Source organism: Scomber japonicus, chromosome 5, assembly GCF_027409825.1.
Source record: "Scomber japonicus isolate fScoJap1 chromosome 5, fScoJap1.pri, whole genome shotgun sequence".
Lineage (NCBI taxonomy): Eukaryota > Metazoa > Chordata > Actinopteri > Scombriformes > Scombridae > Scomber > Scomber japonicus.
The window spans coordinates 29,972,964-30,045,052 of NC_070582.1; the positions used below are offsets into that span (position 1 = coordinate 29,972,964).

The 72,089-nt window shown below is 39.0% G+C and overlaps 1 protein-coding gene across 1 annotated transcript; it reads right to left on the bottom strand.

The window, feature by feature from the left end:
- Positions 1-1,899: 1,899 nt before the first annotated feature.
- LOC128358330 (synaptotagmin-9-like) lies at positions 1,900-38,290 on the bottom strand. Its single transcript, XM_053318569.1, has 8 exons — positions 38,143-38,290; positions 22,022-22,197; positions 20,384-20,592; positions 19,561-20,101; positions 7,373-7,493; positions 7,043-7,214; positions 6,826-6,955; positions 1,900-1,977 (listed from the first exon to the last, which is right to left on the bottom strand). Exons 1-8 carry the CDS (start codon positions 38,288-38,290, stop codon positions 1,900-1,902), a joined length of 1,575 nt encoding a protein of 524 aa, XP_053174544.1.
- Between the last annotated feature and the right edge of the window lie 33,799 nt (positions 38,291-72,089).

The following is a 72,089-nucleotide window of genomic DNA, read 5'->3' on the forward strand; positions in this document are numbered from 1 at the left end:
AAACCTTCTGCAGTGACAAAGCCCCGATCAAAAAGGCACAAGGAATTTCCCACTGGTTTGATAAGAGTGATGTTAGCTACACAACAAGGCTTTCTGAAAAGACTGAATCTTTCTGAACTGCATCTAACGCTTTATAGTTAAAGGATAAATCTTCATAATAATTTGACTAGTTTAACATGTTTCACAGTTTTTGCCATGTCTTTTCTTAATGGCACCACTGTCTCTGCCAGGGTCCCTTAAAGCTGCAGTGCGTGTTTACTAATTGCACATAATTTGCCTGCAAATTTAAATTAGGCTGCACTAACTGATTTCATATTAATAATCAAATTACTATGTGTAATGTAAAGGGTGTAACTCAGAGTAAAAAAGTTACCACCCAACTCAATAGTCCCTCCTTAATTCTATACATAACATTTTGTCTTTAATCTCTGTTTTGCTTTTACAGTCTACAGCTTTAGTGTTTTGGTTTAGTCTTGTGGCTCTGATCAACTTAATTTCCAGCAGTAACAAAGTTGTAAAAACCCCACTGTAAACTAAAATACTTACCTAGCACCAAGTGTTAGAGACCAAAACAGATCTAGAAGAGACTAAATATTAGACTTTCATTCATCTGGTGGCCAAATGAATGACAAATTCGCAATTTATCTACTAGATGCACAAAAACACATCTATGTTTGGTTTTGCTGCCCCCAATTGGCCAAAAAAGTATTAATTGTGATGCTTTAAGTACAAAGTGAATGCTGCTTTAAGTATAATGTAAATACAGGTGGATCCTGCATTATTACTTAATCTTTTGGCTGCATCTTATAAAATCATTTGGCTGTGCTCACATGAGTGTAATTGTTAAATTAAGTTATGTTTGATCAAACTGCCTTAAGCAAACTGCAGCCAACGAGACTTTGTGCACAGCGGCATCAGTTGGTCCCCAGATCTTTTAACTTGGTGGGTAAAATCGTTAAAACTACAAAGTAATATCCATGTTGTATAAAATAGAAGTAACCTTTAACTTAAAAGGCCAAGATATGAATAAGAAGCATTAGCTGTCATACTTAGAGATATGCAATGATGTTGCCTTTGAAGAGATTAGTGGTCTGAACTTTTGCCAGAAGAAGATGCCGATTTCAAACACTGATGACAACTATGTTTGTATTTTCTTTATTATGACCACACCCTGTTAACAAAGTATGACAATTAACATGCTATAAATAACACACTTTATGTTCCCACTGTCAGCTGCTTTACACATTCATGAAGCAAATCCTCTTCAGTTTCTATCTTTACAGGAACTTTGAGAAAGTCGCCCATAAAGTTTGTGGTCTTGGTTGATTCAAACAGGAATGTCCTCTCTGTCACTTCTAAGTATGTAATCTCACCTCTCTAATTCTTACTGTAGAGCAAACACTGTACTATGGTAGCTGATCACTCACAAATCGACAGTTACAGCTTCACACGTTCGACTAAAAATGAATGATTTGGTCCACAGAGTGTGATTTGCTAAAAAAAAGAAAAAAAAAGAAGAAGCTTGATCTGTTAGATAATCTCAATCTGTTAATACTTCACAATCTGTTAAATCAAAACGATGGATGAAAGTACCGTCGAAGCTCACTTGGAATGTAGTTAAGTGGTTTTTGGTTGTGAAGACACAAGAAGAAGTAAAAAGTGGGGAATTAACCTTTGCTGCAGTCTTAGCACACTAAAGCCTAGTTCAATCTAAAGACACATCAGTTTGAGTAATGGCTTTTAGCTGATGTTACTACTGTAGTCATTGTTAGTCAGACCTTGTACCGGATGTTTTAACATTTCAGTAAGACTACCTGCAGGTCCATCGTTCATCATTCTACCACCCTGAGGCTCTATGTGTGTTTGTGTAAGTGTGTGTGCATGTTTGTGTGTTGGGGGTCATGGTGACGGTGGTGTCTTCAGGGAATTGGTGGATCCTCCTTGGCTTCCGCTCCCCGTCGCTGGCTGGCCAACCCACTGGACCGAAACAGAGAGAGAGAGAGAGAGAGAAAGAGAGAAAGAGAGGTGGGGGATCATCCAGTTAGTTACAGGCAGAAGTGAAACAGAAGTCTAGAGTCTAACACAGTTTTGGATTGCATGAAAACCATAATGACACCATTCTATTTTTAGTCTTAGAGCTTGAGATGGTTGATGGGCTGGTTGGCTAGGACTATATGAAAGATCATTGCGTCATTTGAGACAAAAACGTTCATACACTTGACGTCGTGAATGTGAATGTTACGTATCATGTCAATCTGTTAATGTGGAACAGGGACACAGATTTGTAATGATATCTGCAATGACACAGTTACTTAAGCTGATCTTATTTTTTATTTCTGAAATTGTGGTGATGTGTTTTTGGATTTCAGGCTTCCATTGTTTAGTTTTCATGTTGAATGTCTTGTGCTTCTTCATGTTTCTTTGTCTTTTAACATCTTTGGACCATGTTGGAAATAAGTGTTCTCACTTTAACATGGGTTTTTGAGTTTATGTCCCAATCCATAAATAAAATCAATTAATCAGGGTTAGGGTTAATTTTGCAAATGTGAAAATATATATTTTTAGTAACACATCCACAACAATGTGCCCACAGTTCAAGTTGATAAAAGCTTTTTTGAAAATCATGTAGTTCATTCGTGCATACATCCTCCCAGAACTTACACTGCAGTGGTTGAAATGGATACTGATGAGTTGAGAAAAAGAAAAGCAAGTGGAGTTTTTTTTCCATTGTATCCGATGGAGTAGACTGATTTTAATTAGGGTGCGGATTAGGTATGGAATTTAATTATTGATGCTGTTGGATAACAGGTGTGGTTTTAAGCACAGGGGGTATGGGCGGGTGCAGGTTTACAAAATGGGACCCATACAGGACTCTGTCACAGAGTACAATATAAGAAGGGTTGGAGATTTGTATTTCAGCAAGTTCCCAAAGACACACTTTTGCTCTAGGTTTTCTCTAAAAACTGATCCAACTATGTCTGGGAAGCATTTTGTGCTCAAAACTTCACATTCACAGCTAATTTCTTCTTTTTTTTTTAAAGATATGTTTTTTTTGGCATTTTAGCTTTTAATCAACATAGCAGGGAAGCAGATAGGAAATAAGAACGAGATAGTGTTATGACTTGCAAAAAGCGGACATTACAGTTATGTAATGTGTGCTCTAACAATTTGACTACCGCAGTGCTTCAGAATTCATCTCGAATTTCAAGAAAATACAGAAATTCATTTTTGGCATGTTGTTACAAGGAGAAGTGTTAAGCTTGAAAATAAAGACCAATTTAAATGTGAAATGTGGAATGTAAGATTGGAGACATCCCAACGTAGTGAATAATGGATCAGGATATTTCCAAATCAACACCTTTCCATGAAATCTGCCATCAAGCAACATGTAGTACAATCCTTTAATGTGCATCTGACCTACAAGTATTTTAAAATTAGGGTGGATATGTATGTGTAGCTTAGTGCTGCTAAAGGTGGGTGAACCTGCCAGAGGAATTAGACAAACACTCCAGATGTCATGTCAGCTATACAGGGTTTTCTCTAAATAAATCACTGTCAAAGTAAGAGTGATGGCAGCTTTGGGCCAGTTTCCCAGACAGGGATTAAGTCTACTCTAGACTTGTTTCTCAATGGATATTTTAACAGAAGCTTATTTTTAGACTAGGATTAGTCTCAATCTCTGTCTGAGAAACTGGACAGATAAGATTAAGTCCAGATGACCTCAGCCCTGGATGAAACCTCTGTCTAAAACTATGAACTACTGTTATTTCTTGAGAGTTGATTGATGATGTTGATCTGATCCTCTCTGATTGGAATTTGACCTTCCCTTGTGCAGCTGGACTGTGCAGGTTACCATGGCGATTTACCCTGGTTTAACCTGAGCCAGCCCTGTGAGACTGAAAAGCCTGGGATATGAGCTCAAAGTTGGCTTGCAAACACACTAACCTTGTTTAGTGAGAGCAGCCCCTGCAGTCTGCCTTTTCTGTTATTCAACTACTCATTCATGTGACAAAGTGGAGTCATCTGAGCTCTCTGCCTTCTTCACTTCCTTTGCTTTCCGCTCAATAGCATCAGAACTGCCTTCAAATCACTCTGGGGAATTCAAGAGCATTTTGTTGTGGGTCTTGGCGTGTGCGCGTGTATGTGTGTATGCGTGTGTGTGTGTTTACAACCCCTGGCTGAAGAGATCAAGTTGGTGAATTATTAATGCTCTCAGTCTGTGGTCAGAGGGTCAGTGAGGCTTACTCCAACACTTCAGAAAAAGCAATAAAAGCCTAAAGTGGAAAAGAAAACTGTGTGTGCTTGTGTGTGTGTGCATGTGTGTGTGTGTGTGTGTGTGTGCGTGTGTGTGCAAACGACAGCATATTGCATGTGTTTGTATAGGATGAAGCTAATCTTTTTGTTTTTCCATACGAATACTGGATGCATGTATATCACCATCTGTACTTTACATAGGTGGGTATTCATTATTGTATGTATGAGTGTGTGTTTGCATGTGTGACATGTCAAGTGGGCCAGCTAGGTCCCCTCAGGAGTTATGTGTGGATCTTTTGAGGAAACACAAATAAGCCATTAGTCCAGATCTGGGGCTGTGCTGCTGTAGTCCAGTACTGCTGCTAATGGCCTCCGATAAGAAACAGCTAATGGAGAGTGCATGTGTGTGTTTTCACGCTATACAAATGGCCCAAGAGACGGCAAGAGAGCTCTTCTAGCTTCACCACTGCTGGCAATACCATTGTCACTGACCTCCCACCAATACGGCAAGTCCTCTGGTAAACACAATGTGACAGCTACTGCATCAGTTACTCGTACAGCTTGATGCAGTGCTGGGTGTTTAACTGGGTGGGAAGAAGTGGGAAAAGTGCTGATGTCAGGATTCAACTAAAGCAAAAATGAAAAAACGAGCTGACTTATGGTGTAAAAAGAGCTTAAATAGTGTGCACAACCCTTTAAAAAAATCCCATGGGACTTTCTGTCTCCTGTTGCTCCTCTCACTAGTTCTCATTGAGTACACCCACACACTTACACACATTGACTGAGAGGCAGATCATTCACAACTACTTTACTCTATGCTAACAACAACAATGGTGGTCAGAGTGAGTGTCGTCATGATTTAATGTGACTTTATAGTGCAGTTTTCTTTTGGTTTTTTGTATTTGCACCAAACAAGTGGTGCTTTTGGCCACAAGATGCTAAAAGCACCACGAACAATGTTTGCAAAGATGCTCTAATTAATGTTTTTATATTTCAATTATCGACCATCGCTGCAGTTCCCCTCAGCTTTAAGGAACATTTCAGTCTTTTAGCTCATTGTTTTGGTTTATGTTTTACAGCTTTACTTCTTTGGTTGACTACTCTCATCAACATTGCTAACTGCTTTCAGTGAAGATGCTCAAATAAACTGTATAATTGGTCTTTACATGCACAGCACCAAACTAGTGAACTAGTGAACATTTGGCAGCATTTAGCAGCTGCATACTTTATGCTTGGTGGAGCTCAACAAAGAACTAAAAGCAGAATAAATACTGGACTTTTTCCCACTGCACCTAACCCATCCAAAAATCAATCAATACTGCTCTAAAGACTTATTTTAAAAACAGTTGCACAGTTCTAAGGCAGGATCATCTGTGCTGCAATGCAAAATGGAGATTTTCATTGTGTGTGGATATTTTTGGTAAATGAATGAAACACTGGCAGCAGCCATTATTGTCAAGAATCACTTGCACACTCACATAACTTTAATCAGTCATCTGGAAGGTAAAAATAATCCAAACAGATACACATTCTACTTTAGTTGGCCTGATTTTGGTGGGAGATGTCATCAGAAAAACCACTGACATCTTCATTAGAGATAGAATAATATTGCTGGGGTCCTTAGTGTCTGTCCTAATGAGCATCACCAGACCCCCTCTGGTCAAAAATAATGATGTCTACAGAGGGCCTACGTCAATTCTCTTCATGCTGATCAATGTCAATAGCTAACAAGCTAACTTCCGGCTACCTGCTGCCCATCTCATTTAGAGAGGAATGCTAACAATGCTTGACAAAGTTAAAAGTTTCTAAAGAGAAGAAGACACATGAGAGCTGGCAAATGCTAATGTGTGTCATCACTGAGGCTAGGTGTTACATTTATCTGGACAGCGCTCCATTTTCAAGAGTTTTATCTTCTGACCCTTTCTGCTGAGTACCAATAGATGTAGCTATGACAAGTCAACACGAATTTACATGAATCAGTCCAGCATCTGTTTTAGTGTGCTCTGTTTGTTTAATGAGTGTGGGCTGGGAGTTCAGAAATAGAAACAGCTCTGTGAATGTAGCCACCTCTCTCTGTCTCTCTAGGTGCCTCTGTTGTGGCAATCACAGCAAAGCAAGTCAAGTATACATGACGGTTATGCAGTATTTTCGTTATGTAATTGTTTTCTTTCTCTTTTTTTTCAACACTGTACCTCGGAATGGAATACACGACGTGGGAACATGGTTTATGAAAACTCATTTAGATGTGCTTCTGAAGTTATTTCCGTTCTGAACTAAGCCTCTTTTTAGTTTAGAAGAGCTTACACACTGCTGTATGATGTGCAAAAGGATGGAAGAGCATCATTAAACTGACTGGTGTAATAGTGTAATTGAGCAGCTTTTCATGTATTTTTTTCTAGTCTCATAACCTGGACCCATATCACTACTTTCTTATATTTTACATCAAACCCATTACCACGATAATGGTGCAGCCACAAATGAACTTGCCTCCATGTTGTTTATGCAATTTTTTATCAATGAATCTAGTTTCACCTCCGTCCTCTCATCCTACATGAAAGGTTTGGCCCTTACCTCTATGAGTGGGTGCCAGTGTGCAATGGGTTTGCGTGGGTACGACAACATCTCACTCCAGTGGTCTCGACCCAGACTCTCAGCCTCATTGCCCACCCTGCACACTCCGATCACTTCGTTGTGTCCCACCCTGCAGGATAGCAAACAGAATCACACATGGATACTCAAAAATGTTGCTGCACGAGAGCGATACACAGTATGTGAGTAACTAACGAACCGATCATAGTCCATGACAGCTATGAGCAGGCTGATCTGGTCGATATTCTCAGGAGGAACATCAAACACGATGGCCTCATTGTACACCGGGTTCAGAGTGTTGCGCTTGGTTGATGTCTTTCGCTTCTTTAGCCTCCGGCCTTCGCACATCAGGGACACTTTAACATATGGATCTGGAGAGATGTAGCATGGTCAGTGAGGGCGCTAAAATCTATTGACATGGACAGCCATGCCATTTAACAAAATACTATATTGACTAAAGAATTGAGCACTTGAACACCTTGTGTGTATGTGATTAAACATCACTTCTGCATTGGCAGTCAATACCCACCTGAAGCTCCAGTGATGTCCATGGCTTTGAGATTTCTGGCTTTGATCATGGTGATGGTGAGTCTGCCAGCCGTGGGGAGATAGCACAATGAGAACATCAGTTCTCCCAGGTCTACGTTGTCCTGTAAATCAACATGACATTTTTTTATTAGATGTTACATCAAAGCCCCTCATGCTAAGCACCACATCAAAAAACACAAATTTCACCATCATTTTACATGACATAATGATATACTACTTTTGTAATATACTTAGTCTCAGCTTTTCGTTCCAAACTGTGAAAATTTAGGACCACAGTCTTGATGTTTTAAAATCATAAAATCAGCAGGCTGATAATAAACTGTGTGACCCTGGCACATACATAATGCCTGCCAGCTAATAAACAAAGTTTTGTGTTGCCATATTTCAGCTTTAGAAAAAACTAAGTAAAAACTTTAGTCTAGTTTCAACGATGAAAAACCAAAGAATTGTACTTTAGCTTAAAAAAAAAAGAAAGAAGGGAAAGTAAAACTCGGTCAAGGTCTAAAAGGTAGAAAAGGAAACTTTTCTCAAAGGAGACATTATTGATGGGAAAAGAGTACAGGCAAATAGTAGCAATTCTGATATGCTACTTTACTGCCAACTAATCTTACTGATTAGTCCGATCTACGTAACATTAAATGTGCACGTGAAAATTTTAAATGTATAAGATTTCTTTTGACAGGCATTATCTTTGCTTTTAGACATTTAAAAAATGAGAAAGTAGCTTTATTAATTTGGTCACTCAATCAAAAATATTCTACTCATAAAGCAATAGGCCTATATGGGGCCTTTAAATGTACTGAAGGACTCTTCTCAAAATTAAACCAAAAGATTTTTTCCCACTAGGGGCAGCAGAAACAAGTTGTGAACACAACACCGACATATAATCGACTTTTAAATTGATTTGTTAAAGTTAGTAGCAGTTAGTAAAACAGTTGCTTATGTCCAGCAGTTACAGAGCTACATTATCATTCATTTGGTTTCAATAAAAACAGCCGTCTACTGCTGCCAAAAATGACGCTACGAAAGCGCTGAGAGTGAACCAATACATGAAGCTGAAGCCGGACAGCTAATCTGGCTTTATAGCTGCGTAAAAGCAAAACTGATGTCACAAAAGCACATTGTGTAGCAGTGCACTGGTAGCCTACACATTGCACAAGATATCAGTGACCCACTCATTGCTCTGTAGTGCTCCTAGTGGTCAAAACCTCACAAGGTGCCTTTAACCACTTAAAAAGAAAAGATAATACACAGCATGTATGTGTGTGAGTGTTTGAGACTCACAACGAAATTTTGATTGAGGGTTTAACAATTAAAGCAAAGTTCAAGGTTAAGCTTTAGTTAAGATGAAATAATTAAAGTCAGAAGCCTGAAATTCTACGGGTAGATTCACACCATAATATGCTGAAGGAATGACACGTCAAGTCTTTACATCTCAGACTCAGATGGACATGAATAGCGCCTGTGACACCTTCAGCAGAAAAACATGAATACCTTTTGAATCACATCTGCAGCAGTGGCATGACTCATCATTAACGTTTCCATATTTGTTACAAGAATGTCATGCTTCAAGCTCTTAAATGATACGCACCACGGCCATGGTTACTTGTCGCATCCCCCTAGTCTGTAGCTACTTCAACTTGTGCATTCTTGAATTCTTTTCATGACGTTTGACTACTCATGCTTTCCTACAAGAATAACCCTGCTTTCACGGCTTCTCCACATCCATGCACATACCAAACTCTGCCCAATTAACACATCTGAAAATAACGTGCAATGGTGCTAGAGTGAGTGCTGCATTCATTAAACATAAAGCACTCACAAGGTTTCTTACAGGGGAAACTCTGCTTTGTGGTTTCACAGTTTTCCACCACACACTGGACTGTTACAAAATCTTCAATAGAAACGAGCTTTTTAACAACATATTTCTTATTCATTGCAATCATAAAGAAAACTAGCAATTAGTTGCATTAAGTTCAATTACAGTTCTTCTAAAATAAATTCAAACTTCTATCTCACTACTCTGAATTCAGCTGCATTATGTCTCAATGCACACAGTTGCAAAACAAATTAACACAACCCTCTGATGAGTCTATTTGCATTCTGCCCAAACAATGATTAATACACAGGATGTTAGTGATTTTGCATTTAGTCTTTGTCAGAAGTGACCAATTAGCTAGAAAGCATAGTTAAAGGTCAGATGTAGTGGTTACACTGAAAAATCATTGTTTCACTCAGGCATCAATAATCGCTCCTTTTCATGCTGATTAAGATGAATTGGAGTCAGTCTATGAAGGCAGTGCACATGCACACACAGGCACACATTTGGATGCTGCTGCTGTGGGTCCTCTGCTCAAAATCGCTGAAAATCTAATTAAACAAAATGAGTTGATTCATCATGGATGTCAGCATAGACCATCTAGATGTCTCCAAGCACAGAAACACACACACCCAAACACACACAGCTTAGTCCAAAATCTGTGATATTCTGATTGCGTGATGAGTTGATTCATCACACATGTTGCTGAGGCAGAATACACCTCTGACACTGCATCATCACTGTTACTTCAAGCCTCAGATGTTAATGATGTGCATCTTATGATGTCTTCGAGGTGTAACACACAAGAACAGGGATGAGCACAGATATACTCAGACAGGCCAGCACATACAGAGACCATGGATCAGCAAGCCTTTTAGCTATTCACAGGTAATGTGATCTTTCTCCCATCACACACACACAAACTCACACAGCACACTCAAGTTTTCAGACTATAGAGTGCCAGTCACTACTCGTATGAGCTCTCAAATAAAGCCTGTGGTCAGGATTATGGTCACTGGTGCTCGGCCAATGAAATTAGACTGGTGCTCTAAAGCAGGGAGGGAGAGTGCGGACAGTCCATCTTCTCCAATTATAATACTTGCAACTTCTCTCCCTCAGGAGCAGTGAGGCTGCATCTACAAGCTTCTCTCTTGCTATGTGTTTAATAATCACAGACTCTAACTCTCTCTCCTTTCCTTTTCATTCATTTTCCTCCATCTCCTTATTCATAACTTTCTCTGTGTGAGTGCCCATGCAAAGTGTGAGACACTGTGAGTCACATTTTAATTTTCTCATAAACCCTGGTGAATTTACTCATGCACCCCGCCCCCTCCATCCTTTGCTGCTGTGTTCTTTTGGCTATTGAGTTGTCTGTTCATTATTGAATGCTCAGATGAGGGTCTGATAGACCAAAAGCTCAAAATGACGTCAATACTGCATAGATCTAAGTGCATAGAAATCTCTTTCATGAAGTTTGATCCACATGTTGATGGAATAGGAAAAGTCAGTGGGTCATCAAAGTCATTAGTCAACCTGCAGGAACCGTGGATGTCTGTCCAAAATTTCATGACAATCAGTGGTGAGATATTTCAGTCTGGACCAAAGCAGTGGACTGACCCAACCACTGTCCCTAGAGCCTCCAAATCACCTTCTCTAACTGTCATAATGAAAGACACTGCACAAACAGATCTCCAGAAGAAGATTCTCCAGTCATACCATCCACCACTAAAGGTATCAGGGTAAATATTTAATTCCACCTTATACAATCCAAGCAGGGTTGAATTAAGGGCAACTGGAGTTGATTGTAGATACTTGAAGATGTTTGGCCTTTCATCCAAGAGGCTTCTTCAGTTCTAACTAACTCGCGGGGAGTTCCAGAACTCTATGAGGTCAATATCAAAGTGATTAGTACCACTTGGTTCATTAGTGTTCCTGGCTGTTGTAGAGACAGTCATTAAGATTTTTTGGAGTCACCTGATGCCAACAATTGAGGCCAGGTGTTAACAATGATCGTTAGTGTTGTCACAGGAAGCAGACAGCAAAATGTGATTGGTTGTTAAATCTCCTAGGAAAGGACAAAATGACAGCATTGTAGGTTTAGAGATGCTTTCTTTACTTTGGTGTAGATAGTCTCCTTCACTCCTCGTTTAAACCAGCTGTCCACGAAAGACTGTTCCTTATCTTTCAGAGTCTTGACCTGTGAAGTTGGTCTACATGTGTTGAGCCATGTCACACCGTATTTGAAAGATAAGGGACATTCTTTCAAGGACAACATATAGCTACTCTAGATGGCATTGCCCTGGCATTACTCTCGCATCAAGCACCACTGTAAGGGATGTGGGAGTTATCTTTGATCCGGATATGTCCTTCAACTCCCACGTAAAATACATTTCAAGGACCCTTTTTCACGTATGTAACCTTGCAAAAATCAGGCACATCCTGTCTCAAAAAGATGCAGAAAAACTACTTTTTACTTTTAGGCTGGACTATTGCAATTAATTATCAGACTGCAATCCAAGAATGCGTTGTTGTTGTTGTCGTCATCAATCTGATGGCATTGTACTATGCTCTTTTTCCTCCTGTGCGCGCTCTCTCTCTTTATCTCTCCTTCTTTCTCTGTCAACCCAACCAGTTGAAGCAGATGGCCGCCTACCCAGAGCCCGGTTCTGTTTAAGGTTTCTTCCTGTTTTTCCTTGCATCTGTCACCAAGTGCTTACTCATAGGGGAATGTTGGGTCTCTGTAAATAATACTGTAAAAAGTACAGTCTAGATCTGCTTTCCATGAAAAGTGCGCTGACACAACCTCTGTTGTGATTTGACACTATATAAATAAAGTTGTCTTGACTTGACACGATTTATACACTGGAGATCCACGATACATGGAGGCCGATCAAGAGTACAATATAACTGCCTGGCTGAACATGGTGGAAGTAAATAAATCACTGTCTGGCTGAACTTTTGCTGTATGGATGAATATGTCCTGGCAGAATGAGGCTAACGGAGCCTCCATAACTCAAGTCAAGGATAGGAGGACAGTTATATACACTGTGAGTATAGTTATTTTGTCATCGCTTTCAAAGGAATTGTTTTCTGACACTATATGTTAAAGTCTACTTCATAAGTTGCAAGTGGAATGTCATAACCATGTGCCTCTCATCAATTAAAAATGTCTTGTTTTTGTATATTGTAGACTTTGTACAAAAGTAAGTCAGTAAAAAGCCAATACAATTGTATTTATATAGCACCAAATCACAATTGAATGTATCTATTTTTATCTATAATTTATAGAGACCCAATATTCCCCAAGCACTTGGTGACAGCGGCAAAGAAAAACTCTTACAACATGAAGAAACCTTGAGCAGTACCAGGCTCTAGGTGGGCGGCCATCTGCCTTGACCGGTTGAGTAAGGCAGATGGTGTGATGTGCATAGCATATTTAAAGTTGCTGTCTGATAAATAGTCCAACTGATTCTAAAGGAAAGCCCAAGGTAATGGCATTTAAACATCAATGAATCATCCCCATATTATTCTGGAATTATGGGCGTAATTACTGTAAACAAATCAAGTGATTGCTTACAAGCATCTACCAGTTTACAATGTAAATGTATGTGTATGGATTTTTTAAAAACAAACTCCTCTTTCATTAGTGAGCTTCAGAGATGCTGGTAGTTGTAATTTTTAACTTCAGACAAAGCTAGGCTTCTTTCCCCCTGCTTCCAGTTACTATGCCAACTTTTGGCAAAACAAGCAATTGGCAAATAAGCTTTTCTCCTAAAAAGTCAAACTAGAAGAAGAAACCTATATAGCGTATCCATAGAAAGTAAGGACACAACCAACAAGCTAATGGTAAAAAAAATGTCATGCACTGGCAAAACAGAGAAAAATGCTGTACACATCTGTGTATAGGTTCCATGTGTTTACCCCTGTGATATGTTCTTGATCTCCAACTGACTTAGTTGACCATATTCATTTAGAGAATCATATTTCTTGCTTAGTCAATAAGGGCAACTGGGACGGCAAGTGCTTGTTATATGGTACCCTTTGTCATTGTTGGGAAATGGGAACCTCCTTTACTAAATTAACCACACACACACACACACACACACACACACACACACACACACACACACACACACACACACACACACACACACACACACACACACACACACACACACACACACACACACACACACACACACACACACACACACACACACACACACACACACACACACGTATGCACACGCTGACCTAATTATAGGCCATCAAGACTGTAGTCAATACTATTGACTAGCCCTGCAGGAGCTGCAGGTTACAATGTCTCTGAGCTTGTTGCTGTCTTTGTCGCCAAAAAGTCATCAACTTTGGTGAAAGAAGGCAGGGAAGGTAAAAGAAACCTTGGAAATGTTGTGATTACTTCCAGAGATATCCCCCATTTTGCTTGATTGTACATTTGTTCAATAAAAAGTTAGAAGGGGAAAAAAGCTCTCTGCTAAGAAGCGTGCTAGCTGTTTGCTAACTGCCAATTAGCAACATTGTTAGCTTGGTTGCTATCAAGACAGTATGTTCTCACAGATTATTCATAAGACTCTCTCTTGGACTCTCCAGTTCCACATGCCCTTTACAAAACACATTAGGTCACAGAAGTTTATTGTAAAAGATTCACATGGATTTACTTAACCTGCCAGTAAATTCAATTTGCAACCACTTAATTGAAATTAATATATTTTACAGTTTTTAATGCTAGTGTTTTGATCCTTTCATTTCTCTCATGAACTTTTTTCTCAACGGAGAATGTTGTTACTCCTAAAGTACTAGACTTGATGAAAATCTGCTGTGATGTAGCATTTATATCTATGATTCACTATAGTTTTTCTATGACTGCAGAACAGACTCCATATAAATAATTAAAGCAATGGGGAGCAAGAGATTTACAGTATGATCGCGTACATAAAAAATGATTAATTAGGCTACTTGTCAATGCCACAGGGGCATCATGGGAATGTTGTTAAGCCAAGGACAAATGCAAGGCGAAGTCATGCAGGATTCATTCTTGAGCCAGCAGAGGTATGTGTGGTTCACAGAGAGGGGATTTTAATTACTGATTCAGTAATTAACGGTGTGTGGATTAATGGTGAGGTGCTATAGCTTCAACAAGAATCCACAAAAAAGAGGAGTCCTGCCATGGCCAGTTTAAGATTGGACTTCTTTAAAATCACATACTTATAAAAGGGATATGTCAATATTAATTGTAACACTAATCAAGTTGTAGTATAGGCTACATTAACAATTCAGGCACTAGATACTGTTAGTGCTCCTATATATGACTGACCATATAATGTACACAGCACAGCATGAATCCATTTTTTTTCTATAAGCATGCAGCTCAGAAATATGTGTACATTACAGTCCAGTGCATATGGCTGGGATGGTTAGAGGCTCGTTCTGTGCCAGGAGGCATGATTAATGCACACAGACTAGAGACTGGACCAGTACAGGATCCCTCCTTGGAATCCCAGGGGAGGTAACCTAGTTCTGCTGGGGACACATATTGAGAGAGTAAGAGAGATAGCCACAGATTTTCTGTAAATTTCATGTCCTTCTGGATAACTACGTGTTTCTTTAGACCCCCCTCACAGATAACGATACTCACACACATACCCACATGCACACACACATGTGCAAACACTCCGCAAGCATTGACAGAACCTGTTGAAGCTTTGAACATAGATTTTCACACTAAATAGATTCATATCTGATTAAGGCAGCACTATAGCAACAGTAAATTTATTGTAATAAATTGTATCTGATATCGCAATCAGATTATGACAACCATAATTTAATTAGATACCTAGATTTTTGCTCAACCATTTTGTTTAATAATTTGTTGAGCGGTTGTTGTAGGGTTTTTTTTTGTATTTTGCATTGATACAATGTCAGAACAGTCACAGGAAAGCTATCTGAAGATAGTGGTATTGCAGAGGGGGAACAGAAATACCCCATTTTCTCAGGTTTCATTTTAGCCATTATCTAATCAACTTCATGTAAACAGTTCAGTCAGTAAAAGCAGCAGCAGCAACTTCAGTCCTCCATCAGTGACTTAATAGGATGCATTCATGCATGGGACAGAGTGTAGGTCAACTGGCAGTGCTCGGAGCCCAACACACAATCACTGTAGTTACACATGGAATATGGAGGAAAAATTGAAGCCTAAAAATACACTTGGGATCTATCTGAAAAGTAAACTGAGAGACAGATGGAAAACGCAGCTTAACTAGATACAATTCTGTGGAAGAGAAAGTATCCAACAAGTTGTTTGTAATTTTCTGTCTATATACTGTTATAAGGCAAGATGTCTATGTTACACAATGTTCCAAAACCTGCTTCCTGAAAGTCAGGGCTTAAACCTGAGTTACCTCTACTTCTCCACTGAACTGATGTCAGATCGTTCGTGCATCGTTTCCATCGCAAACCAATCAGCACAGAGTAGACTCATTGGTAGGGAGGGACTTCAACAGACAGGAGCTAAACGGTCTGACAGAGGCTGAACTGTCGGGCAGTATAAGATAAATCTTTTTTTTTTTTTAACTGTAAATCATCCAAATATATTACAGTATTGCTCCAGAAAATAACAGGCCTGAAAATGTGCATGTTATATACTCTTTGAAGCAAACATGTTGTAAAACTGGATCGGAAAAGTCCAGTAATTAACAATTATTGTGTTTGGTAATGGATAATTAATAAAAGATTAAATTTAGAGAGGGGACCCCTCAGACTTGGACGCAGGAGACAGGACAGCTATATTTCCAAAGCTGGATGCCTCAGAGGAGGTTCTAACCCATTTCTATTGACCTTATTTAGCTGGGAATGCTGTTAGAGTTTGGAAGGTGTTAAAACAATATTTGAGAGGCAGCTTGATTAGTGTGTGTGTTAAGGGATGGAGGTGCTATCCTGTAGGGTCTTACTGTAGTTAGTGATGCACAAACAGGTCAGAACTGGTTTGGTGCTGACCCAGCTAATGATCATTTTCTTGCTTTGAACTTAATAACATGATGAGAAGCAGCTGTGTTGTCCTTGCACATTTCAAAGCCTTTCCAAAACATTAGGCTGAGTAGTGGCCGTGGTCCAGAAACCAGGGGTGGGTTCTTAGAACACTCTTAAATGCCAAACACAAATGATATGACATCAGTTAGAAAATAGCAAAGGTATCCAACTACTGTAGATTTTGTTTTATATTGTTATGGTACAGCTTCTATACACTAAAGCTAATTACTAATTACAGTAGATGTTGATATCAATGGTTGACAATATACATAGTACATAGTAATCACCAGCTTCTACTGGTCACTACTGAAGGTACAGTGCTGTATCTGATCTGACTTACAGAGTCCAGAGATGTGTTAACCTTTTACAAATGATCTATACGTTGACAAAAAAAAGACGAAGAAATTCATATAAAAGCTCTGAACTTTCCTCCCTTGTATCTACAACTAAACTAAACACAAATTCACATTGAATGTTACATGAACAAGTAAATGTCTACTGATTGTATGAAAGACTAGCCTCACATAATAGCTGAGGCTGATGATCAAATTCTATGTTTTACCTATTGATAGAGCTAGATGAAAAGTCAGTTGATTACGAAAGGAGGACGTTTTACTCAAAGCAATAAAAGTCAACCTGCTGGATGCCCTTGAGGAAAAGTTAGGATACATTGTTGGGAAACCCTGACTGTCTGTCCAAAATTTGGAGCCATCAAGTCCATCAAGCAGACATGTCACTGAAAGTAAGTAGAAAATGTGACCTGCTGGTAGCCCCAGATGAAAGGTTCCTTGAGCAGAACACACTGCAAAGAGTGGAAAAAAAGTCTCTGGATATATCTTATTTCCAATAGTATAACTGGATAATAAAGACACTTTATTCCATTAACATGTGTCTATTTTAGATTGTGTACACCAAAATTAATGTACATTTTAGTTGGCATAATATAACCTTTACACAAATACAGGCACTAACATTGCAATGACCTATAACAATTCAGTACAGCCTATTCAACCTATGCTGCAGATTTTTTTCACAAGGACAAATATAGCTGCTTTCATTCCTCTGTCCAAGCAGTACAACAAAGAAAAGCACAAGAACAATTGATTAAATTAGCAATCAAGAGTCCCGGCCTCATTTCTGTATTTAAATGATTTCTTTATATTATGTTTACAGCTGCAATATTCCACTGAACCCCGTCTCCTCAGCCTTTACTCAGTTGTCTACCTGACTCATACAACTGTTCTGTTGAAAGGCCCTATTCTGTTCAGAAGTAGATTTTGTAATAAAAAAGGATTTGATACAAAGGAACAATTTTTTCCAAGGTTGAATTGAAACACATAAGACAGCAAAGTGTTCTATTTGTACATTATTTGGAGTACAACAACACACACACACACACACACACACACACACACACACACACACACACACACACACACAGTAAGGCTTCATGATGATAGAGAAGCCCACTAAGAGCTCTGAGGAAGAGACAGATATAAAGTAAGCACTCCAGAAATGCTTTAGAGACACAGAAATGCATATGAAGGCCTAAACTCACTTAAAGTAAATTACTCAGAGAGCCGTAAGTCCTCAACTGGTATTTTTATTGTGGTAAAGCCCTCTGAATCAGTGCCATCAACTCTCTGCTGCTCTTGTATAACTTTCACCTGAGCCTATTGAAAGGAAAGTAATCAACACTGGCAAAATTGTCCTTTCACGTTGCACGTTTCCCTGCATGCAAGGAGTAACATTAGGACATGGTAGGAAGTAGTGTAGTGGTTTCTTGGTAGATGAGCATACTAATGGTGTTATGCAATCAGACCAGATTTGGCTGGGTGAAATGTACTTGCTGTGGTATGGCGAAAGGCATGGCAGGAGAGGAAAGAAGTGTTGCAAAAGACCTCAGCAACTTTTCATATCAAGTTAAACTCTTTGATTGTGCAAAGGGAAAGAGAACATGTCATATTGCGACCAGAAGCAAATATGTCTCATTCATTTACTCGCTGAAATGAATAGGCAGCGAAATCAGGTCTGACTGCATCATAGTTCACCACAGCTTGAGGTAACAGCTGTCTGACTGGCATTGATCAATAGCGCTCAAGGATGCATAATATCATCGAATAATGTTACATCTGATACATCAATGCTTTTTTCCCCTAGCTCATGACAGTGACAGTTGACTGTATCATCTTTATTAGACAGTTGGGTTTTTTGTGATTTATTAGGTTAGATCTGCTTCATACTTGTAGTTATGTGATTATACAATTAGCTAGCTGCTGTCTTGATTTAACTAATTTCATACCTCCTAAATATCATGGGGTTACTAGCAGTAGAAAATGGACTATTGTTCAGAGTCTAGCCCCAAGACAACCCTTTTTTCAATTGAGCGGGACTTGTATGTTTCCTAAGATACCTTATGAGCTAAAGTCAAGACACAAAAGTAGCATGAAATTGTAGCATGATTGGTTGCAGCGTTGGTCTGCAAGATGGACATTGATATGCATTTCTGGCCAATTTTAGGTAGATACAGTATAACGTATCAACTCTTATTCCATAAATGGTTTGAATGTGATCGTGGTCATAAACTCAGTGTACTGTGCTCTGATTGTTTGCCCATAAACCATAAATTGGGATAGAGTTTCTATCCCAATTGAGCCACACAAGCTACAATCCTCACTCAAAAAGACAAGCATACCATAAGGAATTCCCTGGCTGGAGTGAAAAACTTCCTTACGGAGTTACACAATGTACCAGCGCTGTAGATTTATCCAAGTGAATAATGTAATATAGATAGTTTCGCTGTATCTCTGTCAAACCAATCCCAGTCTTATGTCAGTGTAGATCTGGGTCACTACCCCCAAGTGTTTCCTGCTGCTTTCATTAAACATTAACTGTGTCTAAGTATATTTCTATGTCTCTGCCTCCTGGAACCACAGATGAGTTCCACTTGGAGGGGAAATTAGGTATAAGTTTGTTCATATATATCATTCCTTTTGCTGTTCTAATAACGTTTTACAGGATTGTTGTCTCTTGATTGTTTGAGCAAATTTTGGACAAAATGGAGAGAGGACCTGGGATTTCAGCTGGTATGGATACTTCTGTCCTCATAAACCACTAATGAATCCATCTGTAAACATGCTGCAACATGTTGGTCAGTTGCTCGCAACCTGCCATGATACTGACAGAATCCTAAACTGAGAAATGTGATATCCGTATTGTAAAGATGAATATTAAAAACACACTGCATGGAGAGATGCAGTGACAGAATGTGAAGAAATTAGTAAAAAAAACTGGTGTCTCACCGAGGTGACATATTGTATGTCCCGGCACAGTTTTGTCTCCCTTGGAAAGTCTGCAAGATCCAGGAAGTTGTCCACCACCACTTGGCCAATTACATCATGGCGAGAGAACCTGTCAAAGTCGTAGACACTGAAGTGCAGCTTACGGTTTGACAGCTCGGTGTACGCCACCGGAAAGAGAAACACCTCATCAAACACTGGGTTGAGTGTCTTGCGGTGCACCTTGGTCTGGTGCTTGGTTTTGCGGTCAGGCAGCAGGTAGATCTTGACGTAAGGATCCGAGGTCCCTGAGAAGTCCTTGGCAGGAAGGTCCTGGGCCTTGTGGATCTTCACAATCAGCTGCTCCAGGTCAAAGTCAAACTTCAGGATGAAATGGAGACAACCGCAGCTGTTGGTCCGACGCCCATCCTCTGCGTCCACTGAGCGCTGCTTGTAGAGTTCTGGTTTGATTCGGCCCAAACCAGACAAAGATTCCTGGCGCTGAAACTGAGCAGGGTTGAAGTCCGGATTGGACAGGTTCATCTGACGACGGATGGAGTTGTGACTGTGACAAAAAGAAAGATTAAAACATGATTATTGAAATCATTTTTATTCTCTCTATATATTTTTGCTCATGAAATCTGGGTCCTTTTTGTGTAAGGCAACAGATGAAGCTACTGTGTTCCATTAAGCCTGATGTATTACACACCATCAACTTTGTGATAAAGTATTTCACTGAACCCAGAGGTCCAGGTGTCTATGATTTTGTGACTGTGTGTGTCCATCTGTGTTTAAGCTGCCAACACCAAAAGTTAGACAGTAGCTTAAGGAACTGATGTGTACTGACCGTACAGATGATGTAGGCTCTGTAATCTGTCTCTGCACCCTGTCCCTGGCCAGAGTGTGGACCTGGTTTTTCTCGACCTTGGCCTGGGCCTCAAGTGGGATGTCAGGCGATGTGTGACTTATCTTTAAGGCTGACTCTGGGACAGCAACAGCCAAGGGAGGCTCCTTCACGCAGCCATCCTCACTGTACTCCCTTTCCTCCCCGTCCACCTGTGCACCAGACATACTGTATTAGCCTAAGCATAAGATTATTATTTTTCCTGGAAATTAAACTTGATTAAGTAGAGATTTCTAGGCTAGCAAATTTCTTCAAGTTCATTTGTAGCGTTTCCTTTGGAGTAGGACAGCCCTAAAAGTTACAGGATTGGAGTTCAATCTCTGGGAGTTGGCTCAAGTAATGTGCTTTGATGATGTTACTTGTCTGATCCACTCTTTTAATACACAAATACACACAAATACACACACACACACACACACACACGGATAAAGTGGCCCGAAGTAAAATTAGCTTTGTTCCCTCCATTAAAGCATGGCAAAAGATAGTATTTGTTGTTTCCAGTGTAAATGTCTGAGGATAGAATTACTGTGGAAATCCACCAACCTCCATGTGCACCATCTTTATTACAAACAAAATGTACCTCCCTGCTATTAAAAAATAGGCTGGTAGTGTGCAGTTCTTCAGCTTCTTAAAAAAAAAAAAAAACTTACCTTGACTCATCCCTTCCCAAAACCTACAGCCTTTTATTTCAAAAGTTTAAGAGAAAGTTGTTGCCAAACAGCTCAGTGCTGTCTTGACTGCTCACAACATTTTAGATAACTGATTTCTGACAAGGAGCAATCCACTGAAACAGCTCTTCTCAGAGTCTCCAATGACTTAATGATGTCTTCTGTTGTGGATGAATGCTCTATTTTGGTGCTGCTGGATCTTAGTGCAGCTTTTGATAATGTATCACAGAATTCTGAGTGAAAGTCTTAGGCAGTCTGTTGGTGTCTCTAGGAGCACCCTGGAGTGGTTCTCCTCCCCTCCTACTCTCAGACAGGAGTTTTTCTGTGTCATGTGGTCCCTACATGTCTGAAAGTGCTGCCCTTTCCTTTGGTGTGGTTCCAATTTGGGTCTCATACTATTTGTTCTATGCTTTCCTTAAGTCACATTTTTAACAAATGTAAAGTTACCTTTATCATTCTTTTGTCTTTTTCGCACAATTGTCTCACTGTCATTAAGGACCAGATGGCTAACAACTTTTTACGACTAAACCTGAATGGCCAGACATCTGTGTACATCTCTGACTTACTCTGTCCTTATAACACAAGTAGGTCACTTTGATCTTCTGACTGGTTGGATCTAGCACTCAAATGAAACCAAAATGTGATTGAGCCTTTGTATGTCTATAGAAATAGCATTCCACAGTGTTGGAGCCACCACTTCAGATTTTCAGATTCAGATTCAAAGCTGAATTGTTTTTTATTTAATCTTATGCTGTACTGTTTTTATTGCCTTTTTTATTTACCAGTTTTACTCATGTAATATGCTAAGTAAACTTCACTTACTTCAAGCATGCTCAATTTAAATTAAGACAAAATAAGTGGTCTAGAAAACGAAATGTTGCTCTCAGTGACACTTTGACACTTTTCTTCTTACCTCTGTGAGAACAGGCTGTTGGTCTCCTCCCAGAAAGTGCGCCCCCTTGAGGACATCTGGGAGGAAACGGCCACTCAGTGGTACCCAGCACAGCTTCCATGAAACAAAGAGGGAGACGCTGAATAGAGCCAGACCACAAGTGGTCACCAGCAGGGACAACAGACTCACCGATACATCTAGAGATGGAAGAGAGAGGGAGACTCAGTGAACATTGAACACATCTTTGCCAGTGAAGAAATGCTGGCACAGACAATCCTGGCTCCCTGGGGAGGACAGACTGTGTTTATTCAGAATGCTAAATGAGAAGAAGACAAGTATAACTTATCCCCACTGTAGGCAAAAGTTGAAGAGAAAAAACTGATGACCAACAACAAAGACAAATGACTCCAATACTCATGACCTTTGACAGGAAACCAGATTTATTCTTCATATATGGATGATACATGCTCAAATAAAACATCTTTCACCATCACAGAGATGCAAATGACCAAATATGATGCATCTATCATGGCTACAATTCCATACATGTAAATGTACAATTTGTAATGTGATTCCCATCTATGTTATGTATTCTTTACAAAACTTGAGGTTAACGTATCTAGAAATGCTCCCAGCAGACATTTTTTTCCTACCTTACTGACAGGGCAATTGTAGGATCAGACCTTTAGGGGGACTCAGCTCCTAATGAGAATTTGACATACATTGCCCTGCAAGTGTTAAAAAAAAACAATAATAATTTATTAGACCCTAAAAAGGGTCTTAAATCGCCCCTGCTTACTGATGAGCTGCCATCAGGTGGTCATGCATGCCCATAAACAGCTGTCCTTTCTGTCCTCTTGGTTTTCCATGTGTTGTTTGTGTTGCCCATTCTCATTTTTGGCTCAGTTTCCACCTCAAATATGTACAAATGTATTTGAGAAAACATTGCAAGTAAAAACCAAGAAAAAGACTGAAATCCTACTACCATAGTTTGTTTTCTTGGGAAGAAAAATATCATTAGATCTGTGTGTAATGGAGGTTTTCCACACTGGCTCTTCACTAAGGTCTCCAAGAGCACAGATGGCTACACTAAACAATCAGCCAAAGCATTAATATGTTAGTGACGGGCCAGCACTTGTAGTCATCCTTGGTCATTACTCTCTACAAGGCACAGACCTGCACTGTGACACCATGCAAGGAACAGACACAAAACATTATAGAAATTAATTGGTATGTTTAACAGGTCTTAACAGAAATTGAACACTTCAGTTTGACAACTTTCTGATCACGAACACCTGAATAATGGAAATTTACATTTCACTAGTGTAAAGTTTCCCCCCCAAAAACTCACTATACTGTAAGCACTAAATTGACTTAAATTTCAGATGACACCAGAAACAATTCTACTTTATCTATAGCTGTATATTTTACTATTATGTAAAGTGCAAACCATGCAAGGCTTGTGTCCATACAGAGTTTTTCTGTGGCAGAAAAGTGCTGGCAGGGCACTGGGGAGGGCTGGGATGAAGTGCTTTTAAGGTGAGATGATCATGCCCTCTAGAGAGTAATGACCACGGATGACTAGACGGTCTGGCTTTGGTTGACGGCTTAATACTTTGGCTGACTGGTTAGCGTTGCCGTCTGTGGTCTGGGAAAACTGGTGTGGGAACCATCCTTAACTACGCATATATAGCTTTATATTAGAAAAATGTAAATGCCCATCAAAGTTGTGTCAAATTAGAGTACTCAATTTCTGTTATGACCTGTTAAACATACCAATTAATTTTGTAACATTTTGTGTCTGGTTCTTGCATAGTTTGACAGTGCAGGCCTGTGACCTCTAGAGAGTAATGACCACAGACTAGATACGCTGGCCCTTGGCTAACATTTTAATTCTTGGGCTGACTAGTTAGCATTAGCTAACCCTAACCCTTAGGTTGAGACCCAGTGTGGGAACTATGCCTGGGTATTGGTACAGGATACCTTTAAGGTAGTATCAAAACGTCTCCCGTCAAATATTATCGATCCTTTTTGCACCCAGAGCTAGAAAATACAACTATTATGGACTTGCTCACAGTCAATCAATGCAAGCGTTCCTTGATTTAATACAACAAGTGATTGGCCCACTGCCACAGCAGCTACAACTGTTCACATGATGGGTATCGAATGAAGTAATCAATTGTACTTCAATTGATATCGGTATCACTTTAATTATTAACTATTATGATATTCCCATATCTGTATGACCAAATTTATGGGGACCATTAGTTTCCAGAAATGAACAGAAAATTACTTTTTTCTTCTTAAACCGTCATGGGAAAGCACTGCTATGCTTCAGTTCTCTTTTCTTAAAAACTGGACTCATCATTTATAGATTTAGCCCATACTGTGTTGAAAGGGTATCTAACACTGAATTACAGCACTCACATCAAAATAAATGCATCTTTCTCTGCACTGTGGCACTCCTCTTTTCTTCTTGACAAAGAATGTAGAGCAGATGCAGGAGATACTGGACTAGTTAATGTTGCCCAAAGTAAAATACTTCATAAAACAGCATTATTACACATAAGCTTGCTCCTCAACCCAAAGATATGCTATAGATATGCCACCTACGTCAACTCCACGTACAGAACATGTAATTAAATGACACAATAAATGGAAATTACAACACTGAATGGTATCCATAGCAACAACTATCATTGGCATCTCCAGCAAAGCAGGTGGCTCTGAGCATGATTGTAGGGTGTTAAAGATCTGTGCGTTGTTTTTTTTTTTTAAATATATGCCGGATTTGTGATGACACGTTCATGCATGTTGCACTTCTGGTCACACCTCAAGCGGCACTGTCATCAAACAGCCTCCATCAGCTTTTCAAGGCAAAAGACCTGCTGTGACACCACTTATTATCATGTGGCCAACCAGACTAAACATTTTTACCCATAGATCGCACTGCAGTATTTGTGGTTCAATGTTAGTTTATACCAGTATAAAAGATATACCAATTTCAAGAAAAGCTCACATATTAGGATATAAACAAGAAGTCTAATCTTGGAGATGGCATTATAGGATCTCTTATGCCGTGTTCACACTGCAAGCCAAAATCTATTTTTTAGCCCATCTAGATTGGAACTGGATGGCTCTTATGAAGTCTGAACAGTCATAAATCACATGAGATCCGATTTTTGCAAACCAGATTGAAACCACCTTTGGGAGGTAGTTTCAAATCGCATTTGGACAGATGTGTCTGAGTCTGAACAGTAACAGTGGTTCTCCTCACTGTTACTAAGCATCAAACCTTGATACTTGAAAACCACTTGGAACTTGAAATAAAACCGATTTGTTTCAGCCTGTGGTCCTCATTAGGGTCCTTGATAGTTGACCCCAGTAGACGCCACAGAACACAAGAACCCTGATTAAGGTACTATGAAGTTTTCAATACCAGAAAAGTTGCTGGATCTTTGGTACTTCAAGCCAAGTCTGCCTCCTTCCACACACCTGCAAGGAGGTGAAGTTGTGTCAAACCCCAACTCACTCCTCCACATGGAAGAGGTGTGATTTTGAGGGTCAAATCAAATGTATGTTATGGTCATGAATAAAGCCGGCTTTGTTGATTCAAAGTTGCATTATTAGATTTTTGTTTTGTTTTCCTTTATGAGCCACTAGGTGGCAGCTCAACAAGCAATTTACAGGGTGACATCATCACTCTTTAAAGTTAGCTCTGCACTGGGCACCAGCTGGGATGAATTGAAAGCAGTGGACAGATAATACACAGTGAGTGTCCCATCACAGTGCAGGGCCTGTGTTCTCAGCTGGCTCAGATAGAGAGGATGCAGCTTGTTCCACTCTGGTCTGACTTTGATGTGAAAATAGTTTATGCATTTGTTTCATGTAAAACAGGAATATTTCACATCCAAAACTGAGCTCCCCTGCATCAAAATTAAATTACAGCTCAGAGTAGCAGTGATTTCTTCTCATATTAACTTTGTTTGTGTCCAAGTTCATCTATATTCCTGTCAAACAACCTTTCATTTTAAATATTTTAGTTAAAAAATGAAAAAGAAAAAAGAAATACTGCTGAAAGCTCTTTTCTCCTCTGATAACTTTGGCCTGTAAAATGAGTATAACAGCCCAGACAGCCCTGTGGCTTCATTCAATTACCTTTGTTAGAGCCTTTTCTAAAGCCACAGGGTGTCTCTGCTTTTCAAGTCCTCTTGCAGGGTGCAATCAAGGCACCAAGGCCTCAATTCTGTACAGCTGGTGACAGTTATTTGTATTCAGGAGCTTCAATAATCAGCAAGCTCACTCCGCACTAAAGGAAGTCAACAATTATAATTAAAAAAAGGTTAGAGAGGTTTTGATTAGTGTAATTTGTCGGTAGTGGGGTTGCTTGAGTTAACGTGACACAGGAAGGAATAATTTGTACAAGTAGAAAGTATCCATGACTTTCTGAGCCATGGCTCTCCTGTCAAAGGCTAAGTGATCAATAAGGCAGTAAGATCCTTTACTTTAAACATCATTTAACAACTATTCCACATACATGAAAGCACATGACTAAATAGGTATTATTTAAGCTATTTTTTGCAGATCTATATTAACACTGCAACTGTTTATCTTGCACTTTCAAATAGTGACTGAACTAAGCTCACTCTTGGGCCAAACCTCTCCCCAAATACCCGATCATAGCTCAGCAGCCACAACTATGCACTTTGGATTTCTACACATGTTGAATCGGTGTGCTATAGTAAGAGTGATCATCCGTGACACTCAAGTGTTAAAATGCTCAAATATCTATGTATGTCTATCTCTCTATAGCACCAAATCACAACAAAAGTTATTTCAAGGCACTTTTCAGAGAGCAGGTCTGCACCATACTCTTTCATTTAGATGTAAAGTGCAAATATTAACATGTAACTAATTATCTAACTAGAGACATCAGACAACCAAGTGTTACTTCCAAAGTCAGGGATCATATCAAACAATATTATTTTTGAGTATGCAAACCAAGAGTATGTCCATGGTTTGCAGTGTAAGCAAGGTGAAAGTTGTTTACCTATTGGAGATGTGCTGTTTGCAAAAAATTAATTAAGGACTCTTCATGTAACATCTCACTGTGGCTGTTTCTACTTGTTCTATTCCTTCCTGCATTATTTATTATTGATCTACTGACCACATAGCTCCAAAAATAATCTTACCTTTCAGTGTAGACCTGTTTTTATTGAAGAAGAGCATGTCTAATGAAGCTCCACTAATTCTTTGAACACCATATTAACATCAGCAGTAGCTTACCCCACACAACCCCAATACAGCTGAAAGTAATCAGGACACAGTAAAACAAGACAGCTATATTAAAGTATAAACAGGAATACAGGACAGAAACTTCAAACCACAAAAATTCATTAAGAAGCTATTAAAGTACTGAGAACTGAACACACAGAGAGACTTTCACAAACAAAGCTTTCTTTCTGGTCTCCAGCACAGACACATTAGTTGAGTTTCACTACTTGCTCAGGGAGGAGGTGGGGGGTCGTTACAGGTTGGCCACAGTCAGCCCTGCCAGCAAGCAGGACTGCAGCAGTGCAGCTCACCATGCCTAGATGTCACAGTTCTGCTCTTCCTACCACTGCCACACTGATACATTTCCACTTACCCCAACTCTGCTCCACTCCTGCCAGTCAGCCACACCCACCTCATCAGTTAACCCCGTTCACCTGGATTCTCAGCTGCACCTCATACACACACATACATACATACACATATATATATGTGAAGGGGACTGAATACTGCATGATTCACAAAAAACTCCTCGTTTATCATATACTGACTTTTAATGCAGCCCCTCAGTTCAGCCTCTGTCTCTAACAGGCAGTTTTAGCTCCTGTCTCTTTCACCCCAGATATGGAGATATTTGGAGCTTTTTGCTTAGTAGATCAGTCAGAAATAATGCAGGGAGGAATACTACAGGCAGAAACAGCCACAGTGGTGATGATGTTTGATGAAAAGCTGCAGCAACAACTAGCACACCTGCATCAGGCAAACAACTCATTTTACTTTGCTGTGCTGTATAATGGAAAAACGCTCAGTGTGCCAGCTCGACTTGAGTCATGGCTTGGCTTGACTACGCTCAAAACAATGGAATAATGCCATCATTTTAGCAGAGTGGATCAGTGAACTCGCACACTGGTTGATTGCATTAAGTTCGGTTCGGGAAACATTACAGAGCATCTATTTTTAATTATCAGTATAAAAAGAAAACACAAGCCAGTTTCACAAATGTTGTCAACCACTGTTGCATCGGAAATACCTGATGAAAGCAATACATTTCAAATGTGAAAGTCACTCTGCCAGAAAAAGAGCGAATGTCACACCACTAGGATTCACACCAGTGAAGATCAGTCAGACTCTCTTTGTCCAACAATGCAAATGCATTTTCCTGATAGAAGCCCTGGCAGAGGTGTTCTTCTGCATCTGAAGTGAATAAAGCTTAAAACCACAAATTGAACAGACACACAGATGGCTGCTTTTATTGATTTGGACTAAATCTCCCTATGATGAGGCGTTGTGCAAATCAACAAAATGCTCTAGGTTGGCTGATTATCCAGCAGAGAGGCGTATTTGTATTGAACCTCAGAAGAGGTACCAATTGAAGCAGAGTCAACACAGCTAACTATGAAACTTGAATGTCCCTGCCAGTTCCACATGTTTAATTTAACATGTGTATCATTGTTACATGCGCTCACTCGCACACATACAAAAAACATCATCACATTTGTCTCTTGTCAGGGGCTAGGAGAGTCTCCAGGAGCAGGGATAAGGATTTATTCATTAACTTTTGAGTGTGTGTCCATCTGTCTTGTGCATATGTGCAATATTTATTGTTAACCCTCAGCATCAACCAAATGTTTTCTTTTAAATTGAAACACACAGATATCATGCATATACTTCAGGTGTCAGTGGGATTTTCAAGTGATAGTGCAACTTCTGTCTGTTGGTGATAAACATCCACAAACCAGTGTAGAAATCATGTAAATCCTTACAACTCTAGAATGGATCCTGCTTCATAATCATCAAGTTTAACTTATTCCATCAGTATCAAAAGTCATCTTGTGATTAGTGTCCATGCAGCTATATCTGTGCACACAGGAACTGCTACATTTAGCTGCTAATCAAACATTGCTTCCAATAGTGTAGATTCACCAATGTGTAAAGTAAGCTAGGATAATCTGGACTTTCCATTTTAAACTCTCAATACACTGTGTGACATTACTAAGGCTAAAAATGTCCCATCAACATTCTTCTTACTGTATATCACTGGAACATTGAAAAATCTCCTTTACCTATTTATAAGTTGTAAGTGTTGAATCAACCAACCATAAGCAACCAGCACCCATAGAACCTTACTATGCATGTGTTGTACATTGTATTAACCATGGTCTCTTATTACAGCCTTTCATTCAGCCAAATATTTTTAAATCAATTGTTTAAAAATCAGCCTGTAACTGCTATGAGACCTGATAGATGATCAGTAGTGCACTGGTCACATACACACACATGATAGTCTCCTCCTCATGTCATGTTTTAAGTCACTGTGTGTTCTGTCAGGAAGGGAATAGATGTCAGCCCACTGATTTCTTTTCTGAATTATTCTGTGTCCTGTGCTTTTCTATCCCCTGTTGCTAAGACTCTTTCTTGCTTTCTTTCTTTCTTTCTTTCTTTCTGTCACAACTTTGTCTCATGCCGTTTGTGCTCAGCCTCCCTCCATTATCATCAGCAGTGAACACGTTTTTCCCTGGCACACATGCCTGCTTCCACAGATTGGTATTTGAGGAATATTTGGTGAACTAAAATCAGGGACACTTGGCAGTGGCAATCATGAATAATTTCATTTGAATTTCTAAAATTCTGTCGTTCGTGTGTGTGTGTGTGTGTGTGCGTGTGTGTGTGTGTGTGTATGTATGTATGTATGTATATATATCATTCTACAGCTCTATGTGCTTAAAAGAAAGGCTAGGGGTTCAGGTCTAGTCTATCCATCTACAGGATATCATCAAGAGTTAAGAGCGAAAATGCTTTGTAACCACTTTTAGAGACAATTTATTATAAAGTGTCAGCACCACCTCAATTTGAAGTTCCAATTTTTGGACTCAACTTAAGTCGTTTTGCATGATACACAGTTCAAAAAACTCCTTATTTATCTTTTACTGGTCCTTTATGCAGCCCCTCAGTTCAGCCTCTGTCTTTAACAGTCTGTTTTACCTCCTGTCTCTTTAAGGCCCCCTTCCAATGAGTCCACTCTGTTTTGATTGGCCAGCTTTCCGGAAGCCTGCTGAAGTTCAGCTATGTTAGAGTCGAGTTAAGTTACCGCTGATGCAAACCCAACATTTCCTGCTTCACTAACTAAAATTAAAAGCTGACAAAATGACTAAATAACAGGAGACTTTTATTGTTTATTGTTTATTATTAGCAGATATTCATTAGCGATGCTAAAAATGGACAACACAACAAGATATGGACATTTTTGGAGTTCTTTCTTGATCGGATCAGTGAGAAACATTGCAGGGAGGAACAGTACATTCAGAAACAGCCACGATGTTTGATGATGATGAGCTGCAGACAACCAGCACTCCTCCAACAGGTTACTTTTACTTAGCCCTGCTGTTTAATGCAGTCATGGCTTAGCTAAACTTCCCCCAAAAAATTGGGTAAAAAAGGCAAAATTTTGGCAGAGTGAAGCAATGAACAGGTGTGCAGTGCATGGAGCAGACGGTCATATAAAGAAATCCATCACAAGAAAAAAAAAACCCATTATAAACCAAGCAAAACCAAAGCAGACTGAAGTCGGTGCCTTTTACTCACAGGGAGTACTTCTACATACATTTACCTTATTATTTGTTACATTGGCCAAGTTTAATATGAACCTCCAACATTGTAATATTATGACTGACAATAAGGAAAAGCATAATAGGTCCCCTTTAAACTTCAAATCAGTCTTGAATCATACTTTGGATTTCAGGCTGTACCCTACGAGGGGATAAAAGATGTAAGAAAATGCCTGTAGCTTAAATAATGCAATCACTAAAATAAAATCTGAAACTACTTTAATGACCAGTAGAGAAAAACAAATGTAACACAAGCCTACTGATGTGTGTTTTGTCTTTTCAGTAATCTGGCAAAAGAAGTCTACAAACCATGTGTTACATGTGGAATGTAATCCTCCCACTCTCAGATACAAACATTACAGTAACTGAAGAGCATGGGAGGTGATTACAGTAAATATTACCAATGGTTCATCAAGAAACGCAAGATAACTTCCAATCTTTATGAAAATGGAACAGACAAAAACACTGTCTACACAATGGCAAGACACTACAGCAGACCTGACACCCACACACCTGCTGATTTTAAGGAAGACCTTCAGAAAATAAACTTACTTTAAAACATCTCTATAAGTCTTTGTAATTGTACAGGATTTATAAATGATAGTGGTAGATGTCTGTACAGTATATGTCTGACTGACTGATAAGAGTTAGACTTATAAGACTTATAAAACACTAAGAACCCACAAGATTCACACCAGCCCTAATATGTGTTTGTGTGTACATAGGTTAGAAGGGGGGCCCAGTGCGTTCAGTATGAGACAGGAAAGAGCTATGAATATCCCTAAACACACACATATGCTTTGCACATCAATCAGATGCAGACTGTAAACTCATAAAAGCAGAAGTATTATAGATGAATGGAGATACAGCATAATATTGTTGGTATAGATTCATCAGATCAATAAAGAATGATTAATGGGGTTATCTGCATACATGGGTAACAGAAAAAGGGGACAAGTGAGGATGAGATCAGTGCAGTTGCAAAGCTGCAAACTATAATCACACCTACCGTACTATATCCACCAGCATCACACCCTTACTTTCCACCCTGCAATATAAAAGAAACTAATTCTTACATTGACACTGGACTTTATTAGTGCATATAACTTATGCACTGTAGAACTGTCCCGCGTGAACATGATTTCTAGGGATACTACGCTGTACAAACACAGACTACCATGCAGAGCCTCTCTTTCCTTCCCTTTGCTTCCTCTTATTAACTCCATATGTCTTGACATTAAACATGCACACTATTGACTTTAGGCAGTAAAGGGATTTTACAGTCTGGCTTTTTTTTATTGTTATTTTTGTTATCTCAGTATGGTGTCACCTCTATGGTTACAAGTATAAGAAGTGATGAGTAGATACCAAGGTCCCTGTGCCACTGAGGAAGGTTCATTATAAGCCCATCACACCCTCTGTTTAGTTGCCGAGCCGGGCAATGATGCCAGTTAATTCCTGTTTACTATCCAGCACACCTACACAGATAATAACCTGCAATTAGACTACTGTACTGGTGTAAACATCACAGCTGAATGGCTGATTCAAAGGGACAGCAATTTGCATTGTTTTCTCAACCTATGTGTTATCTTTGCATTTCTATTTATAACAATAATTGAATGACATTATCCCTCTCAGACACTAGAATGAAAAGTCCACTTTTTTAAATTATTTTTAGCCACACTGGGGGCATGGCCCTGGAGATGTCTATGTCTGCCATGAAATTTGGTACAAACATTAATATACCCCAGATAATGAATCCTACAGTCTTTGGTGATCTCCTGACTTTTCATTGATTACTAACAGCAGACCAAATATTTTACTTATCCTATGAAATATTATATCATACATCTATTAGATGAATTGGCACAAACATGCTAAACTAAAATGATGAACATGATTGGCAGTATGATAAACATCAGGATGTTAGCTTTGTCATTGTGAGAATGTTAGTATGCAAGTTAGCATTTTGCTCAAGCAGTTGTAGCATGACTATACTTTTAGATTGTGTGGTTTTTTAAATTGTATCACTTTCAGCCTTATATGGAAATCTGTTTCAAACCTCCCTGGACAATTCAATAATGAATGATAGTCAAACTGAAAGCATGCTCTCTTGATCCAACAGAAAACATCAATTACATCATTTTCAAAAAGCCATAACAACATATATTTCAGAATAAAATCAACCATATTGACATAATATTCCTGGAAAGTAGACCCTTTTATATCCAGAGGCTGATGCAGCCTTCAGGTTAATTAGATTATTAAGAGCAGATTAAGCGGCAAAAGCCTATTATCATGACCAATTTATTGTTTTCTGCTCCTGTCCGAGAGTGGGCTTGGGGCTAAAGCCATCTCATTAAACTCTTGGATGTACAGTAGTCCTTCCTCTGGAGAGCCCAGCACTGAGTGTAGATCAATAAGCTGCAACAGCTAAGTCAGCAGTGGGTCAATAAGAGACAATAGCTGAAGTGAAAGGGCATGGGAGTGTGGGTCCAAGGGGAAGCATGGGGATAATGTCCTGGAAAAGACTTTTAGAGTGCAGATTTGGGGTGAGAGGGGTATATTGTTGTGAATGGAGAATTCAAGAAAGTGTTTTGGAAAAATTAATTTCAAAGTTAAAGGAAGACGAGAGGCGAGGAGAAGAGAGAAGACAAGAGAGTCATTGACTTTATTGAGCTCATCGCCAGAGACTCAAAGATTCCTAACTCAAATATACAATAAAGTATGTTGCCTGGCAACAATACCTCGGAAATGCAATCAAGGGCATAATGAAACCTAACCTATTTCCCCCAACATTTAGTCAATCCCCCATCTTCAAGAACAAGAAATGAAAGTGTTTTCTGGCTTACAACTTTCCAGTGAAACATTGTTCCCACGACTATGACTTGTATCAGTCTCTCTTGGTTTAGAGTGTAAAGACATGAAGACATCCTGTTCCATTCAGAGGCAGATATTGTTGTCTGATACCAAAAAACATGTCAAAACAAGTCCTGGCATGCTTTCAGCTAGAGGTTTGAGCATGAGTAGGGGTAGACAGATAGGGATGGAAATGTTATGTTCTTCTGTATGTTGAGGATGAAACTTTGTGACTAGGAGCCAGCTTCACCAAACGTAATTAAGGTACAGTACAATGTAGCTGTTTGTTTAAGAAGCACATATTTATATATTATTAAATGTGCACCACACAAAGTAGTTCTTACTTGAAAATTAATTCCTACTAAATATTTACTAACAGGCGGAACTGTTACATAGCTAACAGAACCAACTGACAAAACTTACATTAGCTTGCTAATACTACGTAAGACCTGGCACTGAATCAAAATGCTGACCAGTGATGATGTAAAGTGAAAATATTTTATATTTCATGTCACAAAGAACACAATATTCGTCAAATTACAATATTTTACCACAGTAAAGTTATACTAAATAAACAAATTACAATATGTTGGTGAGGTTAGCATAATCAGATATTTCCCATGCATATTTCTGCATGTATGATTATATACAGTAGATTATTTTTGGAAGTTTTGTTATACCTTGTGAAGCTTCCCAAGTTGATTCTTTTCTGATTGGACAGTGCACACATTGACACATTACTATGGTCTTAATTGCTAACAATATTCATAAAGATCCTTTCCAGACATGTATTGTTAATTACCACTCTGAAACTCCTACATCTATTCCTTCTCCCTCATTAAAAATACCAGAATCTACAAATATGCAAATATTTCTCATAGTAGATGTCTACTTCACTATAGAGTCCATTTTCAGTGTTAATGCACTGGGGGCTTTAATATTGGACCAGGATTGGCTCCAAACTAGTTGTGATGTCACAATTCATGCTCATGGCCCCTTAAAATCAGATTTTCAATGATCACAGAGAAACTTTCCACCTTCAGCAGATTAATTTGAAAACAGCTTCTAGTGTCAAATTCTGCACATACATCATTCTGCACAGTGAAGCTCAAACATCCAACTGTAGGAAAAAGAGGAAAAACATACTTTTGAGTGGAGGGGGGCTTTAAATTTCATGGTCCAACATGATTTAGTCAATCATTTGAAACTAGCTAGTAGTTAACACACACTTAGAAAGGACTTAAATATCATAAATAACTGTTGCAACCAAATCAAGATGAGTAAAAAGTATTTTCGCACAAGTAAAAATCGAAATCTTGGATGACAGAAAAGGCTCTAAACTTAAATAGCTAGTATAGCAGTTTAACAAAGTCCACAAATATACAGTCCTATTAGTAAAACTGTTTTAAATGGAAGCAGTGAGGAGGAGTAGCTGGGACAAACACCTGGAGAGGCACTGAGGCAAATGGAGTAATTTCTGCATGACATTACAATAATTTTGCATTCTGCATCAGCAGCATAAATCAAGAAGGGGTTATAAAATGACAGCAAGTGTACATATATGAAGGATATACATAACGTATAATATACCCTCTCAAACTATTTGTCACTCAGGTAGAGGGGGCGTAATTTGGACAGAAAGACTACAAATTGGGTCAAGAAAAAGACTTTATGATCGCGTCACCAATCTAACAGTCACAGCTGGTGCCATCATGGAGGTCCACTGAGGAGCAGGCTGCACACTAAAAATAGAGACATAGGAGGAGTACATTTTTCACAGATCCACCATAAGGGGCCCTTGAGAGCACATGGATGATTTGATTTGATCCAGAGTTACAAATTTCCGAAAAATTTGGGGTGCAAATTTAGTACCAGTTGAGCTTAACAGTGTGGCTAATGAAGTCAGTCAGTTAAAGGTGCACTCCAAAACTTTGACCACTAGTAGTACGATGGAGAAATGTTCAAGACACAGTTCTGCCTTCATACTATTACACCGACTGAAGAAGATCATTAGATGGATGTAATAGAAATTAGGTTACAAATCATTCCAATATTCAACTTTGCAAATATTTAATGAGGAAAGAAATGCATTGAACATGTATAGGCCTAAAGGATACACACAGTGTGCTCTTGTGAGAAATACTGACTGTGAACTAAAATTTGTTTACTCCACACTCATCCAGTCGGCAGTGAGGTTTTTGGTTTTTCCCAGTCAAGTACTTTTAGCAACATTGGTGAGTGGGAAGCTGGTGAGGGATCAGGTCCTTCTCACAACTTGCTACTCTTTCTGCTTTATATGATAATTCATGGTGTATACAGGAAACATGAGGAGGGAGAGGGATTTAATATGCAACAAAGGTCCCTGGCTGTGGTTATGTGGTATGCGTCTTAACCATTAGGCTACCAGGGCGCTCCTCTATCGACTCTTGCTGTCTTTTGTGTCTACACCTTCCTCAGACCAACAGCGTGAGTTATCAACAACTTGTTAAGTATTATTTATGTGTTAAATGGCAAAACTGGCCTGGAGGAAAAAGTTTTCAAGGCGGGGGGTTCAGTAAACACCGATTGTACAATAAGAGGATTGTGAACTTGAGAAAACCCAAATACATATAAAGTGCCAAATAGTAATTGTAATATCCTATTGCTGTGCCCACTGCAGTCCGGAGGAACGCTACTCTAATTTAGCATGAGTTTGTACTAATTTGCATCTCAATATTCAAACCCCATGTTTTACATTGATAATGGAACAAAGCATGCACGTCATCGTCTCGTGGGGTCCATTATGTTCCTGTTATGGTGCTAAAATCTACTCGTTTTGTCTGTGACTCTACTTTTGAGTGTGAAACCACTTGTTTGGGTGATGAGGCCTTTTTTTAAACTGTAGGAAAAAAATGCGAAACTCCCAAAACTTCGAGCATCACGGAACACATGCCAGGCTCCATTCTCTCCCTCCCTCGGCTCGCAGGGATAGTTGTTTGTTGTGGATCAAACTGTGTGTGCGTGCGTTTAGAGCAGTCTAATACAAGAGGAAGTGGGTCATAGCTCCTCAGGGGAACCAATCTGGTAGCTTGAACTTCCTCTTCATCATACATGTTTAATGATGGATTGTAACATGTTTAAAGGCTGCGGCCCAGCCACGGCTGCAAGTACCAAAAACCAACATACATGTAAACACATGTACGCACGCACACACACACACACACACACACACACATGCACGCAAAGGAGGAGGGGTGGAATATATTCACAAACATGCATGCAGTATACATACTGCAGATCATACATGTATGGGGAATACAATCTAGTCCCTACATTCTCTGATATGTACTGTATATCCACGGCAACAAACGCACACACACACACACACACACACACACACACACACACACACACACACACAATATTGTGAATATTTTTCTCAGTAGAGTAGATTGTGGAATTGTCCTCAGGAAAATTAATTTTTTTTCAATACATAGAGAGCATAGCAATATCTTCTCTCTGTAATATTCCTACAGTTTCTCTCTGGATTTTTGCTGTGAAAGTTCAATACTGCCTGAGAATGTCGAGCTATTATTTGACAGTGTAGATGGAGCCTTTTCAAAGTTTCAAAGAGTGTCAGGATGATTTTCAGACTGGTTTCTTTTCTTTACAAATATTGTGTCTAATGGCCATACTGAGCCAACCGCCCCAAACTGGGAGTCAGTCAACATTAACTGGTTCTGATTCTGATCACTGGTCTTTGTTTTTTGCTGGAATTATGTCTGCATAGTGCTAGGAGCCATAGGGAATATTGGGTGGGGCTCTCTCTCTCCCTCTCTCTCTCTCTCTCTCCAGCCACCAGATTAAAGGAGAAACCAAAGCAGCCTGACGAAGACACACACATATACTGTATAGGACTGAAATGCTTTGTGGATTCTGCTAGTGATAATACATGCAAGCAACAAGTTCACAGTTCACACTCTTCTCACATCAAAAACACTGTACTGTGTGTAAATGTGACTTTTTAGTTTTTGGGAAATGTAGGGTTTTTCCCCTTTTTCTCTTAATGAACTACTATAGGACTAAGAAAATAATCTATTTATGGATGCACATACAGTACCTTTTAATATTAACTAAGAATGCCTTTAATCTCTGAAACACTTAAAATAACTCTTCATTTTCAAAGCAAGATGATGAATTGCATGTAAAGACATCAGGATGGGAGATCAGTTTAAGGTTTAAATCTACATTTCTCTTCATTTGTGTTTAATCCCAGTTTTTAAAGTTTTTAAAGATGTATTGTTGAGGTACATCAGCTATGAAATCAGCACAGTATGAAATCAATTTTAACCATACAATCTGTGCAGCCTATAGCAAAACTCCAGCCTCTACTTGAAACTGTCAGTAAAGAAGTCTGAGGAGCCTGACCTGAGTCCGTGTAACGGGGTCTGGCCAGATCCCTGAAGTAGTAAATGAAATCCAGGCAGTTGTCGTCCTGCACCTCTCCCTTGGAGCAAAGGTCTGAGAGCAGTTCCAGCGCCTTTCGACAAATCTCATCCTCTCTTTCTGCAGGCATTGCCCTCCAGCATCCTTCTGACTGGTCGGCCACTCCGGCTGATCCTCCACCTCTCACACACGCTGGCACACACACTCACGCAGCCAGTCTCACAGTTCGCACCCGCGCAAAGACGCACCAGATGCACCGCGGCTACACCCCTGGATAATCCGGTACGCGCGACGCATCCACGAAATTAAATGAAATCCGAATTTGTGTGGAGTTTGGTTGATTGTTGTGGTAAAAGCAGAGGGTTTTATTTGTCCTCGGAGAAGTTTTCATCGGTTTAAAAAAAATCTCATCAAATTCTCAGCAGTAAAATAACGGCTCCAAACCTCCTCCTCCCCTCCTTTTTCTTTTACTTTCCTTCGTTTCTTTTCTTCTCTTCTTTCTTTCTCTTTCCTGTCCGCTGCTCTGCGGTGCTGCTGAATCACTTCTGAGCCTCCAGGCTTCAACAGCGCCAGTCAAGGTCCCTGAATGAATGCTCGGCTTTCACTGCGCTCAATTATTTCTCAATTCACTGGATGGAGAGAGACAGACAGGAAGTTCTGCCTCCATCAACCCCCCCCCCCCCCCTCCTCCTCCTCCTTCATCACCAACACCAACACCATGCTATCCAAACAGCAGCCTTTCCACCTCACTGAGAAGTCTTCTAAGGAAGAAATTCCACTGGATAGCTCAATAGCTGAACCTCAAATGTAATGAAATCCCTCCTTTTCCCTTTTGACTTATGAGTAAAGTTGAAGATTGGATTCTTCCCACCAGGTACACACATGAGTAATGAAGTAATATCCTCAAGGCTCCCGGGTAGCAGATGTTTAAACAGGATAAACACCAAAACACCTGAGAGGGCCCACATGCACGAGTCTGACCTTTACTGATGGAAGTAATGAAGGGCGAGAACGGCAGATAAATGTCAAATTAAAGCCCTGATGAAGGAGCTAATAAAGGCCTCAAAGACGGTGTCTTTTTCTCTGTGTGCGTGTTTGTGAAGTGGCAGGAGAGGACCTTTAAGTATCAACAAATAGCTACAAGCAACACAGAAATAACTTGAAGCTTTTATTATACCCGTAGGCAGTGTTTAATATGAGGCTGAATACCTAACTGATGTCAAATAAGTGCAAGAGGGTCCAACTGCAGAACTCACATCTATGAACCCAGGAACCAACAATAAAACAGAAGAGTCCCCAGACATAGCAGTCTTCTTTCCTTAAGGCAGTACTAATATGTATGTTATATATTATATTCTTAACAATGGATCACACCACTATGTGTACCTCGAAAGGATTCACCCACAGGAACAAACTCACAGCTCTAACTCTGGAGTTCTCCTCAGCTCTACAGAGGCTCTTACTGTTTTTCAGCTTGTCTGGTTTAACAAACTGCCACTTTCAGCGCTCTCATCACCTGGTTTCTAGGCAGCTGTTTTCATCAAAAATGCTCAGATAAATCAATCCACTGTACACTACCTGCCCGGCACCAAACTGCAGTTGTAAGTGGAGGCAATAATGTAGCTGCAAGGAGAGTGGATATTAGTCTCCAGTGGTGAAGGGAAAGAAATTGATAGGATGAAGACTCAGAAAGACAAAAAAGGTGATTTATTTAGACCCTGCAACCAAAAAAACAAAAACAACTAAATATAGCTAACATGGCATGACTTGGGAACACTGACCTTGCCAGCCTTAAGGCATGCTCACTTGCACAAAGCAGACAATACACAGATATCCGTCTTTCTTCTTCTTTTGGTTTAATTGTCAGGTGGCAAACGGTTTCCAACTGGATGGGTGGTATGCCAGGTCTATGACCACAAACTACTGTATTTTTTTCAGTTCCACTAAGCAAAGTGTTCCCATTCACATTGTCCATGCTATAACCCAGACTACATTGCCTGAGTTGGTGCAAATTCCTTCCCCAGTGTTCCATCCATCTACTCTCCAGAAATTTCCATAATGTTTAAGAGTCTCCTGGCTACGTCCAACACCATATTAATCCTTTCTGACTTCCCCTGTATTAACAGCGTGATTGATAACCATGGCAATGAACACCAACACTATTCCTTGTCCATGCAGATATTTTGCTCTACTCCATTTCTTTTCTGCTCTGGTTCATTTTGTACTTCAACCATCTGTTGTTTCTCTCCACTCTCGTAACAGCTTTCAGAGCAAGACCTTTCCTACTCCGATCCTCCTCACTTTCACTTCTTAAATCCTTTTTGGACACTGTGCTGAGTCCACACTGTGGTTCCCCTTGCCGCGCCTTGCTTGCTCTTTACAATCCCCCATTTTGCAGTTGTCCTTCTCACTTGTCCCACACTTTTGACACCTCTACACACTCCAGAAACATGTCCATACTCCTGACAGCAGAAACACCTGAGCGGAACTCTCATATGGCCTCATTTTGTAACACACTCCAGACACACTCTTCCTTGTATTTCTCCTTTAAAGGTCAAACATAATGACTCACTGCCCTCTTTTTCTCCTTCTCTGAATCTTTTCATTCTTCTTGCTTCACACCTTTAACATCCTCAAAAGACTCTGTGTCTACTGACAGCTGCACACCACTTATGACTTCTTTCTTCGTTGCCTCTGGTCCTACTCAGAAGAATCTCACCCAGCTACGATCTTTATATGTACTAATATCCAGGACTTTCAATCCCTAAGGCTTGGAAACACAATCAGTGATGACCCTCCCACTTCTAGCAATCTTGACCGACTTAACAGTTCCAACTTTTTCTTCAACAAACTTTCCAGCCTCATGTGGATTCTTTAAGATGCGTTTCTGTCACTGCTATCACTCCAACAAGATACAACCCCTCTTTCCTCAACTGCTAACTGGAATCACTTGAAACACTTTTTGTGTTTCGTTTTATCTTCACAACCTCTCATGTCCTCAATTTGAATGTTGCTCTCCAATTCCTGCAATACCATTTCTGCCATTTTACCCTAAAACATCATCCTTCTTTCTTAATCAGAAACCACCTTAAATAGACACTCTTAAGTTCAGGCAGAACCACATTTCTTTCAGGGTGTCTCAGTCTCACACATCTACAACAGTAACCATTATTCATAAAAACTACATTTTAAATATTCCTCACCATCTGCCACGAACACTGCGCACAAATCAAACATATGCTAATCAACAAAATATTCAACTATTCAGTATCCCCCATACTTAGTTTAACTTATAACATCTCTGTTGATGCCATGAAGAGAATAAAAGCAGGTTGTTGAGTGTCTCTCCCTTTCATCTCCAGGAAAAGGGTATGATGACCAGTATGGTACCATGAGCATTGTAAGTAACAATGCAAGCTAATGAGAAACTCAAGAAACTCAGAACTAAATCAATAAACAATAACCGAACTTAAACAATACTTATCTGTCTTGAATTTACCAAAAATAGTGTTGGTAACTGCTGGTGATGGCGAAACGAGGCTTTCCTGAAACAATGAAACATTGCAGCCAAATGATTCACTACACAAAGCCACATTTAACACCATACTCACTAGTGACCCCCACTGGTGAAAGTAATTAAGAGCAGCCAAATTACTGTATAACGATCATGTGATGATGTCATGATATAAAAATGTGCTGTTGTTGGCTTCACATTTGTGAGATAGATATTTTGAGTGATTATGTTGTAGTTCTGGCGAAAACAGGAGATTGTAACAAAGAGCAGTTAATTTGGGAAAGTGCTTATGTGGCTGGGGATTAAGAGTGCATTTGTAACAGAGAGGGGACAATTTTTAATTGATTTTTATGTAGAAACTGAAGCTTCTTCACTGTGTTTGGGCTCAGAAGATTTCTCTTTTTTGACATTACATCCTCTGCCTTGGAGTAGACTCTCCAGTAATCAAGGGGATCCTGTTATCGTGTGAGGTTGGTTTAGCCCAAGTGGCATTGCGCTTCAATAGCGGTATCAGCCATGGCGTTTGTATTCCTTTTGTTCTGGTCCACCTCACAGTCCAGCAGATGCCCAAGTTTCCACCTAAAAAACACACATGACATTTGACCTATCAACAAATAAAGTTCTTACACAGCATACAACAAAACTAGAGACACACCTTTGTTTTTGATGACTGATTTGATCCTGATTTGACGGATGATACCAGTCTTGCCCAAACCTGTGGAGAGATGTTCTGCCATTCTTCACTGATAAGTCTTTCTAGATGCATTTTGCTGGAGGGATTTTGTTGCTCCATTTCCTCTTTAAAATACTCTAAAGATTAAAAGGAGACAATACATGAAGACTCCTTTCTGTGATCTCATACCCTGGACATTTAAAGTGGGGTGATGTGTGTTGCTGCTGCCACCACCTCCCTGATAATCCCCGGTATCCAGGTAATTATCAGCCTGTGCGCCTCATGAAGAGCTCAATAATGCCTCGGCATTAATGAGATATTATTGCTCTATGTGAACTCTTTGAAGCACAGCAAGCACTTTGCACCTTCAAATTTAAACAGTATGTGAGAAACAACGCAGGTAGATGATAATGATACTAATGAAAGGGCAATACTAATGATAATAATTTTAAAAAGTAACATTTGAATAACACTGATAGAAAAAATAATTACAAGACTGAGGCTGAAACCAAGTTCAAAAGTCAAAGTTACTTTTATTCTTGCAAGAAGGAGCAGATCAACAATACACAGCTACCAACCGTGCAAAGAGTAAGCTCAGAGGGCAGTCCTCAGAGCACAAGTTTTATACCTAACAAAGTAGCAAATCATCTTTTATCAACAATAGTTATCAGGGTGCTAGGTGGTGGGTTGTTTTCCCTCTGGAGCCATCCCGTGCTGTCTCCGTTGTCGAGTCTCCCCTCTCTCCCACCACTTGCAACCTTCAGCATTAGTCAAAATAACTCATAACACATGATGGAAATTTACTGCAACAAAGAGCAGTAACTCCTTGGCCTTCTAGCACTGTGGCCTCTTACAATCAAAAGCACAATAAATCTACTTCCACAAGTGTGGAATGCAAAGTCTAACGCATACACTTTTAATCATTACTACAGTCATATAAAAGTCACGCTAACCATTCTAACACATGCTAACATCATGTATAAGAATACAATCACCAGTAAACTGAATATAATGTTGCAAACTGATTATGCAGATGTCAAAATGAATATAAGACATTGGTGTTACTGGTTATAGGAACACAAAAGGAATAGAAGAGATTTGTATTTTCCCATCAAACACCCAGAAAGCTACACATGTACTACTGTCTGTCTGGAGTTTGGCATAATCTGCGACTGTGGCCTTTCAAAGTGCAGAGTTGAATCCAGGTGTCAGTGCATATATTATATTATGCCATATATCCTTTATCTTAATGGGAAATATTGATTCAAAATGTTCCCAAACAGGAAAATGTTTCCTCTTTTTTCCTGCTTTTTTTCTTTTTTCCCAACCCTAACCCTAACCCTAACCTTAACCATAACCCTCCAACTCCACTTCCACCAACTGCTCTTAGGCAAACTGTCAAACTTTCAGTACTTTCTGCAAACCAACCAACAAACTACACCCACAGAAGGTTCAGGTTTTGTGGTCTTTATATCAACAAATTTGTGGCCTCATTTGTCAGAGGTTACATGATTCTTTGAAGATGATACAAGCCTCGGTATGAAGCATCAGCGGAAAGTGGATAGTATGTGCTAGCAATGCTACAAATAAAGATGTTGATACTGGCTTTAAAAAACAAAAGTGTACATAGGACAAATAGTGTGGTCCCATCCACTTTGTCCTGGGTGAGTGCTGAAGTTAATTCCATAAGGAAGCAATGGTGTATTAGGTGTGAATGAACAACTGAGCTAAATTAGCTTAACAAATAAAAAGCTTCAGATTAAATTTAGTCACAGTTGACATGATGTTTTTGCTTGTCCAACAAGCTAACACTATTGTCCAGAGTTATGAAATATGTTTCACAGCTTACAATATTGTGACACAGCAGATATTTAAGATGATTGCATTGCACTATCTTTGCATATATTTATGTGGTGATCTGACAGTTAATTACAGATTGTCTACACCTGTGTAGTCTTTGATTGAACCTGTTAACCCCAGTCCCTGCAGGGCCTATAGGGTAGCTGCAGAGTCCGACCTGCACAAGACTGTCCGTGGCAGCATGGAAGCAAGAGGCAGAGGAAGAATGATGGCAGATGTGTCATCTGTATAGGTCAACAGGTTGAGGGGAATGACAGAGCTACAGTCAGGTGAAGACAGGTGTGAAGTTTCTGATGGCTGTGTGTCTCACACCAGTGTGGCAATGAAGAATCACAGGCCTTCGATTTATTAAAGTCCACCTTTATTCATAAATATTTTTTTCTTCTTGTTCCTTCAGTTGGATGTTAGAGCTGTGCAGAATGATATATGTGCAGAGTATGACACTATAAGCTGTTTTCACATGAATCTGCTGAAGGTGGAAAGTTTCTCTGAGCTCATTGAAAATCTCAGGCCAAACACTGGCTCTAGAGAGGATCTTTCATGTTTTTCACAAGTTTCATGGCCACTGTAGGTTCTCCTATATGCTTGGAAAGGTAAGGGGTATTCAGTTGGTTGCAATCTACAATCTACTTTTGTGACAATTGCCTGCAAGCATCTCTTTACACTGATTTCACTTTGTCAAGGCTGTCAATGCAGCTTTCACCAGTGACACGCTGCCTGAACATAAATAGTGTTTTTACAGGGTGAAAATGCTGCTGAATAATAACATTCATGAGTAAGCAACTACTGACCTAGAAAACACTAAGACAGCTATCAGTGCTGCTCTTTGTTAGTCAGCATATACATAATAGAGTACAGAATCGAGGGAGGAAACACAAGGCCAGAGTGAAAATGTCACAGAGAAGGCTCGCAGGCTGTACTGTAATACTAACAACAAATTAGTAGCGAAAACAAACCTTACAATACTCTGACACTGAAGAAGTAACGTTGCACATGTATAGTTTTTTCCACTTTGATGGAAACCAGCCGTTTGATGTGTTTTAATGCTGCTTCACTAAACCCCGGAATGATAAATCAATCTTATGTTATATAAACCACTCTGAATTGCTTTATTATTGAAAGGTACTCTCTGTTAAACTTACCTAACCTTATATTCATGCTTTAAAAATGTTTCTTAATGATTGGCCTATGTATTTATTTATTACATCGCCTCATCAAAGCTTTAAAATGTCTTTTAGATTATAAAACAATACATTGGAACAGTACTAAGGTTGGAACCATCACCCTCACAGAAAAGAGGTTGTGGGTTCATAATGTCATATACTAACAGCATTTTCTTTATATGTGTGTTTGAATTCACTCCCTTATTCACTCATTCACTACTCCCTAAATAATAAACACTGAATAGTTCACTCAATAGTCAGCAGCAAGTCAAGATTTCAGACACTAACAAATACAACATCAGTGCATGAAAACAGTCAACTTGTTTGGGAATTTAATCATTATTAATAGCTTTGAATAAAAAAACATGCAAAAAAAACAACATATGCAACTTGAATAAAGAAAAAAGGGTCAAATATACATAAAATGCTGCCTATGTAACTTTAAAAAATATAGATCATATATTAACACATATCAGACAACATATTTATGTAATACAAATATATCTGTGATAGGTCAATATCGGTACACACTCAGCATTTTGACAGTCAAATAAAATAGCAGAGGGTAGATTTAGTGCACTGTATAGTAAAAAGTGAGTGATTTCGAACATAGACTTAATTTAGTTCCTGTTTTTTTTGTTATCTTTACTTCCTGTGTTTTCCCACCTTCGTCTTTCCACATGTGCTTCATTGTTGTTATACTCACCTGTGTCCACTTTGTAATCATCCCATGTATATTTAAGTTCAGTTTTCAGTTCAGTCATCTTGTCTGTTATATCCTGTCAGTTCAGTCTGCTAAATTCTGCTTTACCGCTGTGTTTAAGCTTCTTTTGAATATTTTTTTTGCCTGCACCTCCCACAATAAAGACCTTTTCTTTAGTCAGCCCAGCTTTTGGTTTTCGGTTTATGCAGTTGGGTCCAACTGCCCTCCATGGACTTTTCCAGTATCTGTGTGGGTTTCCTCTCAGCGCTGCACACCGAGTAACACCTAATATGACTCTTTTCTCCAAATATGTTTTGACAGAAACATACTAGTTGACACATAGCAATGCTAAAGAGGAAGACTGAGCAGATGGTGGACAAAACAAAGCTCAAGATGGTGACATCAGAGCTTGCTATCCTCCAGAAGCGAAACACTTCGGCTCAGGAAAGATCATGATAAACTTGTTGTATTTCAAGTTCAAGTTTGGAGCATTTTATTAGATAGTGACAGTAAAGGAAATGAAAGAAAGATGGGGAACTACATGCAACAAAGGTCTGCTGCAGGATTGAACTGCAGAAGCTTCAAATTTTTACTATTTAACCAACACCATGGTCTTTTAAAGTTGAAACAGGGCTCTCCACGTAATCCTCCAGCAAAATGCAGTTTGAGGACGGCAACCTTCTCGACAACAAAAGCAGACTGGAGCACACTGATTAATTCACAGCCTGTTTGCACAATTAAAGGCTGTGAATTAATTTGGGAGCCCTGAACCATCCCCTAACCAAATGTTCTGTGGGCCTAAACATGATTATTAAAAAGTTCAATAATGCTAAGCTGCTACAAGGTGATATTAGGTTTAGAGAGCGGATATTACAGGGAAACAAATGGAACAGCTTTAATGTTCTCTGTAGCATTCTGCAACTTGGCGGATTTGTACATTTAAAACACTTCCTCATTACGTTGGTGCAAAATATCCCATTTCAGGTGGAATTACATGTCTAGCTAAATGTATTTACCGTTGCAAATTAGCCTACATGAGCTGGGATATGCTTTAGATGGAGGACATATCTTGCAACAATTGGATCCCCCCCCCCCTCACTCTGCAGGACACACTGGGGAAGAATCCTCAACACCTGAGCCGCTATCAGCCCAGGATTATTCCAGATTGTGCACACAGGCAGAGACACAGGCTGTACTCCAACACACAGAGAGACTGTCCTTTCACTGCCCTGCACCTTTAGCATTCAAGTTGCACAAAATGATTGCATTGTTTAGTTTTCCTGACAACAACATTATTTCTCTTTTTATACAGAAAGGTAGGGTTAGGGTTAAGGTTAGCACAATTATTCCTATTCATCTCTCACTTACAGCAATTCTTCTAATTTCTTTTTAAAAAGCCAAACAATATGCCTTGACCTTTGTTCAAAGTACATATAATCAAGCATGAAAAGAAACCTCAGAATCATGCAGTCGAAGCCCTTAAGGGACTTTATTGGAATTGGAATATCTCAATGATTCAAATGACCGCACTGATTTATTTTTTATGACTTACCTCATCGGAGGGTTCAGGGCATTTTCTGGCTAGCGCTGCTGATGCAATAACGAGAGCACGGAGGTCAAACACTGCTGTACACAGAGCGCTTCTCCTTGATGTAGCAGACACTGCCAGCTAAATTCAGCGATGTAATTCTCATCTCGGGCTGGTTCGGGTCAGATGAGGGTCAGAGGTGAGGTCTTTTTTTACTCTGAGTGACCATGACAACCAAACAGAGCAAATGGATTTCTGACAGAGGTAAAAAAAAAATCTCATGTTTCAAATGTTGAGGTGTCAGGTGGAGAATTTGGCCATCAATCCCCCACACACCGATGTGTCAGCAACACCACACATCAAGTCTGACCCGAACTTGATCCAGATGTCTGGTAATAATAGCATCAGTGAAATATGACTTCAGCATTTACCGCATCTCTTTACCAGATCCTCAAAGGATTCATCAGGAGGAGACGTGATTCATCTGCTGTTCTGAATGAAGGCATCCGACTGAGGGGACCGTACTGCATAATGAAAGTGCATTGATTCATCTTCTCACCGCTTGAAAGGAAATGTTTTATATTGAAAGGTCAATTGGCAGATGATGATGTTGAGAGAGCAGGTATACCATTATCAAATGTATATGATGACAAAGTTGATGCCGACATGTCATCGTAAAGAGGAGACGAGCCTCAACGAAAACTATATCGCCTAACCTTTTGACTTTATTTTGTAAACAAACAGAGGTCACATGACGTTTTTTCAATACTGAATCGCCCAGCGTGAAGACATATTACTCCACTTCCAGCACACTCAAAACACTGACCACCCACTAGTGTGATATAGCCAGGCATAATGCACAATAAAACTGCTCCTCCAATGAAGCAATCACTCGGGACGTTATCTGCTTATGAGCCAGATGATGTAATCCTGTCGGCTTTAGCGGTCAGTGGTCGCAAAATATCGATACATCATCAAAAAGAAAGTGCTGTGCACAATGATGAAGAGCTGCTGCTGGTGCTGCTGCTGCTTCTGTTCAGCAGTTTGGTTTGTAACTCTGTGTTTGTGTGTGTGCATGTGTGTGCGTGTGTGTGTGTGGGAGTGTGTGTAGGCGACTCTGCCCTCGTGCTCGTTTGCATCTTTGTACATGTGCAAGTTTACTTTTGAAACTGATTGACAGACACACACACACACACACACACACACACACCCCGAGGAGCGTCTGCGTGTCTTTTCGGATGTGGGTGAGTTTGATTTAGCGTTATTTTGGAGGATTTGGCCAGGTTCCGAGCCAACCCCAGCTGCCTCAGAGGAACAGAGGGCATCTGTTCAGCCTCCACACCGGTCGCTCTGTTCGTAAACGCTTCTGCGAGAGCTTCATCCGCATACGAACTACTAACTGAGGTTAAAGGGATAATCGCTATATATAGAGATAATCGATGTTTCACTATCCTGCGGCTCAAACTGGCAATTCCATATATCTGCTGGGGTTTGGCAGGATTTTTAAATTTATTTCATGATTACTTTAAATATACTTGAGATGTTTGGCCTTCAGTGCTTAAACGCCAGACTGTGCTTTCAACAAAAAAAACACATATTTGAAATTCATTTGTGGTGATCTTTATCAGAAGTCAGTGGAATTAATGCACTAAATAATGTAATGTAACCTCTTTGATATAGACTATAAGCCATAAAGGTACACCGTAGACTGTGTTGCTATACCAACCCTTTTGTAGTACATAAGTATGTAGGTCAAGTGCCTATTTGTGTGACGTATTTCCAGTCATTACTAACGGTGCTTTAGTGCTCATTAATACTGCAGGTGTTTGGAGGATTTTTAGAGCTCGCCTGGTTAATGAGGTTATTATGGCATAAAGAGTGGACTTTAGTTTAATCTGCTATTAGTATTAAGATATCTGCTGCGGAAACATTTACCTTCCTGATGGAGATGAATAGAGTTTCATTATGTGTGCGATAAGCATTAAAAAAAAAATCGAACTTTAAAGTTTGTCCCAGTTCCTCGAGATACTCCACAAACCTTACTGTGGATTGGTTTAGTATTTTAAATTTCTGTTTGAAAAAAAGCAGTTACAGCCAGATTTATGGATTTTTATGCTGTTTTAAAAACACTTCTCCATTGTAATGGAAGAAAAGATTGCAGCAGCAGATAATTTATCTCTGAACATGGCAAATATGACCAAAACTACACTACCCCACTATGAGTAAGTGATCAATCTTTTTTAATTCAGCAGTTCTTTTCAATTGTCCACAGCACACAAAGGAAGTCATATTGGTATGTTTTGAAAAATGAGTTTGTAGTTTTGTCTGAGTTTGAATTAAAATAAAAAAAAGCTTTTTGAATATAATTTCTGTTAGGATCATAGGATTTATTTAGTACTAATATCAAGTGGCCATCAATACTACTATACCCTGAGTCATATCCACACTAGCACTTGTAATTGATCTTTAGTAGCAACATAGAGCAATGATTTTATGAATGTGTTCCTGTTTTGAAACATCAGGCAATACAGTGATGCAGCACCAAAGGCAGAGAAGAAGAAGACTAGTGAACATGGCTGGAATCAATACTGGTTTCAATATGCCATTTGTGCTGAAAAGCCTCAGTGTTTGATTTATTATGCCACTTGGGAGCAATAGAATAAGATGAAAAAAGGACCACTGACATATAATCGACATATATGAACTTGTTATGGTTAATATGTTGGCTAATAATTGTTTTTTTTACACATCCTGCAGACAAAAAGGAGTGCAAACATTAATTTCTGGCCAATGGATGAATGCAAGTCCAATATTCACTCTTCTTTTAGCTCAGTTTACGTCTCCATCAACTCCTAAGGGAAATATGTGGCTCTTAAGCTTAAATGCTTGCATTCAAAGTAGGTGAGGAACTGCAGCCTGGTGGTAATTATCTGTAGGTTCATACAAAGACTATATTTTGATCCATTGTTGATATAAAAATATTCAGTTGCACAAATATTATAAATAATTAGAAATAGGAAATAATTGTTTTACTAGATGATGCGAAATTGACAAAATAAAGCAACACTCACACACAATCAATCCATGGCACTTAAGTGAAGACAGTTTTCATCAGTGACCACTTAATGACATGTAAAGACTGGTTGTGGATATGTTACCACGGTGTAAAGTAAACTGGTCCCAGAGCAGCAGTTCCTCACCCGGTTACTTAATGAGCTCACAAAACCTCGACACAGTCAGAGGAGATAAACTGTGTCAGCTGTCCTCTAGCTCTTTGTGTGTGTGTGCGCTTGTTTAATTTCACCTCCCATAAAGAAAGTCAATGAAAGACATCTTGGGGGCACAACATTTTGTCCAATCTGCATACTAATTGAATTGAACAGCAGAGCTCTGTCGTCTAAAACAGCCTGCTGTAGTCAGCTCCCTTTATGTAAAAACCTCTCGGATCAATTTAATGACATGGATGTTTTGAAAAAAGTGCCGGTGTTACCTCAGCTTGCTGCAGTTGGAAGACCACATCAAAATATAGATCTTTCTGTATTTTCTTGTGATTTTTTCGTAGAAAATTTGCTTGAAAGAAAATCTGAATTCAGGTCAAAGAGAGAAGAGAAAAGTGAGAGAAGACAGGACTGAAGAGTAAAACAGCGAGGTAGTGTTTAAAGGAGGGCAGCGGTCGAGGTGCTTGGTGAACAAACAAGCCAGTCTTAGAAGGCCTTGGCATTTGATAGCAGGATGTTGGATGGGAGAGGGAACGATGTGAGGGAAAATTCAGAGTTAATTTAGTTTTTTAGCGCAATAGAGACAGAGTAGTCTGAGAGGACATTTTTGGACCTTTTCTAACCATCCATCAGTCTGGAGCTTTTATCAGACTCAGACCAAACATCAACAAATGCCTATTTGGAATCACTCATACTCCTAGATATCTAAAATAAAACATTTAAACTGACATCTAAAATAAAAAAGTATAGTTCTGTCCTTGGGTCATGGTCTTGTAAACACATTAGTTTTATCAATACAGCATGAGAAGAGCTGTTCTGGGAAGAGCACAAGGCTAAATAAAATGGACACGCTAAATGGAATGAATTATGACAGCGTTCACTTCAATGGATAGAGTAGAGTAGCGAGAACGTGAAGTCACTGATGCACGCAAATAGTTCTTGATTTGTTTAAACTTTGCAAAGCTGCGCTCTTCTCATGACACAGTCAGAAGGATTCAGAGCACTGTCTCAAAGCAGGGAAATGTTTGCCCAACGTTTCATTGCGAGGACCTTGAGAGGCGTAACGCTCACACAACCCCTTGCACAGCTATTAATATCAAGGATTTTTATACTTGATATGTCCAATTAATATAACTGAACATCATCACTTGTCTATAAGATGGCACAGGTGCTGGAGAGTGTGGAGATGAAAAATGATTGCAAAGATATTGCCCACTGACATCAAAACACATATCTCTTCTAATCTCACTCCATACTGCGGTGTTAGCTTCTATGACTACAAATGGTGAAGAGTGGTTTTATATGTCCAGTGTGGCCAGCTACTTGCACAAAGTCACATTTGATTGGCTGACCTTTTGTAAATGCCTCCAAGTACATTATGAGAAAACATTTGGCATATTGTACAGGAAGAGAAGAGATGTAATGATGTAAAAATACTGATTTTATTATATATTTGGCATGTATTAGAGATAAATAATCTTACAGACCGAGTAAAGTGAATTCAGACATTTTCTTCTAAACACATTAAATACGTTTTTGTATTCTATGCTATCAGTTGTAATCAGCAGGACGACGTCATTTATGTATGCTTCCTAAAACTGTAACACATCATCATTAAAAAATAGTGATGTTTATGATGTGACAAGACCATGGTTAAAGTATGGTTAGGTTTTAGAGAAAGATCATGGTTTGCATTAAAATGGTCACTTTAGTAATGTGGGTTAAATTTACTACATCCTTAAAGTTTGGCCACCTTCATCTTCATGGCTACAGTAACCACGGGGTTAATGTTGAGGGATGATCATAGTCACTGTTAGGTTAGATGACATCTGTCACTGAAACTTAACTATATGTCGTTTTTGGCAGAGTGACATGACAACCTAATGTCTTCTTCTTGGGAGGCACAAATAAACAGATGTTTGAGGTTCAGCCCTTTTAAAAAAAACAGCAGTCGAAATATAATTTGTTCTCATGGTGCTTTAAATATTTCAGGACAGAAGAATAAAAGCCTCTACATTAGCTACAGTAGTCTTTTGGGGGAGTCCTATATACGCTCGGTTTGATGAGAAACAAGAGACTAAAGAATATTTAACAATTCCTCACAATCGCATCCGTGTTACTAAAAGTTTGAAAGGCTGCATTAGAGTGACAGCGGCGTGCTTGTGCCCCAAAAACAGGCTGTGTTTTTGTCTGTTAAACGTAACCTGACAGGGCTGCTGCTCACAAGAAGATGAAGCGTGCAGACACAGAGCTGCTTGTTGGTTTCTCATCATCTCTTCGTGGGAGTGCCTGCTCGTCCACTGTAACAACTTAAGGGCCTAAATAAGTTCCAGCATCAGTCGTGTTACTGTGGTTCTTGACCTACGCATGGAAACAGTTGTATAGAAATAGAGCAGAATAAAGCTTTTAATGATCTTACTACCACTCTTTTGTATTGTGTGTCTTTTCTATCGAACAGCAACCAAAAAAATGCCTTCAGCTGTTCAAAAATGTGGTTTGATCTGTACAGCTTTGGAACTGTGGTAATTTTAGAACAAAGCATTGTAAAAGTGTAAGAGACAATATGTAGGATTTAAAAAGAAACAGTTGGCCTTTAAGTTGGTGAATTGCATGTGTTTGTAGTGTCATTCAAAGAAGTGACAAAAAAGAAGCATGTTATTAAAGTGGTTTTGGACGCCAGACTTAAAAAGAAATACCGTGTCATATCTTTGTTCAGTTGATGGACAAAATGCTCATATATGTTGCTTTGGAAAGGACTGACATATTACTGATTTTGTAATTGAGATATGAGGACCCTTGACGCATGTCCTCATCCTCCCAGAAGATTAAAGATGCATTATTTATGCACAACCAACTGTCAAGTGGAAAAAAATCTTGGTACTGTTGATGGGAGACATGTGATGTAACTGCACAGGTTGATTATATAAACAATCTGTATGTGGCTCTGTCTATTTCTTGAAATGTCCATGTTCAGCTATAGAGTCCAAGTGTACAGCTAATTGACAACTGGTCCATAGCACAACTAGAGGCCAGAAACTCCACAGGGCAGCTTTGAATATTTGCAAATTCTCATTTGAGCTTAAAATAAAAAAATGAAGCATGACTAGTGAGAATTACCCTGGTTGCTGTAACTAGAGCTGTAACCCAGTGGGACGGCTTTAGTGCCTTAGCTGGTTTTCCTCCCTTTAGTGAATACTGTGAACTGTGTGTTTGAGGTCTGTGATTAAGTTTTTTGCCAGACACTGATTTAAATGTCAAGGGGTCATTTATTAAACCCATGAGCGACAGCAGGTTCTTTTATTAGTATGCATCACTCAGCAGACTTTTGCCTGCAAATGAGCAGGGGAGCTCTGGGTGCAGCCCACATGTAGGGAAGTTAAAGATGTTTATTTGCATATACTATTTGATGATACAATGCTGGTTGAAAATTGGCAAGGTTTCCCTTTAAGCATGTTTTGTTGTACTGTTTTCACGCATGCATGCCAACACCTGCAGTGATATCACTAACTTGGGTAAGAAGCTCAACATACATGAGTTTTTAACCACAGAACAGTTTTCTCCTGTGTGTTAATCTGTGTTTAATGAGAAATACTGCAAAGACAGAAAGTACAGAAATCTCCTTGTACTCTGCTGAAATGAAATGATTCTGTATCTAGATGTATTAATCTAAGCGATAAGGTCACTTTGGGTCTTTGCTGTAGTCTGGGAAGATTAGCTAACAATCAAAATGTCTTTTCTGACTTATTCCAACCTCTATAAGTGACTTAGCTGTAGTTGTTCACTTCAAAGACAAAGTACAGACATCACCATATCCCTCATGATAACTGTTGGTCATCTGGGAACATATTAGATTGGCCATTCCTTCCTCAGAAGTTGAACGGACTGAAGGACCATACCAGTGCCTTGCCGAGGCTCCATATCATTAATATTTAATCACTGACCATATTAATACATTCTGTAGACATTTAGATCTCTTTTTTAAATATTCCATCATAGTCAACACAGCAGTTTTCGTCAGTTACATTAGGCCTAGATGTATTTGATATAAAGCTACAGCTACTTGCTAAATTTGTCAGTCTGCCATCTGGTGCTAGACACGTAGAATAAAATAGGCTTTTAGACTTTTATATCTGAACACAACAACCTGCTACACAAAATGAGGTTGATAAAAGTGTATACAGATGATACTTAAATATATTTAAATAACTGCAGCATGTTTGCTAAACAGTTAGCTGTTCGCTACTTTAAAGCAGCATCACATTATCTTGTTTTTTTGCCACTTGATGAAAAAGCTGTAAATACAGTGTTTTTGGTGACCTGTACAATTTACTTTATAACCACCACCAACTCCCCAGTTAAATGTCTGGTTCTTTAGCCACTAAATGCTCCTCCGTGCCTCCATGTTGCTACTAGCTACAGCTACTACAGCTACTTGCTAACTTTGTCAGTCTGCTACTGGACAGGTAGAATGTAAAATGTATAACACAATGTGAGGTTGATGAAAGTGTTGAGAGGGAACCTGAAAACCAAAGAGCTGAAAGATGCTAAAACTCTTTGAAAAGCTGAGTTAGTTGATACTTCTCTATGAGTTTTTTACATTAAGCACCACTGCCTTCAACCCTTTCACTTTACAGTAATTCGAGCCATACACAAATATGGATTAGTGCACCTTTAAACATTAGCTAATTTAAAATGTGAAGTTTATGTGACTTGCAGTGTATTAGCTAAATCAAGTGCAATGTAATAACTGTAATAATTGGTTTAAATGTAACAGAAAGAGATTTCTTATTCTTTTTTTTTTTTACTGCTAAAAATTTCCAAATAAGCTGCTTAAAGTATTATGCTGGTAAACTAAACTACATCCCCCTGTTGCAAATGCAGTGTAGTCAGAAACTGTTACCTGTCATAGATTTTTCAGACTCATCCTCCAAGAGCCAGATACTAATCCTGTCCATTTGAGATGACCTTCAGTGTGATCAAAAGCCATCAATGCTGCCTTTTATCCCCACAGCCTCTGGTCTATTTGGACAATAGCCAAAGCATATCCATTCAATAGCTATTGAACCATCGCTTTGCTTATACTGTGAGTGTGTGGAGGAAAAAAGTAGCCTGGTCACCCTCAGAAACGTATACCAAGCTTTGTACTTGTAATCATTCCACTTTTCATTCACTTCAAACTGGACCCAATGAAACAATATTACATGATACCCTCATGAGAGAAAGCTGGAGTATGTTTTACACTTCTATCATTTCTGGGAAAAGCTTCAGCTCATCCAGACATCATCTGGATAGTCTGACACACCCCGTGAATTGAAAGGTTCTTTTTTTATGGCCTGGAGTGTATTTATAATGTAATATGGGGGAGGATTTGAATTAGATTTTCCTATTAGCCATTCTCCCACTGAACCAAGACATCTGCTTTGAATCTCCCCTAATACAATCGAATTAACTCTGAGTCTGTTAAGTCAATGTCTTCCTGTCCCGTCACTCTCCTTTGTGATCTTCCACTCTCTCCTCCTCCTGCATTCACAGTATTTCTCACCATGTCATACTTACTCTACCCAAATTGATATGTACTTGATTAGTGGGTGCAAATGAGAATCATATTTACCAGAGCACATTTTGTGAATATAAGGAAGCAGCTTGTTTACTCTTGCTCTTACTTAACATGTATATTTAATTGTTAAGTTATGCCTTTATATATTTCCTCCCACTAATGATACTCCTCCCATGTAAAAACTATGAGACTGCAAGTGAAGTGCTTTTAACCCATTTAAATGTTTAAACATCCTACAGAGCACACTTGAAATGACATGAAATTTAGGACTTTTTTTTTTTTACACCACATGCACATTCAGTAGGATGGACTTCCTTCTTCCTATCTGAAGAGCACTTCCGGAATTCAAAATGAGCAGTCATGAATAATTCAGGGTTGGGTTGCTTATGAGCACTTTCGTATTTGTTTAGGAAATTTGGGAGCATTTCTCATTCATTTCTTCTGCCCACAGACTGTGGTTATGAATCAGTCATATCCCTGACTGCACTGCCTACCTATCCCCTTATTCAGCAGAAAGAATTAATAATCTGAATTGGACATGGCTGGATCTACCATACAGGCAATCTGGGCAAGTGCCCAGGGGCCCATGAGCAGAAAGGGGCCCTCAATGATGGGAGAAAAAAAAAGTGCTTCTGTTTTTGTTGTTGTTGTTGCTCCTCAGAAATAAGACAACAACCTTCACTTATTGTCTTGATGTTGATAATTATGATCACTGTCGGAAACCTAGTATGTCCAAAACAAAATATGGAGTTACAAGGTTTTCATGTTACTGGAGCAATATCCAATCGGAATAAAATAAAAGTCGTTTGGGGGATGTGAGCTTCAGCGCCCAGGGGCCTAGGAGTACTAATCCAGTGTTGAAATTGGATCTATTAGAACCCTGTTTAAGACACCATCAGTGGAAGAAGTACTACGGAATTGTAGAAGGGTGGAAGAATTACCAGTCAAATATAATGAAAGTACTCAAGTGAAAGCATTTGCTTTGCAGAAAATTGAGCTGTGACTGATAAATTAAAGGAATGTTACAGTTAGCGCATAAGCAGCATTTTTATTGTATCTGGTCGAGGTGGAGCTAGTTTGAAGTAGTGGGGGGTTATGAGATGCTAGATTGGGTAGGAAAGAAGAAAAACATACTTCTGCTACGTATATTAATGATTTGGATTACAATGATTTTCAGAACTTTGATTTCTTTGAGTTCTACCTCTGGGCCTCAGACAGTTATTTATTTGAAACTCTGTGAGGGGGATTTTAGAGTGGAGCTGTCTTGTTGCTGGAACTGTAGCAACTCTGACTAATCTTTAACAAAGCAGCGGGATTTATAAACTTGTCATGATTTATGTAAAATCTTCATCTGAAAAGTAGTAGGCCTAACGCAAGCTGTAAAATAAAGATGAATTAATATTGAGTAAGAAGGAGTAAGAAGTATCAAGCAGCATAGAATGAAATAATCAAGTACCTAGAAATTGTACTTAAGCACAGTACTTGGATAAATGTATTTAGTTACTTTCCACCATTGACATTGGACACAATTAGTTACATCAATTTACAGACACACAGACCAGCTCATTAACATAATACATACCTTTACTTTTCTACAGTTATTGTGTTTACACACTCATTGACTATCCATGCAAAGTTGAAACATTGCTTTTTGCACCAACATAATATGAAAGGAATTTCACTTGGCAGCTGTGTCTGTTTTTGCACAACCTTAAATGCTTCTCAACATGTGAGTTGTGAGGTGGAGGACTGAGGTGAGTATTTATGCAAATAAAATCAGATGATTCCATTACACTTGTGCTGTGTGAGGAGTATATTAGCATTAACATCAATCAGGAGTATGGCTTGTTAATGTTAATGGTTTCTGCCTTCTGCACATTAGCAGCAGCTAATGTGGCCCCACAGACAGGTAGCCTACACACTTAGAAATATTCTGATCAACCATATATGTATAAAATCACTCCCTGGTGGACTCAATTATACATAGACTGAAAATGATAGCGAATACATATTTCTAGGTTGAAGGAGTACTCCAACAAATACATCTATTTCTCGAGTGAAGAGGTGTTGATGCCTTCTCAAATACATCTTTGCTCTTTGCATTCAGTATGCAAAGCTAATTTTCACCTCACTTTATTTGTGCTAATTACGGTTTGTATTATCACAAATGTGTCAGTACAATAGCTAGCTAAGAACATGCACCTACTGTGTGATTGTGTGTGTTTGGAGGTTGCATTTATTTTGTGTGCCACCCTTGGACTCATTTACAAAAGGTACCAGTTTCTACATTTCACTCGGCCCTCTCTTTTTTCCTCTAATCTCGATACAATCATGGAGTGAAATAAAGAACTTCTAATGGGTCCATGCAAACATCCAAACAAACGTAGTTGGATGCATGTTTACCTCATTAAAGCTGGCTGGAGTGAACTTGTGTCTTTTTGTGTCTGTTTACATCTTTCTATAAACTGAGTATACAATTGGTCCACATCCTGAACTTGGGTGAGATTCCTTCCCAACTTGCAGAGCTAGTTTATTCCTCTGAGCTTGTTAGGAACCTTGTATTTGCAGATGCAAAGAGCTACTCTCCAGAGATCGATAATGCTGCCTCAGAGTTTTTTTTAAATGAATAAACTATGTGCTGCAGTGAAGGAAACCGTCACACAAGTGCAAATGTATGGCTACTGTATGTGTTTAAATTTATTTTAAATGACAATGACATTCTGTGGCACAGAGGAATCAGCTACATCAGGCACTAGCTAGCTATACAGATAATACTCGTTTTGGTTTTCTATTAAATTTGATTAATAGAAAATAATTCATATTCTGAGTTGATGCCTCTTAGAATAGCAACAACTGTGTTGTAGGGAACTGAAAACAAAATCCTGCCACAACAGTTATAGTTAAGTTGAAAGCCAGATGAACATCACACATGTTTAACTCATTTCTTATGAGCTTGTAATGGCTAATGTGTTAGCAAACATTTTCCTACTTAAGCACATGGCAGACACTGAGAAACAGTATTATTCTTTTGGAGTTATGTGTAAGTCATGAAAAATGTCAAATATTCACTCTTCTAGCTCTGCTTTGGTCTCCTCTGGGAAATATTTTACATTTTAGCTGCTAAATGCTACAGGATATTCACTAACTAGTCGATAACTTTGTCTTCTGTTTGGTGATGGTTTCTCCTGCTGAAACCAGCTGCTATAAAATAAGGTTTATGAGAGTGACCAGAGTGAATCAAAATAGTAAAGTTGTGGGCAGTAAAACCAAAACTAAAATGCAGTGTAGAATTTTCTGTAGGTTTGTAACTTTGAGCAACCCCATCCACATTACACATTCTCATTTGACCACTGTTCATATAAAAATATTGACTAGTGTAGCTTTAAGCATAAGATTGTAGTACTTTTTATGTCCTTTACAGTTAAAATGACCATTAGCTTCCAAGTATTTTGGCGAACAAACAGTCAGCATATTAATGCTTGCAATTCTATTCAAGGTTCTACATTTTAACCCTGTGGTCAGTGTTGAAATGACTAACAGAAAAATCCACCCACCATTTCTCCACCTGTTAGGAGGGACACAGCTGATAATCTGATCATCATCTGCACCAGCTGTTCTATCTCCTAGTAAAAGAGAGGTGTCTAAGTCTTTTAAACTATAAAGACGGACAATATTCAAGCACTGAATATTTCATTAGAGTCAAACACCTTACAAGAGAGTGAAGCCAGGAGAAGGCGTGAATATACGGGTCTCAGTTCTCTTCTCGCCTGCTGTTTCACCATGATAAATAGGTCCAGCACTAAGGTTAGCAAGGGTGGAAGGGAGATAATGTAATTGTGAATTGAAAGAAATAATGAGACTGGATTCGAATACAGGAAAAATGAATAAGCCACTTTTCAACTTTTCCATTTGAAACCAGATCAGAGAATAGATAGTAGCTCACCCATTAAGAAATTATTTGCAAGAAATCCCATAGGTCCTAATGTTCCCATGAATGTTCCTACAAAAAGCTGTTGCTACTTTTTATATCGTACATTCCTTTTACAGGCTGTGTGCCCTCACATAATAACTCATTGTTGTATTTGCCAATTAGCTTCAGACAAAGCTTCCTGAAACACTACACGAGAACAAGCAGGAAACTTTAAAAATCTGCTTTTCAATTCAGTTCTGAAAACTAAAAGAACATCTGCTACAAGATATCCTCCCACTGAAACTCTCAAAAGGGATCAATTGATACACCTGGATGCACTGCACACTTCAGTGATCTGCAATCCCTTCTGATTGAGTGTTTGTTTGTCCCTCAATGAATAAGAGCATTTGCTCGTTTAGCAGGGTGTGGTTTCCTGCATATGTGCTGCCTTCATATCCACAGTGGAAATGAGCTCCTAACAGTAGCACTTTACTGGGAGTGCAGTGATGGCCAAGATAGCCTACACTCATGATGCTACAATATGCATTCAAGAAATGTCAGAGTCTGGGTTTGACTCTGTTTGCTTCCACCCTGCTATTTATACAGTGGCCAGCTAATTAAACTAACAGTCAGCAGGGAGCTTAGTTGTATAATTTCTCTGCACCTAAAGGGACTGCAATGTGTATCTTAATAAAGTTGTTGTATAAGTTGATTATACTCTTAAATTTAATGTGCAAGCTCTTAAATCAAGTACAAGGGCAGGTTGACTGTATGTAGTGCTTGACTGCTAAAATAACATAATGCAATTATGTATTCATAATTGCATTATCTTGTAAACACATATTTCCTGAGAGAGTGCTGCTTTACTTAGCTTAACATATGACTGTAAGGAAGACAAAGTGCACTTTATACACCCTTAGACATTTTTTGCTCTGAAAAACACTTGAACTTATGAACGTATTATACCATAAACTAGGGCTGGACGATTATGCAAAAATCATAATCACGATTATTTTGATCGATATTGAAATTGCGATTATAAAACATGATTATTCATAGATGTGTAAACATAAGCATTTATTGAACCACCAGAACTCAACTTGAAATATATTTGAACAGCACAACCAGAAATAAATTACAATCAAGAAAAATATGTATAATGATAAATGGAAATAATAATAGCAATATGTAAAAACAATAATAAAAATAAATAGCCAAAACTACCAAAACAAATCCCCTGGCTGCCGAGCTTTTTTGTTGTTGCTTTTTTAAATTTAAAAGAAGCCATCCTGCTCTCTGCAAAACCTGGTGCAAACCAGCAATATGTAAAAACAATAAATAAAAATGAATAGCCAAAACCTACCAAAACAACTGATAGCTGTGTGATCTCACGCCAAACTTTTCATTAAACTTAAGAGCAGTGAAGATGTCCCAGTCCTACCTTTCTTCTTGTCAACCAAAGGCCTTTCTGTCATTTTAAATCTCCCAGATCTGCACAGAAACACACCGTTCCTCCAGCGGGTCTAACATAAGGGGCAGGACACAGAACTTGCTGGGAAAGAGGGGGGCGTTGGATTTATGTCACAGGTGCGCCGCGCCGGGCGGAACAATAATTGTTTTATGTCGATTATTAAATGTTTATAATCGTGGGAGGCCAGATCGGTATCGCGATTAAAATTCAATTAATGTCCAGCCCTACCATAAACCCTCTGTGTCTGCACCAACAATCATAATGATTCATTACAAGTTGGCCATTCACAGTGAACCTGCCACATACTGTATAGTCAGATGCTGCAAGAACCAAGAAGTCAGATCTGATGACAAGACAGGTTGTGAACTAGCTAGCAGATCAAACCCACTTTGTTTGCAGGCGAGTGCAAAATCCTTCATTTCACAGGATAATCAGTGTCATATTTTTTATTAGTTTTATTATAACACATAAAACAGTTATGTCCAAACTATTTCATAAAGGTTTGTGTGCCTGCCTGATTTTCTGTAGCTTTCAATATACTTGAGATATTTCTAAACATACAGCTATTACAGACAAAAGCTGGAGCAACAATTATCTATACTGTATACAGATATTAATATAAATGATAAATGTGATCCCCAAAATATTGGAAACAGCTGTCAGTATGAGGGTTAGACTTAGCGGACTCTTGCTCGGACATTACATAACTGAATTCCTTCTTCGTGGCAGTTGTAGGTTGTTCTTATGTCCTGTAGCTTTGGTGTAGAGTGTTCTGTAGTGTCCTCTGTTGGGCCTTTCTTACTGGTAGTGCCAGAAAAGGTACTGGGAGGATTTCACAGCTTACGCACTGCTGTTAAGTACAGCATGTAGTTTTGAATGTCTTTAGCTCCAAGTAATTGTGACTGCAACAGAGGACCCAGATGTTCAACCAGCTGTACGTGTTAACAACTATGAAAAAGGGTCAAAGTTAAAGTGTATAATTAAAATTAAATGAAGATAAGTCCCGACTTGTAATAAATTGGAATTATCCTTTAAACAATTTACTGCTTTGCATTGTCAGGAGGCATTATTCACAGATATATCTGGCTTGCAGAACATAATCAGAGTAATGAATTTGAGTCGGCGTTCTGTAAGGTGAGAAGGAAAAGCTTTCTGTTCCCAATTAGATGTCAAAGCCTGGAAGCAACCTTTCTTTTCTCTGCAAAAGAAGGTGTTTTGTCTCTCACAATGGGTTTTGCAGCTTGCTGAAGTGCTAAAAAGGTCACCCAATAAAACTCCTGGATGTCTGTTGCTGTGCATGCCCATGGCTGTTTTCTCTCTCTCTCTCTCTCTCTCTCTCTCTCTCTCTCTCTCTCTCTCTCTCTCTCTCTCTCTCTCTCTCTCTCTCTCTCTCTCTCTCTCTCTCTCTGTGTGTGTGTGTGGGTGTGTGTCATAGGCTACTTTTGAGGACAAATTTCAGACCAGTTAATTGGGGGTGGCTCTTCCAACTGGGGATAAAAGTCATGCCCCCAACTAGGAAAAAGCAGATTTTTGGATTAATGGTTAGGTTTAGGTTTATATTAAAGTTAGGATTAGGTTAAAGTTAGGATTAGTTTAAATTTAGGACATGGATTTTTATATATATTGACCTCTTAGCCGAACAGCATGCAACCTTTTGATTGTTCAAAAGTTTTGATTGTTAGGGTTAGGAGTAGGGTCAGGGGGTTATTGTTAGGTTTAAGTTTAGGTGAAGGGTAGGGTTAGGGTAAGGGTTAGGATAAGTCTCCAGGAAATGAATTTAAGTCTATATAATGTGTAATAATGTGTGTGTGTGTGTGTGTGTGTGTGTGTGTGTGTGTGTGTGTGTGTGTGTGCGCGTGTGTGTGTGCACACGTGTGTGTGTGTGTGTGTGTGATGTGATGTGACCTTACCAAGTACATTCCTTCACCTGTAACCACAGTCTTGTCTCTATAGCAACTAATGTCCTTCACCACAGCACAGACTGGCCTCCTTCATTCAAAGCCCTCAGAACACAGATACTACTGATCATACAAAACTTACAATCTAGTCCCCTCAGAGCCCTGTAGTCATTTACAAGTTACTCTGTGTTCCATCATTTTATTTTTCTTTTGCTTATCAACTGATTAAAAAACAATTTGTTCAACAAAAAAAACAGTATTTCTTAGCTTCTACTTGGCAATCAGAGATCACTTCCTCCAGCACTACTTGTTCTCAGCACACAGCACTGTGCCGAAGGTTTCCAATATTAATAGCTGTATGACATAATCCTGTCCACTCCTAATGCATGTCTGATGTTTCCTGTGCTTTTAGAGCCTGATCTCTGTAGAGCCACAACTGGGGGTGTTGCTTCAAACCATCTCACATTTGGGGAAATGGAGGGCGCACATTGAGAAGACAAGGGAGGAGGGGAAACATCGCTTAGAAACAGATGCAGGAAGAAGAAAACAGCATGATGGGAATTCCCTGTTTTCAAAAATAATCAAATGCTTACACTGTGTGGCCTTTTTAAAGTACAGCTCTTCATGTACACAGCCCACTTGCCTCTCACTCGAGACAGTTAAAATGTTAAAAGCAGAGTGTCAAAAAGTGCAAAACATATGAATGGACATGACATATGATTTAAGCAAATCTTAAGATATTCTGACCACTTGTGAGAGATACCATCGCTCTGGTGTCTCACAATTTGGAGGTTACATGTCAAGAGTTTACAATAATGGTGCTGCAAACAAGGAAAATCCAACCAGTAGCAGTCAAGAGGGAAAATGTCTTGTTGATAAGCGAAATGGCAAGGTTCACATGAGGCGGGCCACACGCACCGTATGCAAATAACAGGTCAGCACAATAGTGGTGTGATTAATGACTTTTGAATGTGCGCTATAGGTCATTTCTTTCAGCACCACGGACAGCTCTGGAGGCAGGAAGCCCCAGAGATGTTCAATTGGGTGTTTCTTTACTCTGAATTCAGCCTTGCAGGCAGACCTCTCTCTCATGCTGTGAACAAATGCTGCTTCTGGTGCAAGCATTAGTAAATCCCAACACACAAAGTACATCAGTTGTGTCCAAACAACATTTTGCATGACTAACTATATCAATGTAAGGTAGCATATGATAAAACATCTTTTCACCTGTTTCATTAGTTTCTCTGATCGATGATAGCATGGAAATATTCAGCTACAATGTTGGATGATCCATTGTTGACTTCTTTTATACAAGCATCAAATGACATGTCAAACAAGGTTTATGTCTTCTACCTCTGTGGCCTGGTATTTCCTGACTGAGTAAGTCTTTGTTTATTTCTTATTCAGTTGTTATGCCTTGGGCAATAATTGTACTGAAGAAGCTAAATCACGTTAGTGCTTCATGATATTTCCTTTTTTGGGGCACTTGGGGGCAGCAAAACAAGCTTAAAACATCATGTTGATATGTGTTGCGTTCCAGTTACACTCAGAAGTCGGAATTTCTGAGTTCCCAGGCGGAAATTTCAACTGGGAATACAGTGAAATGCGTTTTTTATCAACTGGTATTGCTATCAGTGGCTAACCTAGCTAGAACCGATTTTCTGACTTCAAAACTTCTAAACTAAACTTTGGAGGTAAATGGAACGCAGCAATATTATTTTCTAACAAAGGCACAGGTAGGTGAACATGTTTCCTATTGGATATTTAGCAGACACACAGTTCTGTCCACCTGTCAAATTTAAGTCTAATATTCAACTCCTTTCAGGTCTATTTTGGTTTCAACCAACTCGTGGGAAATATCTGGCTCTTTATTTCTGTCTGACTGCGGACTGGCTTTATTATAGCTTTTTCAAAATAGTTGCATGATGCTGCAGGAAATGAGGCAGCGAGTGAGCCAAAACAATGGGCTGAAAGATGCTCAAACATTCATTAGAGCATTATAGCATCTTTCAGCTCATTGTTTTGGTCGGGAACTGCATAATTTGGTGATACTCGCACAATACACGTAGTCATTTGATGCATTGTTGACATAAAAATATTGATTAGCGAAGCTTTAAATACTAAAAGTGATTATTTGAACCCCTTGTCTGAAAAATGTCCCATTCAATATCAAACTAATGATTGTACAGTTGTATCTTTCATTCACATTCTTAACATTCTTGTGCAATATAATACAGTCTCTCCAATGACAGTCTATCATATAGAAGCAGTCTGAGTGAAACCTTATGCAATCTGGGGGTAAAAACCTGTAAAATAAACCACAGTAATTTCCCAGAAGACTCAGTGGGAAATGATTTTCCCATTTACATACAGCAAAATAAATAAAAACAGGATGTGAGGCACAACAAAAGAGTACACAGGAAGAGAAGAGAAAGGATACCTTATATATCTTGCATATCTTAAACCTAATGTGGACTGGATATTCTTCTATGCAAGTGTTTAGAAATGTTCTCTCTTTGAAGGATTAACCTAGTTGTGATCTTATTATGTTTGTTCTAATTTTGTCTTCACAAGGTTTCACATTTTCATGTATATATATGCAAAACACAGCTCCTGACTAGAAAATGCTAATGTAGACGAGAGTAATTTCCTTTGAAATATAAGCAATAGAAAATCTGAGGTTCCTGACAATGGAAATGCCCCTGCAAAGTAACAGTAAATTATGCTTGAATAAAAAGCTAATTAATTTCTATACCTGGGGTTGGCTTGGCATTCACCTTGGCCTTCTGCACCAGGGAGCATTCCAGTAATGAAATTTTTAAAGAGTGGGACTGCGGGAAGGCAAGCGACCCACAGAGAGACAGACAGAGCGAGAGAGGGAGAGAACATAGAGGGAAGGTCAGAGAGCGATTGTGAAACAATGTTAGAGACAAGGGGAACCATGACAGCTGATATTGTACATGTGGCTTTCTATAATGGGAACGATTAAATGATGTATAAAGTTTTAGATGAGGAGGCATGAGTGGAGAGATAATGAAGAAGGAGAAAAGGTCTTGTTCTGGTTTCTTCTTTTCACCCTTGATATGAAAATGGCATCCCCATCCCCCCTCCCTTCTCTTCTGCCTTATCTCTCTTTTTATGCATCTATCTGCAGTATATCACTGCAAATAGTCTGCTTGATACTGTCAGGTATTACTAGAACAGCATACAAATGCCATCTGTCAGTTTGATGGCCTATGTCTATGAGCGTTAATTCAGTTAGATTAATGTGCTGTATTGGCATCGTAAAATCTGATCTGGATCGTTAAAAACTGACAGTTACATCATAAACATCCTGCAAACCAGTGTTGGCAGAAGTCCACGACAGGAATTGTCTGTTCACTCAATATGGATGGAATAATAATGGCGAACAAAACATAACAGTATTGTTGTGAAGGCCCTCTCTACATCTCTCTCTCTCTCTCTCTCTCTCTCCTATTAACCTTTTTCTAGTTCTTTCCAGTTGTCTGCAGGAGTTAAAGTGGGATTTGGCAGGCACCCTAACATCCAGTGTAGAAGTGCAAAGGGGAAAAATGACTAACCTCAAAAAACTTGTTTGTGCTGTGAGCTCCGGTGGGCTTGTATCTTCTTTGTGGACAGGCTATGTGATCACGTTCTTATAAGCACCCATTTCTTGACATATTTTTCTGGATCCCACTGTTCCAAAAGAGCCCCAACCAAAGAATGAAGATCAGTGCTGAAACCTTGTTGATTTATAGTGGTGTCTGTAATGGCTTTATCGGTATTCAAGTGCTTGCTCATGTGGGAATGTTGGGTCTCTTTAAATTAAAGAGTATGGTCTAGACCTGCTCTATGTGTACAGTGCCTTGGGATGACTTTTGTTGTGATTTGGCACAATATGAATAAATAAAGATTGATTGATTGATTGATTGATTGATTACAGATCATCTTATTTCACAAGTAACGAAAAGCAACTTACACTATTGCCTTGACAAGGACCATTAGGGTCCATTGATAAAGCTAGCTCTCCTGATAGTGTCATAGAGTCATAGGCATATCCATTCACCGAGAACCTTTTGGTTCAGGTCCGGCTGGGTCTCTGCTGACTGTAAAGAAAACATGCACAATCCAGCTGTGGAAAAAGCATGATGCATGAACTGAAATGATGTCTCACCCACTGTGTTATCCTCATCCTGGAGCCATCAGACCTGGAGGATTAGAGGTGTGAGTGAGGGACGCAGCTGAGGGTCAGAGGTGAGGAGGAGGAGGAGGAGGCTGAGGCATGCATCTGCTGTTTCTGTAGCTCTAGCTGCAGCTACTTCATCCTGCTGTCTGTGACTCTGCTTTCATCAAGAAAAAATATAATCACAGGTATAAAATATATTCATACATTCAAAAACATATATCAGTCCTGCTGCTCCACATGCTGCCTCGTAGTTCTTCTACAGCTGAATGGACATGAACTGAAGGCAGAACTAAATAAATCTGAATTTACTGAACCTGCAGCCTTTTATCAGAACACAGAAGACAGACAGGATGTAAGCATGAGAGAAATTACGTGAATTCAGTGTAAAATGTCAATAACATAGTCAAATCACAGTGTGCACGTGTATACCAAAAAGAAAAGTTAAAACTAACTCTTCTGTCTTGTGTCAGTATTAGTCTGAAATATATGTGACTCACCTTTCAAATATTACCCAGTTAGATTTATTTAGTTTATTTACTGCGCTACATCATGCACACCTGTGTCTATTGTTTATCAGACAAAGACTGGTGAATCAGTTCATCTCTCTGACTACATCAGAGACAGTAATGCTACATGGTTTAATGTCAGTCACAAATACAGAGCAGTACAGTCATCTGTGGTTCATTGTTGTTGTTGTTGTTGTTGTTATGACCAATTAGTCCACATATAGCTGAAATATGTCTGTGTTGGAGTAATAATTATGTTTATTTAGATACAGAATAATGGCTCAAGCACACAACCTCATACTTGGCTATTTAAAGTGAATAGAAACATTTGGAGTTCCTGCTCAGTTTTAAACAGTCAAACCCTGACCTAGGATATACATCTCTCAGACTCGTGCATGTTTTCAGCTACTGTAGGTACGACTACCAGCTGTGCTGTTAGTGCACTGGCTGCTTGTAATGAATATAAACAGACGAAAAACCAAACTATACTCAAATTACAGCAAAGTGAGATGAGAAACAAAACTGAAAAACAAATCTGACAAAAAACTAAAAAAAAACCAAAATCATCAGTTAATCAACTTAAATATTCACTTCAGTGAAGAAGCTAATATTGTCAACCATGGGTGTGTAATCTGGTGCTCAGGAACTCAGTCACCACAGGGAAATCATTGTGAAATGAGTGTGCGAGACATAGCGGAGCATTAACTGAGCTTAACTTGATTTTATTCACATATTAAACTTCCTTGATTTCCTGCCTGTCCCTTTCAGATTATGATTACACACGCCTGCGGTCTGACGTAATTGGCTCTAAGAGGTGCGATACATTTGATACAACTGAGTTAAATGCAGCCAGCAGAACACATCAAGTCCATTAACAACTCCACCTTTTTAAAAAAGACATTTATGTTTAAAAGCTATATGCAGCAACCCCCACAGGAAATAATGCAGTTCATATGTTTCCAACTATGTGTGTGATAATGTGGAGAGATTTTATTTTCCCACTTTCTGTCCTATACATGTCATTCTCTCTACAGAGTCAGCTGTCTCCAGGTGGAAGCTGTCTGCACTGGTTGGCATTAAAACCTCATCATCTGCTGAACACAAAGACTGGCAGGAAAGGTCAAGAGACAGAGGGTGGTGGGAAGTTGGCTTCACTCACTCAATCAGTCAAAACACACACACACACACACACACACACACACACACACACACACACACACACACACAGAGTTGTGCTTATTAACCGTTATGCACATAGACAGGTACATAAATACAAACAGAGAACCAAAATTTCTTATGTTTACTTAATGTAGACCTTTGGACAAAAACAAACATGGAAATAAATACATAGTCATAAATACAGAATCATGGACACACACACACACACACACACACACACACACAAAGCTCTTGGGATTAGACCTGTCATTTCTGAATGCGAAGCCAGTCAGATGTCTTGCTGAGACTCTATGGATATTTTATAGGTCTCCACAAATTATAATGAATCTTTTATGAGGATTCATCTCATTGTGTGTGTGGTTGGAGTATTCACAGTGGTGGTTTTCTGATGACCTGGAACAAGTTAAAATCCTGTCCTCACCTTACCTCAGATAGATTACTCACGAAAAACAAATGCTTGCCCATATTATTATACAATACATAACACGTATTTTGATGTTTTATGCTGGGAATAGACTACCACATGAATGATTGATTAGGTACAAACTGACTTGATGGTGATATTCAAATAGTTACAGCTTCACTCAAATGAAATGCAATGTAGTTCTTCTTTTGCTTTTCCACAATTATACTTGTGTTGGGTTCATGCTCCGTGCTTCTGAGAGCCAAGATCATGCAGCATATTGTTGATACAGGAGAAAGCTAAATTGAATAAAGACCTTCAGTATTTTAATGCCAGAGGGTTGTGTGTCAAGAGTTGGAAAGTAAAAGGTATTTCTGGACAATAATGAGGTTATTAATTTTGTAGTATACTAAATTATACTGCTATTTCATGACATTTCGGAGGAAATCATTGTACTTTTGACCTTTTGTTACATTTATTTGACAGCTTAAGTATTAGTTAGTTTACAGATGAAAGATTTCCATAAGAAATGTAACATTATCAGTTTATGTTATATGGTGCGTTGTCACCAAGTAGTTTCTGAAGCAATTAAAATCAGCTCCGCCTCAACCAATCACAACATTAAAGTGCCACTTAATGTGCCATATTAATGCTCAGATCACAATGATCCAATAAAGCAATAATATAGCACTAACAACTGTCAAGCTGCATAATCAGTATTGGTAATTTAAGTGCTTTGTTTGTTTGTTTTTTTGCAAGACCAGACTTTTGTACAGCTGATCTTTTTTTTTTTTAATTTTTGATTTCTTTTTTTTGTGACCAATTTTTTTATTCATTTGTTTATAATTTACAGGTGGGGAGTAACATCATTATAGTCATATATATGACATGCAGCAAAGTGGAAGAATCACCACTCCCATCAATAGTCCTTGTTTCCCTTCCATCAACCTTCTAACACCTGATATGATGGGCCAAGGAAGTGTAAAAAAAGAAAAAATACATACATTTAAAAAAACAAAAAACAAGAGAAGATACAAACAAACAAAGATAAGCACACACACACACTCCCAACCCAATTCCTCTGCTACCCCTGATTCCCAAGGCCATCACAGTAGACTTCATCATAAACCAATAATAGATCGGCGCAATGGAATTTGATCATTTCGCTGATTTCATCCATCATCCATTATGACATCCACACAAATAGCCAAGAAAATACATAACGTGAATACATGAAGTGACCAAAGATCATACATATAGCATACTATGTACATGTATGATATGCATACAAAAAAACCCCAAGGAGAATATAAGAGAAAGAAAAAAATGACTAAACAGTTATTCAAAAATGTATAATAACACACTGATTGTAGTTTAGACCAACAAGTAATATTACATGATTTGGTGCAGTGCAACTATACTGTAGACAGATCCAGCTGCGCAATATCCTCATAAAAGATTTTATTTTGATTTCATAGCAGTTTCGACCGGTGAAATCACTTCCTGGGGATGGTCAGGATGGTCTTAACAGGATGAGAGATAATCATAAACATATTTCTTCTACTCACATAATGATGTTTATTTTATTTTATTTATTTTTTCCCTGACTTTTCTAATCATTCTTTTTCTCCAGCCAGAGAATGGCTTTTTCAGGCTCGTAGAAATTGCTCATATGAAACTGTTCAAAAAAGGGAAAATCACTCACTGAACCGCTAATGTGAAGTGGTTTGTTTTGGTTTTTAAATGGATGCAAGCCAAAAAAGGTTGGGAGCCACAGCACAGCAGAGAGTACATTTCCAATCATGAACTTGGTTTCTCAAAGTTCCTTCCTACTGCCTTATTACCACTGCACCCCACAGTGGATTTAGCACTAGGCTGTAATTACATACTACAGCTATAGTGTTGGGGGACTGGATAGCAATAGGGGTGACATGGTAAATCCTGGCAGTAAAAGACTTCATTATGTTGTGTTGCGTAGTAATGTTCCTGTTATGATGTGACGCCATCTCCTGACAGAAACCTGGTAACTGCAGTAACCTGATGAATGATCAAATACTTCAGATCTCATCAGAAAGTAAGAGACAGGATAAACAGTATGTTACTTTGTCTTATCCTGTATTGTCCTCATATTGTTTACAGTCTATTGTCACTCCAAGTAAA

Coding starts and splice junctions, on each gene's coding strand:
- LOC128358330 (XM_053318569.1), bottom strand. CDS start 38,290: ATGCCTGCAGAAAGAGAGGATGAGATTTGTCGAAAGGCGCTGGAACTG. Junction 20,102..20,383: donor GAGCCTACATCATCTGTACG/GTCAGTACACAT, acceptor TTTTTGTCACAG/TCACAACTCCATCCGTCGTC. Junction 7,494..19,560: donor ACATACAATATGTCACCTCG/GTGAGACACCAG, acceptor GTTGATTTACAG/GACAACGTAGACCTGGGAGA.